The 72,089-nt window shown below is 38.5% G+C and overlaps 1 pseudogene; it reads right to left on the bottom strand.

Moving 5' to 3' along the window:
• Nucleotides 1–22,289: 22,289 nt before the first annotated feature.
• LOC124974387 (ras-related protein R-Ras2-like) lies at nt 22,290–36,104 on the bottom strand (annotated as a pseudogene).
• Nucleotides 36,105–72,089: the final 35,985 nt, after the last annotated feature.

Genomic DNA, 72,089 nt, shown 5'->3' with positions numbered 1-72,089 from the left:
GTCAGTTGAGAAATTGAAGGAACAACTTGATCTTATTTACCTCATGGACAAGAGATTAACCAAGAAAAAAAACTTTTTAAATATCAAAACCAAGACAATCCTGGTTGAGAGAAGCTGCTACAATCAGAGATTTCTTGTGCCAATTAACTTCAGCAGTCCATCTGTGATGCTATTTGCCTGTATCTATTAAAATGTTGCATATTCACATCCCTTCATTCAGTATTCCCTTTCCTGGGAGTCTGTTTTCAGGAGCCCACTAGTATATGTTGCCAGCTCAATTGTATCCTCACTCCAAATCTCACATGTTTATGTTCCAAATACCTGGTGCCTCAGACTGTGACTTCATTAAATATATGGTTCCTTTTTAATTTTAATTTTTATTTTATGTGGTGCTGGAGATTGAATCCAGGACCTTGTGCATGAGAGTCAAATACTCTACCAGCTGAGCTATATCCCCTGTTCAATGTATGGTTCTTAAAGTCATGGTTAATGCTAATCCAGTTAAATGGTATAAAGCCTAATCCAATTAAATTTTTCTCCTTATAAAAAGCAGCAATAAGGATACAGAAGAATAGGGAAAAAATGTCATGCAAACAGAGTCAAAAGATGGCAATATAAATGTCAAAGTGTGGGCCTCAAAGGAAACCATTCCTGGAGACATCATGATATAGAGACTCTGGAATTGGCACAAATAAATTTCTGTTTCACCCCATCTGTGGCTTTTTCATGACAACCTAATAATATTGATGGAGCCCACTAGGACACATGTACACTGTCCCTGCAGCATGGGTGAATGAAGTTACAAATAAATCACATCACATTCCAACAGCATTGAAAGGCTGAACTGCTGCAAGAAACATTTATTTTTTCTGGAATATTATAACAGCACTGAGGATACACTCATTACCTGATGGGGCTATAGATATTTGTGGCTACCCTCTCCTTCATTAGAAGAATAACTCTTTGGATCATAATTATCTAACTTCAGGACATTGCCAAGATAGTTTTTTGGTAGTAGGAAGTAAAGAAAAATAAAAATCTGAAGAGCATGTGATGAAGACTTACTCTTTAGCTGTAAAATGAAAACTTGAGTTGGGGCTGAGCTGTTGAAAATTACAGGTATGAGAAATGGTATACTCATCCTGAGCTGAACAGTCCCAAATAAACACATTCAGATTAAGAATATGAATATTCTTTATTTATACATTCTCCACAGTCTCATTTAGTAATATGGCTTGAAAAACTAGTTACCAAACAAAATCTAAATTTGATGTGCATTGACACATTTCATAGATACCAAATCAAAACTGGAGACAATTTAGAAAACTGAACATTTTGTAATATTCATTTTATTTGTATATGAAAAACTATTTGGTTAAAAATACAAATAGTATAAACTAATGATCCAAACTTAATCAAAATATGTTATAAAATTTGCCTCAGTGAAGGTCTGCCTTAGTAAGTTAAAAAAAACTGTGAGGTCTAAAATCTCAATGTGTAAAACAAGCAACAATCCATTAGAAAAGGGATGCGGAGGAGGTAGATTCCTAGAAATCCTACCACTCTATTTGATATTCATATTTCTAAAATTATCCTTCAGACAAATTGGCTTGGTACTTTAAACCCTTTTAAAATCACTGTTGAAAACAAAATAAGTGACTGAATAGTTTCTAATATTGGCACATGAATTTCATGGATTTTAATTGAAAGGTCTAGTGGAGAAAAAAGAGGTGCAAGAGTATTTTTGTTAGGTGTGTCTCAAACGTGTTGAAACAAAATCAGAATAAAATGTTTCAAAAATTATAGCAACAAAATTTGATTGAATTTTTTCCTTTTTTATAGACATTATTACAGTGGTGAAGTCAAGCAAATACAGGAAAAGTACTTTTCTGTAGCACTTCATAACTAGAAGTGGCCATTGTAGTTAACTGTGGGCCGGCCCAAGACAAGAAATGTTACAGAATTTATGTTGCCTTCTCCCATTTCATCCACAGGGATTGCTGTTCACATATCCATTAGTTTTATTCTCTGTTTTGTATTTAGTTATTATTTCTAGAAAGATAAAAACCAAAAAAATTGATATTTTATTTATTAAATTTTATAGGATGTTCTGGATTTGTTATAATAGGACATTTTCAAATAACCATGGTCAGAGAATGTCTCTGGTGTTCATATTCAGTGTCTAGAAGAGTATGTTGTAACATGGTTGGATACCAAGGCCCAATAAGGTCTTTGAAATATTTGAGGAACTATTTTGACCTCCTGCTTCTGTTTATAGAAGTTATGTTTTTAATTTTTTAGCATAATTATTTTAGTCTTCTGTATGTAATACATTTGGATCAAACACCTCACTTAAATTTATTGTGGTTATAAAAATTCATAAGTTATTTCCAACTTGCTTACTGTGTAAAGTCTTAAGTGGTTGGAATTACCAAGTTATTTTAAATTCTTTACAAATATATATTAAAGTAGATGTTCTAAAATATCTTCAGCTTAGATAAATTTATCATATCATTTACCATGGTAAATGAAATTTATCATATCATTTTCAGCTTCATGGTTGTAAGATATTCTAATATTTACAAGTGCAGGCCATTTTAAATTTTACTTTTTATGATTTTATTAACTTTTCCCTCCTATATTCTGGCAAAATTCTGAAATCCCATGGCCTAAAATAGAGTTTAAACTAAGCTAGAAAAGACAAAAACAGGAAGAACACAGTTGAGAAAATCATCTTTCATCTCTGTGAACATTGATATTAGCTGCCTTTTGAAAAATCATCACTAAAACTGCTTTTTGAAAATTTCTACTAAATTTCCATCATGCCATTAATACAGGTAATTGATTTTATGGACAGCTTTAATTCTCATGATGGGTCTGAGACTTAAATATTTAGAAGACAATGAGATGGACAAAAATCTTAATTCTTGATGACATCTAGGTAACAGAAGAAAAACTAAAATTTCTTTGGGAAACTATTTTTTTACATTTACATTTTAGTCAGGTCCCTGAATTAGATGTCATGTGCAAACTTGAATATTTATTCACCTAGAAACAGTCATTTCAATAGTCCTTTCTCTACATCAGAAAGTGTAAAGGGTACCCAATTCCTGATGTCAGGGAAATAAGCAAGTGTAACAATATTTTCTGTTCTCAACTAAAAATGATAGCTGGTATTTACTGAAAACCTACCAGGTGCCATTGTGTAAATGTCTACAATGTTATTTAGTTTAATTCTCAAATATTATTTGCATAAATAAATGGAGTCATAGAGATTAACTTGCCAAAATAAAACAGCTTAAAGCAGAAGTGCTAGAATCTGAGAAGGGAGAGAGTACAGTTCTGAGCTTACTTATGTTCTGAAATCCTACATACCTGCAAAAAGACCTGGAAATTGTGATCCCTATGTACTGAATAGTGCAAAAAGACCTCAAAATTGTGATCCCTGTGTACCAAATGGATGGAAGTCACTTTTTGGTCTTAGGACTTCTGCTTTGGCTATCCCAAGATACAAGAATTTCTGACATGATTAGTTTCAGTAAATCCCCTATAGAAGTGCACACCTCTGTAGTGTCACACATGCCTTCTCTGTCTGCATCATCCTGTGACCCACCCTTTCCTTTCCTTGTTCTGCCATGTGTTTACTAGACCCAGAACTTGCCCAGGACTATTTTAAAAAGACCAGATGATAAAGGAATGCATGACAAAACATTTCTTATGTAAACTCAGTTTTATTTTCCTCCAGGAATATTTGTATTTAGACTGGACATAAAAACCCAAGCTAAAATTCTTGCAAAGAAATTAAAAATGATTTATCATCACTTATAGGCAAGTTGGACCTCCAGGGTAAGGTATAGCTGAATTTAAAGGCAGGGGTTTCATTTCCCCAGCTTCCCTCCATTACTAATTAAAAGACTGACAGGTGAGATATACCTCTGAAGTTTTAATTTAGGTTTCTAGTCTATACCTTTTACCTTTCCCTTAATCCAATTTAGCAGGTGTGTTAGTCAACTTTCCACTGCTATAAAAAAATAACTGAGGTAAATCAACTTAAAAGACACAAGATTTAATTTGACTTTTTTTTTTTTTTTGGTTTCAGAAACATCATCATGCTTGGCCCCATTTCACTGGGCCCATGGCAAGGGAGCACAGAGCAGAGCAACACTGTTCACTTCATGGTAGTCAAAAAGCAGAGAGGCCAGGTGCCCAATATAGCCTTAAAGGGCATACCATAAATGACCCATTTCCTTCAGTTAGGACCCACCTCTAAAGATTCCACCCCCTCCAAAAGCCCATGAAGTTGTAAATTCACCAGGAGATTAATTCAATATGAGATCAGACCCCTAATGATTCAGTCACCTTCTGAAGACCCCACCTCTGTACCCTGCTGCATTCTGGACCAAGTCTTCAAAACAAAAACTTTGGGGACAACCCAGTTCCAACCACAGTAGCAGGTAACTGAGTTGTGTGATTTATCAACTGGGATAAGCTTCCAAGTTTTTGACATGGAAGAAAGCAAACCTTTTATGGTAGTAGCCACTATTCCCTACTCAGCTATAAGGTAAGAGAAGATTATGGATGCAATGAGTACCAAAACCTCTTTATGACAAAGGGCTGGAAGATGTGCCCTCTGTCTCCAAGCAAGTGAGAAGACCTCAGGAAGATATGCTGTCTCCAGTCATGTGAGAAGACCTCAGAGGGGAGAAATGCTTAGTTCACCTAGGGAGGCAGGACCTTCAGATCTTGGGTTTCTGGCTTTTACCACATTTCTTCAAACCCTAATATAAAATGGAATCCACAGAATTTTCAGAAGTGAAGGATTTTCATCTCCTGAGATAGTGGGCATTTCACATCTGATTTCTGATCAACAGAGCCTCTTCCATAATTTGATCATATGTGAGAGTCCAAATCACCCCATCCCAATCCTGGCTGTTGAACCCAGGGCTTCACACCTGGCAGGCAAGCTCTGTGATATTGAATTACTTCCCTTTTTAAATTTTATTTTAAGACAAGTTCTTGCAGAGTTGCTGAGACTGTCCTCAAACTTGTGATCCTCCTTCCTCAGCCTCCCACATAACTGGGATTACAGACATGTGCCCCCATTCCTGTTCTCTTGCATTTTCTTATGCCATCACATAAGTGAACTTGCCTAGACAATGCATGCATGCTTCTACAGAGAACTCATGACCCACAACTTTTCCAGTGGCTCAATCTATCTGCAAGTGGATAGGCAATTGTTCATTTTCCAAGAATAAAAGCATGAAATGTCTGGTGGCTATTCAAACAAGAAGCCAAATGCCAAGAAGTTTATTTATTTTGGGGACCATGAAACTGAAACCAGATGCACAGGCTGTTCCTTCACTCTCACTTCCTTCATGTTTAGTCACAATCTTGGTAAAAACTCTATGAGGACACCAACTTAAAACTGTGCTTAGAGTCAGGAGTCTTAAGTTTTGTCACTAATGTGAATCAAAATACAAGAGAAAAATTCAAAATATGATTCAAAACATATTGTAGTCTAATGACATTAATAGTAAAAAATTAGAAATCATCAATGTATCATTTATAAATAGACATCTGGGGACAGGGGCACTCACTTGCAATCCTAGAGACTTGGGAGGTTAAAACTGAGGAATGCAAGTTTTAGGCCAGTTCCAGCAGTATAGTGGGACCTTAAACAACTTAGTAAGACCCTGTCTCAAAATTTTCAGAAAAGGCATGTGGGAAAACTGGGATGTAGTTCAGTGATAAAGTGCCCCTAAGTTCAATCCCCAGCACCAATAAGAAAATTGTATGTTTTTTTCTTACAGCTGTATATCTTAAATACTAGTCAGGAATTAAGAGTCTGAGTGTTTCATGCATGCACATTAATTGACTACTGGCATATTGTGAAAATTATTTGTAATGGCTGTAGAGAGAAAGATCATGTTTCAGTATAAAACTAACACTTGCAGGCTAGCAGATTCTACTTTGGTTTCTTGTCTTTGAGCTATTTTTCAACTCTGTAACTTGCCTGGTTCTGCTGCCTACCTGAAAATCAGACTGGATTCTGCTCTTCCTCCCATTTTTGTGTTCTTACCAAATTTTCAGTTCTTCTCAATTCCTAATGTATTTGACTAAAATGCTCCAAATATTTCCAATTTTTTTCCCACATTCCTGACTTAAACATCTCAACCAGTGGGCATAGTGGCACATGCCTATAATTCCAGCTATTCAGTTTGCTGAGGCAGGGAGATTGCAAGTTTGAGGCCCTCCTGGACAATTTAGCAAGACCCTGTCTCAATTTTTTTCTGTTTTCTTTTTCTTTCTTTTTTTTTGTGTGAAAGAAGGTGTAAAGTGCTGGGGATGAAATGACAGAGTGCTTGTCTACTAGTAATGGAGTCCAAACTCCAGAGCCATAAAAACAAGGAATTAAAAGCTGGCTCTCCACATCTTAATGGTTTCTAAGTTGTTCTATAGCTGGCCTTTCTCCTGAATCTGAAGAATCCCTGAGAGCTGAGGCTTGCTTCTAATCATATCAGTCATCTGGATCAACAACAGACAGCATGCATGCTCTGTAGTGTTTCCCACCTGCTGTGCCCTATTCTCTATTATTGCTACTGTGGTGAGGAACACCAATTTGGCCAACATGGCATATTTCAGTTTTCCTCAGAGCTGGACAGTGGTTGGTGAGGGTGATCAGTTTATTTCACTTTTCCCAGTCTGGCTATCTTCAGAGTCTGATTGTACCACAGCACATCCTTTATAGTTTGCATTACAGGATGGAGCCAAGAGTCGATGACCTCCAGAGACTTTATTCTTCTTCTCTGCAGCACCATGTTCCTCCCTTAGGTTTGGAAGGTCCCCCAAACAACTGCAGCAGCTAACATGGCCAGAGAGTTAGGGGGAAAAAAGCTATATTGCCTTTGAAAAGCCATCTTACTTGCTCATTTATTTCCTTTCCTTTTCCCCCATATATTTTATTGGTGTATTATAATTATACATAATAGAGAGGTTTTTTTTTTTTTTTTTTTCAGTACTGGGCATTAAGCCAGGGATGATTTTCACTGCACTTTCTATATTTTAATTTTATATTTTATTTTTATTTTTATATTTTATTTTGAGACAGGATCTCATTAAGTTGCTTAGGGCCTCACTAAAATGCTAAGACTGGCCTTGAACTTGTGATCTTACTGCCTCAGTTTCCTGAGTTGCTGGGATTATAGGTGTGCACCACTAAAACTGGATTTTTTTCTTTTTTCTTTTCTCTCCTTTTCTTTCCTTTCCTTTTTCTATGGAACTGGATATTGAATCCAGGAGCATTCTACCACTGAGCTACTTCTGCAGATCTTTTATTATTATTATTATTATTATTATTATTATTATTATTATTATTATTTAAATTGCCCAGGCTGAACTCAAACTCATGATCCTCCTTCCTTAGCCTCCTGAGTAACTAAGATTCCAGGCATATACCACTGTTTCTGCATCAGTCCAGTTCTTTCTAACTCCAGGTCCCTTAGGTAGCATGTCTGGTGTCCTGTGCTCCTGGCACGAAGGCCAGTTTATCTTTCAGGGTACCCTAGGGTTCCCCCACAGGAAATCACTTTCTCCTGCACACTGAAGATTCCATACTCCTTAATCTCTCCTCTTCAGAAGTCTTCCCCAACTTCTTCAATCAAGGCTACCGCTTCCCCAGTGTGGTCCTGGGACCTGATACCAGTCCCTCCTTGTTGTGGTTTGGATCTGGAATTTTCCCCAAAGCTTCCTGCATTGAAAGTCTGACTCCCACTGCAGTGATGTTCAGAGGTGGACTTTTGGGGGCTCTTACTTCATCAATAGATTAATCCATTGATGGAGTCATAGCTGAATTAACAGGGAAGTGGAGGGGAACATAGAGGGTTGAGCTGGGTACAGTGGCATACACCTGTTATCTCAGTGATTTCACAAGCTAAAGCAGGACCTTCAGCCTCAGCACCTTAGACCCTGTCTCTATTAAATAATTAATTAATTAATAATCTGGAGGTATAAGTCAGTGGTAAAACACCCCTGAATTCAATCCTAGAACTAAATACAGAAAAAGAAAAGAAAATACTCGAGGAGAGGGGACTGTTGAAAGGATTGTGTTTTGGGGGTTTGCCCCTGGGGACTATACCTTGTCCCTGTCTATTTTCTGTTTCCCAGCTGCTGTGAGCTGAGCAGCTTTGTTCTGCGCTCCCATGCTGGTCCTTCCTCTCCTCCCACAGGTCCAGAAGCACTGGAGACAGATAACCATGAACTGAAGTCTCTCATCATATCCTCACCTTTGACACTCACATAACACCCTCCTGTGGCCTCTCACACTCACATAATATCCTCTCTATGCCTCTGACACTCATAATATATACTCCTGTGACCACTGCCATTCACATAGCACTCTCAATATGACTTCTGCCACAATCACAATATTTTCAGAGTGACCTTTTAAACTCACATAATATCATCAATGGGACCCCCTGATACTCAGATAATACACTCACTGTGGCCTATACTCACCCAAATCACTCACTGTGGCCTTTGACACTCACAAAACACCTTCCCTATGTCCTTTGATACTATCCTCACTTGAGGTATGTCACTGAAAAAATTTATTCCTGTGGTCTCTGGCTCTCACATTGTATCCTCACTTTGCCTCTGACACTGACATAATACCTTCATTGTGGGCTCTTATGCTCATTAAATGCCCACAGTTGCCTCTGAATCTCACAAAACAATATTAATGTGACACCTGCCACTCATATAATATTCTTATTGTGACAGTAGGCATTCACATAATACCCTCTTGTGGTCACTGACACTCACTTAATATCCTAAATTGGCCTCTGGCCATGATATAATGTCCTCAATATGACTTCTGACATTTACTTAGTAACCCACTGTGACCTCTAACACTCATAATGTCCTCAGGGTGGCTTCTGACATTCATAATTTCCTCACTCTTGCCTCTGTCCTTCACAGAATATCCTAATTCTGCCTTTGACCTTCACAAAATATCCTAATTCTGTGCTCTGGCAATCACATAATCCCCTCACTGTAGCCTCTGACACTGATATATTACATTCATTATGGGCTATCACACTCATAATACCCACATTGTTGCCTCTATAACTAACAAAATACACTCAATGTGAACTGTGACATTCATATAATACCCTTGGTTTGACCACATGCCCTCACACAATACTCTCCTGTGGCCACTGACTCTCATAATAATAACCTCACTGTTACCCCTGACCTGCAAATAATATCCTCATTTGGCATCTTACACTCAAATAAAATCCCTCACTGTGGTCTAATACACTCACATAATATCTTCAATGGTGCTTTTAATACTCTTACGATACCAATACTGTGGCCTCTAATATTCACAAACTATACTCACTGCAGCCTCTGACACTTATATAATATCCTGAATTTGACCTCTGATTCATTACACCCTCATTGTGACCTCTCTCATTCACATACCATCGATATGGCCTCTGGTGCTCATTTTAATTCCTCACTATGTCCTCTGAAACTCACATAATAACTTCACTGTACCTTGAGACCATCATTTAATATCCTCACAAGGGCTTTGACACTGATGTAATATCCGCCTATGTCCTCTGATACACAGTACCTTCCATGGCCTCTCACACTGATGAAATACTCTCACTGTGTACCCTGACAATGATACAATACCCACACTGTGAGCCTTAACACATAATATTTTAACTTGACCTCTGAAACTAACAATATTCCCATTGCGACCTCATAAATTCATATAGTATTCTCACTGTGGCCTCTAACACTGACATAATATACTCAATGTGATCATAGAAACTCATAATAACCTCACTGTTTTAGTCAGTTACTTTGGTGCTGTGACTAAAAGGATCTAACTACCACAATTGTAGAGGAGAAAAGGTTTATTTTGGGGGCTCACAGTTTCAGAGGTCTCTGTCCATAGAAGGTCAGCTCCATTCCTCAGGGTTCAAGGGGAGGCAGAACACCATGGCAGGAGAGTGTGGCACAGGGAAGCAGCTCACATGATGAACAGGAAACACAGAGAGGGGTCTCCACTTGCCAGATGCAAATACATACCCCAAAGCCAAGCCCCAACTTCCACCTCCTACAGTCACACCTTCCCACTCATTTCCTCTCAGTTAATCCCTATCAGGGAATTAAATCACTAATTGGCTTAAGACTTTCACAATCCAATCATTTTTTCCAAGAACATTCTTGTATTTTCTCACATGTGAGCTTTTGGGGGATACTTCACATCCAAAACATAACATTCCACCCCTGGTCCCCAAAACTTCACAATGCAAAATACATTTTGTCCATTTCCAAGAGTCCCCATAGTATTAACAGTTCTGAGATTGCTCAAAGTTCAAGTCCAAATTCTTCCCTGAGGCTCAAGGCTATCTTGTATTTTGAGCTCCTGCAAAATTGAAAGCTATCTACAAGTATCCAACATGTAATGGTACAGCGTAAATATTTCATTTACAAAATTAGGGGCATAGAAAGAAGGGATAGGACCAAAACAAGACTGAAATCCAGCCAGACAAACAAGTCCTGAAACTCCACATCTGGCATCTGGGGCACAAGGCATCATGATGCTCTCTTCAAAAGGCTTGTATAGTTCCCCCCCTCCCATGGCCTTTTAGGTATAGCCCAAATAGACTTGTGCCTTGAGTCTGCTGGATTCCTGAAGATTTCCTAGGATGATGTCCCATGTTACTGGCATTTCTTAATCTCTGGGGTCTCCACTGTAGATTTGGCTTCCTCTTCACATCTCTACACTTTGATTTCTCAGGGGGTGCCTTCAGGGATTCTGATGCTGCTGCACTTTTGAAGGTCTTCCAGGCTTTCCTTTGAAATCTTGGTGGAACACCTAATTCCAGCATAGTTTATCCCTGCAGAACCAGTACCTCATGGTTGATGCCAAGCTCTACCACCTTCTTGAGCAATAGCCAAGTGTCTGTGGACCCTTACTGTAGCAGCCTCTTAATTTCTGGGTGACTGAGCACATTGAAAAAACTTGCTAGGCCCCCTTGTGCAAGTAGGGTGTCCCACTGTTCTCTTAAGAGAATTTTCAAATTTACTCCCTTGAGACTGAGTTGGGTGTGGTCTTGCCAACTCCTGAGATGACCTCAAGTCATCTTTATTGTCTATAGGCAAAGTCTTTAGCATTTCTTTGGGGAAGTAATGTCTTTAACAACTGCAACTTCCTTAGCCCTAGTTTTACTCCAGTCTTTCAGGTCCCAATTTTTAAAATCTTTCTACTCTGCTTTCTGCTCCTGAATATCACAATGAACTTGGCTAAAAAATGCCAGCAATATCCATCCCATAATTTAGAAATGATTTGGGCCACAATGTCTGCACAATTCATAAATTTATATAAGTCATAGTAAATATTGGGGCTATAGAAGCTAGAAAGACCATAAAGAATATACACATAATAGATGTTACAGAGATAACAGAGGTTAGAAGATGACAGAGGCATAGGGAATGTATGATGTGCTCTTCATAGAGGCTACTCATGCCATGGAATTTACACAGGTCAGGTCCTTTAAGTTGTTCAGGACATAAGGGTTGCACAGTTTATTCTGTTTACACAGTTCATAGAGTCAACTGAGGTCATCAAATGATTTCCAAAGTTCTACAGGTCAGAGAGACTATTCAGACAATTTAAGCCTTGCAAGCCCTAGATGCTATGTGGATCATACAGGTTGAGATTTTCAGAGAGGTTACTCAGTTCATAGAGATCCCTCAGGTCATAGAGAGTATGCAGGCAATAGAGGATACTCAGGTCATGAGGGTTATTCAAGTTGTAGAGGATATACAGGTGATAGATGTTTCTTAGATAATAGAGGTAAATAGGACCATACAGGCTACATAGGAGCTACTAAGTTCATTTAGGCCATTAAGGTCACAGATGATACTCTAGTCTTATAGGTTTCTGAGGTTACAAAATACACATAGATATAGAAGTTATTGGTAATAGAGTACACTCAGGACAAAATCCTCATAGAACATAGAAGATCCTCAGATCAAGAGGGTGTGCAGGTCATAGAGATCATTCAGACAAAAGAGAATTTGCGAGTCATAGAAGCTATGCAAGGAATAGAGGTTAAGTTGGTCAGGAAGTTATGTAGCTCACAGGGGCTACTAAGGTTATTTAAGTGGTTCAGGTCATAGAAACTACTCAACTCATAGTGTGGCCTTTGAAGTTATTAAGGCTACTCAGGCTATAACTATTACACAGGTCATATAGGCTACTTAGGCCAAAGAAGTTAAAGAGATTACAGAGTCTATACAGGTCACAAAGGCTATGCATATCACAGATGTTATACCAGTAATAGATACTACTCAGTACCAAGAAGCAACATATTCATAAAGTATTCTCATGCCACAGAAGCAGACATGTCAAAAAACTTAATTATGGGTCATTCTGTGACCCACGGTCAAAGGAGGGGGACCCCTTTTCAAGTGCAGATTCATATATCTACTTCACAAGGGTTTCAGATTCAAACAAGCTCTGTCCACAAATCCTTTCATGCCACTAGATGGAATGCAAGGTTAGATATGATTACTACTAAGGATGCTCAAGTAAGTCTCCCTGGAGAAGTTTATAATGAAAGTGGAATTGCAGGATTTATTTCCACTATCATCACAGCATATTTACCTTTATTGAAACTAGACCAAAGTTAACCTTTTTTTAAATGAGCAGTCAATCACAGGGTTATTGTAAACCAGTAATGATGTTGCAAATTTACCCCTCTCAATATGACCTCATGTATGGCCCTTACAAAGGGCCACCCTGGGGCATTGGAGGCAATAATTAACTGGTGTCTACATGTTCTCTATGGTTACAATGTTCTGCCCCTTCCAACCCACAGCAAGTTATTATTCATATTCAACCATACATACACAATTGCAAATGTCTGTCAAATTGCCTTTTCTGTAGGGGCCTCTGTGGTTCTGACTGCCTTGACATTAAAATGGAAGGTTACCACTACTGTCTTGGTAGAAAAAATGGCCATTGTCTAAGAAAAAGGTGGAAATCCTGGAGGCCCTCATTCAAGAACAGTTATAATTGGGACATATTGAACCCTCTACCAGTCCATGGAATACACCCATTTTTATCATAAAGAAGGAATCAGGGAAATGGAGATTATTACAAAATTTAAGAGAAATTAATAAATGTATACAACCTATGGGTCTCCTTCAATGTGGATTGCCTAACCCTAATCTAATTCCTTAGGATTTTTCCTTATATGTAATAGACATAAAAGTTTTCTTTTTTTACTACTCCTGTCTTTCCTGATGATTGAGATAAATTTGCTTTCACAGTTCCTGTATTCAATTATCATAAGCCTGTTGATAGATATCAATGAACATTTCTTCCTCAAGGTATGTTAAATAACCCTACATTATGTCAACATTTTTTTGAATAAGTCTCTTCACCCTTTCTGACAATTATTCCCACATATTTTTGTTTATCATTATATGGATGATATTTTCATTGCTAGGCCAATACTTAACAGAAGATTCTTTAAATAAATTGCAACACATTGTATTACAATCTGGACTCCATGTAGCCACAGAAAAAAATCCAATGACAACTCCATATTAACTATTTAGGACACAAAATACACAATGTTATTCATATTCCAAAATTGACTTTTCATTCAACATTTTCCTTAGTTCATTTGCATCAATTTTTAGAGCATTTAAATTGGGCTCAACCATATATTCCTTTAACTACTGATATACTGTCATCTTTTTTTTCATATGTTAAAAAATTAACATAATTCCACCTGTTTTTTTCCAGTTAACTCCTGTACTGCCTACAGCTCTTTGGAGTGTTAATGAGAAATTATTACAGTTCTTATAGATAGACTTCCAACACTCAATGTTCCTTTATCTCTAATAATCTTTACTGAAAAGGCTTATGTCTTCACTCAGTTGTTGCCATTTATAATCAAGGCTTGAGTTTTTAGAGTGGTTATACTCTCCTCAATTTCCAGGAAGAAATGTTCTCCCTTATGCTGATATGTATGCTCAATTGATCTCAGATAGTCACAATTGCATTTTATCACTTACATCTATCTCTTACATTTGATCTTACAGGAACAGATGTTCATGTACTTTATCTTATGGAAAGACTTTACATTTACAATATTTATAATTTTCTTTATCAAGCTATAACAGACTTTTTAGCTCCTACTGCTTTCCATGCACTTCTGGATGAACACCTTTCCTTATTGTGTCAAGTCTCTCATGCTCCTTCTATAATCTTCTCTATTCTGAATTCCAATGGGATTACTGTCTATACTGATGGAGAAAAACAATAAAGTGTAATATTTATATTCATTGATAAAAAATGGACAGATTGTTACACATTGCCTCAAGCTTCTCCTCAGGGGGCCAAATTAACTGCAATTACTTTAGCTCTTTGTATGTTTTCCATTGCCTTCAACATCATTACAGATTCTCAGTATATAGCCAAACTGATGCCTCATATTTTCTCTGCAATTTTGTCACCTCATTTGGACTCTAATTTGTTATGCCTGTTTATCACTTTTCAATCTCTTTTACAGGATCATAGAGCTCCAATATTTCTTCCTCACATACATAGCACACTAAGATTCCTGGACCATTCACTGAAGGAAATGCTCATGCTGATGGTGCTATAAAATCCTTTAATCCTCTCTTTTCAGATGCTGTGGAATCACACAGATTTTTCATCAAAATGCTCATTCTTTAATGAAAGCATTTTCTATTTCCTCTCAACAGAACTGTTTCATCATTAATAATTTATCTCATTGCATATCCTTTCATTCTACTTGGGAAACCATAAAGCCTCAAGTTTTAGATTCTAATGACCTTTGGCAGATGGATGGAACTCATTTTCCTCCTTCCACCCCTATTCTTTCTTACATGTTACCATAGATGCATCCTCTAATGCACATTATTCAGAGAAGGTCTCAGCCTGTATCTATCACGTGCTCCTCTTCATTGCCACCAAGATAAACCTCATTATTTAAAAACTGACAATTCCCCTGCTTATGCTTCTCACACATTTGCTCAATTTTTTAATCAATAGAATAAAATTTCAACCCATGGAATTCCCCACAATCCTACTGAACAGACCTTAGTTGAACATGCACACCACACAAAAATGTGCCTTTTAAAACAAAACTGAAAAAGGGGACCTAACCTCACTCATGTTAATAATGCTCTCAATATTGCCTTGTTCATAGTGAATTCTGTTAATGTATGATATGAGATAATACACATCACTGCTCCTCTGCCTTGGACAGATACTTCACCCCTAAGGAACCACTACCCAATATTTATGTAAAATATTGAATTCCACAAAACCCTACATGGCAAAACCCTTTACCTTGGATTACATGGGGGATGAAATATGCTGCTACTCTACTCCTACATTTCCTGTCTGGATTCCAGGTGTGAGACCCATCATTCATCATGAATTGGCATCAAGGACTTCACAATCTGATTACCAAATTCCATTTGATCCTGGATGGAGTGGACCCTGATTCAAAGAAGGAAACTTCAAAAAGGACAAGAGGCCATAGGGGCCCTGATCTTCTAATCATCTAGTGACCTGGGGGTATATAAAGATTTTAAAAACATCTGCCCAACAATTGCTAGGCCAGATGAGTTTAGATTGTGCAGATTAACAGCATTTCACCCCTCTCCTCGGGATTTAATAGGTCACAATCCAGCTCAACAATTACATAAAAGGGCTATATACTTAGATAAAAATTGTGATGATTTGGTTAATAATTGTCTAAAGCAGAATTTGAGGCTTTAATTCTCTTTAGTTGGTATTCCTGCCCTAGCAGTAGGAACTTATAAACAGACAATGGGGCTTACCTGTGCTATGGCAAAAAATATAAATTACACATCAAGGGCAATTACTATGCTAATGAGGGAAAACAAAAACACCACCAAGCTGTTTTTGATAATAGGACTTTAATTGATTATTTGTTGTTGTTACATCATAAAGGATGCTGTAAATTTAATAACCTGTGTTGTTTCAATCTAATTGATAACAGAAATTACATTCAAAAAGAAGTGGATTATCTCATAGACATTGTAAAGAAGGTGCAAAAAGATGATGGGGGTTGGAATGTATTAGATTAGTTAACCTCATGGCTACCAAATTTTACATGGCTCAAACAACTTTTCATTGGAGGATGTTTATGAACACTTCCTTATTATGTTGTGCTTATTTTTCCAATGTCTGCCTTACTTTCTCCCTCCACCTTCCTTAAACAAAAGACAAGTCATATCTACTCAGAAGGTCACACAAAACAAAAACTTGGAATTGTAGAGGTTCAGGTCATGAGAAATTACAGAAGAGTGTATCTCCTTTTAGTGAGTACACACCTCAGATGAGGAAGACCTTCTGTTTCTCTGACTTAGAAACATTCTGCAACTCCTCTGTCCTTGACTCATGAAGATGTTATCTTTTTATAAAAACATTTGGTACTAGTGGACTCTGAGAAGCAAGCAAGTTATATGATCTGCTAATGCACAAACTAACTGCACTAATGTAACCTGATATATCCCTGGAGTAGATAAAAAAATTGAACTGACTTTCACACAGAAGCCACTCCTTATTGTATGCCATCCTGTATGCTTGCCTCTTTATTTGTTCACCACTTAACCTTTACAATCTCAATTGTGTAGGGAGGGCCCTCTGAAGTGTAGTGAGGGAGAAGTCACTAAATTTTTTGGGAGGGAACATACAGGGAATCTCTCAGGGGTTTGGGTAGGGCACTCAAAGAAGTATCACAAGGAATCTCTGAGTTTTATAGTAGTGACTTTTGCATGAATGCAAAGGGATTTTTGGTAAATGGTTTTTGCTACCTGAGAGGCATAGAGCTTTTTGAGATTTGTTGAAAGGGCATTCTGAACTTTGTATGGAGGACTCTTAATTGGGGTGTATAGGGAAGGTACATTTAAGTGAGTATTAAGAACTCACCAAGGTGTATAGGGATATATCTCTAAAGTGAGTAAGGAGAGATCTCTGAGATTAATGGGGAGAACAAACTGAGATTTTAATGGATGGCTCTATGAGGTATGTAACAGAGTCCTCTGAATTATAAAAGTAGGACAATCTGAGAAATGTAGAGTGGCACTGTATGGTGTTATTCTCTGAGATGTATATGGATTGCTCAATAATGTGTGTAGAAAGGGTTTTTCAGGTGTGTATGGATGGCCCTCTGAGTTGTGTATGCAGGGTGCTTGATATAAGTTGGGTTGACTTTCTGAGATGTGTAGTTAGGTGTCTGTGAGGTGTGTATGAAGGGAAGGAATCTCTGAGGTTTGTTGTTCAAGCTCTCTGAGTTATGTAGGGAGCTCTCCATTAGGTGTGCAGAAGGTATATTTGAGGTGTTATAAAGCACTTTTCCCTGTGTAGTACTGCAATCTGAGTTGTGCAGTGAGCGTCCTCTGAAGTGAATAGAGATATCCATCTGATATGAGTAGAGAGAACACACTAAGGTCTCTTGTAGGACAGTAAAGGGAATCTCTGAGGTGTGTAGGTAAAACCCTCAAAGGTGAGTAGGGACAGTTTTTAAAGAGTAGTGAGATCTATATGAGATGTGTGGGTAGGGTTTGCCAAATTGGGTAGCACAGGTCTTCTGAGGTTTGAAGTATTATCTCTGGCATTTTTAGGGAGTACACTCTTTGGTGCATAAGGAGGGCTTTCTGAGTTTTTTAGGTGTTGCTCAATGAAGTGTGGAGGAAGTGTCCTTAAGGTGTGTAAGGATGGGATTTTGAGTTCTATATGAAAGGTTCTTGATATGAGTAGGGAGAACATTTTTAGATGTGTAGGTAAATGTGTTTGAGGTCTGTAGGAAAGGTAATCTGAGGTGTGAAGATAGGTTCTCTTCATTTTATAAGGAGGGCTCTATGAGGTGTGATGGGAGGACCCTCTGAAGGTGTAGGAGGGCTTTCTGAGTTTTGTAGGAGGGCTTACAGACATGAGTGGGAGTGATCAGTTAGGTACACCTCTTTGTGGTGTATATAGGAGAACAGACAAAATAACTTTATGATAAGAGTACTGAGGGTTTCTGATGTTAGTAGAAGGCTCTCTGAGGTGTTTAGAGAGTGCTTGAAAAGGAGTATAAGTACACACTTAGGTCTGTAGGAATGTTTCTCTCAGGTGTGCAGGTACTTCTCTTGAGATGAGTAGTGAGGCTATCTTCAATATACCAGGAGGGCATTCTGAGATGTGTAGGTAGTGTTCTCTGATTTTTGTATGGAGCAAATTGCAAGCTGTGAAGGTAGAGTGAGGGGTAGTTTAAGGTCAATTTGAGGACTTTGGGTTTGGATTATGGTTAGATTTAGGATTAGCATTTGAATTATGGGGTTAGTGTTAGAGTTAGGGGGTTAGTGTTAGGTTTAAGTTGTGGTTAGAGTCTGGATCATCATTTGAATTGTATTGGGAAGGCCTCTGTGATGAGTTAAACTGGCTCTCTGGGGTGTGTTGTAAAGATTTCCTGAGGTGAGTTTACAGACTTTCTGAGGTGATTAGAGAGGGCTTCCAAAGGAGCATGGTGAGTATTCACTGAGGTCTGTAAGGACAACTCTCTGAGTTGTGTAGGTAAAGTTCTTAAAATGAGTAATAATGGCTTTCTTTTATGTGTCAGCAGGACATTAAGATGTGTATAGAGAGGGTTCTTTGAACTCTCAGAGCAAATAGGGAGGACCCTATGATGTGTGTGAGAGGGCTCCTTTACATGTGTTGGAGAGCATACTGAGGTGAGTTAGACCTCCCAGATGTGCAAAGGGAAGGAGATCTGTGAAGGGTAGAAAGAGCTCACTGAGTTGTGTTTGGAAAGTCATTTGAGGTGAGTACTGAGAGTTTTGTGAGATGAGTAGGAAAGGCAAATTGATGAAGAAGGGATTACACTATTAGGTTAGGGTTAGGGTTAGGGTTAGTGTTAGAGTTTAGAGTCAGGTTCAGGGTTATGGTCAGTATCAGGGAGGGCTCCCTGATATGCAAGGAAGGCTTAGAGTTAAGTTCAGAGTCAGGGTCAGTATTTGCAGTTTATAGGAAAGACCTCTGTGGTGAGTTGAAAGGGTTTTCTGAGGTATTTAGGGCTGGCTGTCATCAATTGATAGATTTTCTGATGTGTTTAGAGTGTGCCTGCAAGAAAGTTTCATCAGTGGAATGGACTTGCAAAACTGTATAATTTATTCTCACTGAGGTATGCAGGGACACCTCCCTGAACTGTGTAGAGAATGCATTTAAGGTGAATGGGCATTCTTTGATGTGTAAGGAGGGTACTCTGAGATGTTTTGGGAGGCACTTTAAGTTGATAATTTGTGGCCATTGAGCTGTATAGGGTGGGCACTGTGATGCATGTAAAGGGGCTTTATGGAATGAGTTTGAAGTCTCATAGTGGTGTGTGGGAGGGTTCCCTGAGATGAGCTGGAGGACTTACAGTGGTTCATAGGGAGGGTGCTCTGTGAATTATAGAAAGAATTTAGTAAGTTGTGTTTGGAGGGCCTTTAGAGTTGAGGCATGAGAGCTCTGTGAGATGAGTAGAGAAAACTAACTGATGTAGAAGAAGGGTAATATGAGGTTAAGGTTAAGGTTAGCTTAGGGATAAGGATTTGGTCAAGGTCAGAGTCAGTGTCAGTATCAGGCTTTCTGTGTTATGTAGGGAGGGTTTATGGTTATGGTTAGAGTAAGGGTTAAGTTCTGGGTGAGGGTAAGTATGTGTAATACATAGGGAAAGCCTCTGTTGTGAGTCAAAAAATGTTCTCTTAGGTGTTTATTGAGGATTATGTGAGGTGAGTAGATGGACTAAGAGGTTTAGAGAGTGCTTGAAATGAAATAGAGTTAGTAAAGATAATTTGGTTACTAGTATAAGTTGTACTCACTGAGGTATGTTGGGATAACTCTCTAAGGTGTGTAGAGACTATTGTTGAGGTGAGTATGGAGGTCTTTAATGTGTAGGAAGATTACTCTTAGGTGTGTAGAGAGAGCTCTCTGAGGTTGGTAGATTTTTGACCTGTGATCTTGTAGAGGGGGTATATAAGTTGCGTAGGAGAGCTCTATGATGTGTGTCAGATGACTCTGCCATGTGTGTGGGCAATCTTTCTGATATAAGTTAATAGGGCTCACTCAGGTGTAGAGGGCATGTGTACTGAGATGAGTAGAAAGGATGCAGAAAGTTGTTTTCAGAGGAATTTTATGTTTAGCAGTGGGAACTCTGTGAGAGAAGTAGGGAGGAAAAACTGATAAAAAGGAAGGATCTTATAGAGTGTGGGGGGAACTATGTTGTGAGTAGGTCAGACTCACTGAAATGTATAGAGAAACTCTCTGATCTTTGTAGTGTAGGTTGTCTGAGGTGTACAGTGAAGGTTCTTTGGAATGCATAGGGGTAGCACTCTAATATATGTAGGGAAGGCTCTCAATGGTGTGCAAGGAGATTTTTATTAGGTGTTTAGAGGGACCTATGAATAGTGTATGACTGATTAGAAATGCTATCTCTGTTGTTCAGGGAGGGAACTCTGAAGTGAATAGTGAGATTTCTCTGATATGAGTAGGGAGAACAAACTGAGATATGAGGCAAGGGTTCTTTGAGGATAGTACAGAATATCTGAGGTGTTTGGGGAAAGCTCTCAATGGAGTATAATGATGACTCTCTGAGGTGTGTATGTATGATGCTTGGAGGTTAGTAGGAAGGGTTTTTGGTGAGCAGTTAGGTCTATCTGAGTTGTATATGCAGTATTTGCTGAGGTGTGTAGAATGGGCATTGTGAGGTTTGAAATCATGTCTTTCTGGTGTTCATATGAAATATTCAGTTGTATATGGAGACCTTTCTGAGTTGTTTGGGTATTGCTCAATGAAATGTGGAGGAAGCATTTCTAAGGTGTATATGGATGGCATTTTAAGGTGTGTAGGAAGGACTCTTGATGTTAGTAGGTTGGGGTTACATAGATGTGTTGGGGGTAGGTTTGCCGTGTGTGGGAAATGTTCTTGGAGTTGTGAAGATGGGTTTTCTTCAAGGGAGAGCCCTCTGAAGGGTGTAGGAGAGCTTTATGAGGTTTGTAGGAAGGCTTCTTGCTGTGAGAGGGAGTGCTCACCAAAGTAGGTTAGGCTTTTTGTGGTATATAGGAAAGAACTCTATGAGTTGTGTAGGAGGGCTATAAGATGTGTGTCCAAAGGCCCCTTTACTTGGGTGGAAGGGCCCTCTGAGGTAAGTTGCAATGGCTCAGAGAGTTGCAAAGTGTGTGTGCACTGGGACTTATGGAACGTATTCAGTGAGTTGTGTTTGGAGGGCCTTTTGAGCTGAGTAGTGAGAGCTCAGTTAGATGAGTAGGGAGAACAAATTGATGTAGAAGGGATGGTACATTGAGGTTAGAGTTAGGGTTAGGTCTAGGATTAGCATTTAGGGTCAGGAATGGGGAGAGTTCTCTGTAGTATGTAGGGTGGGATTAGGTTTATGCTTAGGGTTAGGGTTATTTTTAGTTTCAGGGTGAGTGTCAGTAGTGTGGGGTACAGGAAAGGTCATTGTGGAAAGTCAAAAGAGTTCTCTGAGGAGTGTTATTGCAGGCTCTTTGAGGTGGTCATAGAGGGCTTGCAAAGAAGTATAGTTAGTGGAGGTGCTTTCAAAGAAGTACAGTTTGTACTCTCTGAGTTACATAGGAACATCTCTCTGAGGTGTGTAGGGACTGCTCTTGAGGTGAGTATGGTGGTACACTTTGATTTATTTATTTGTTTGTTTATTTATTTATTGTGATAACAGATTAAATTTAATTTCAGCACCTGAATATATCCAAGGGTATGCTCTGTAAAAGTTATGGGACTGTTATACACATTCAATAAAGTGACAACTGTTCAATATCAGTTAGTATCTCAAAATCAGGAACATACTTTTGATTTGTTTAAGCACAATCCACAGAACTAAAAACAAAATAAGAAGCTATCCACAGTTATACTAATTGTCAATTACAAATTTCACAATTAATACTTGATATGACAGTCAATATATAGCAGGGGACACTGAAGTTGATTTCAGAACCTCATCCAGTTGTATATAATTTGGAAGGTTTCTTGAATGGAAACAAAACTGACCAAAGATAGATACAATGAGGATCACACCAGCAAGTAAAATTTCTACCACAGTTTCTGTTGATTCCACTTTTTTCTTTGTCAGTTAAAAGTGAACAGTGAGAATTAAATACTTATCTTTACTTATACACAAGGTATGCTGTGAAAGCATATTTGTTTATGCATATTTGTTTATGACACAATGGCAGCCTTTCTTGTCTTTTTTCTTTCCGAGTTGGTTCTGGTGAAGGAGTACATTCTTACTCTTGAAATTCTCTTATAACCTGGACAAGTTCATGAAAAGCTTGATCTACATTCATCCTAATCTTGACTGATGCCTCCATGTATGTTACTTTAAGTTGTCATGCTAACAGCTGTCCTCTCTCCTATGTTACCTGTCTTTGATGATCCAGATCTGCTTTATTACCAATTAAAATCATTGGAAACTCATCATGATCCTTTATTCTGAGAATCTGTCTGAAACTTACAGATTTCTTCAAAACTGCCTCTGTCTGTGACTGAGAAGACCAACAGGAAGCCCTCGCCAGTCATCATATACTGTTCTCTCATAGCACCAAACTCTTCTTGTCAAGCTGTATCTAAAATATCTAGCTGGGCTGCCCTGTCATCTATCACATAATGATTTGTGTAAGAATCTTCAATTGTTGGATCATAATCTGTTACAAAATAGAACTGGATGAACTGGATGGTGAGCGCTGACTTGACCACACCACCTCCGCTGCCTGCCCACCCTAGGCCCAGCTTATGGGACTTGTGTGGATGGTGGGCTGCAGGTGAGTGGTCTAGTGGTGGAACACTGGTAGCTGCTGGGAAGGATTCTCAGTGTGGCAGCGTGGGTCCCTGGATGGCCAGGTGCCACCATAGGTTCAGAGGAGTGGAGTGATTTCAGGGGTTAGGGGCTGCGGTAGCCAGGGGTGCACTCCTCTATGCTTCTCTGCAATGCCTGCTGAACACAGCCTCCAGCGCCTCTACCATACACTTTGATTTATATGAAGGTTATACTGAGGTATGTAGAGTAGGCTCTTTTGAGTTTGGTAGCATGCTGCCTCTTAGCTGTGTTGTGTGAGTTCTATGAAACATGTAGGATAGTTCTATGATGTGCATTAGAGGGCTATAAGACATGAGTTTGAGGGTCTTCTCAGATGGGTTGGGAGGCCTCACTCAGTTGTATAGATAGTGTGTGCTGAGTTGAGTAGAAAGGTCTCAGTGAGTTGTTTGTAGGGCCTTTTGAAGTGAGTAGTGAGAGCTCTCTTAGATAAATAAGGAGGACAACTAGATAGAGAAGGGAGGGCTCCAGGAGGTGTGGAGGGCATTCTACATAGTCTGAAGTTAGAACTTGCTAAGATGAGTAGGATGGACTCTCTGAGCTTTGTTGTGTAGGTACTCTGAGGTGTGTAGTGAGGGCTCATTGAAATGCAGAGGGATGACACTCTGGTGAGTGTACGGAGGGCTTACAGAGGTGTAGAGGAAGGTCTCTGTTATTTGTGCCAAGGTATATATGCAGCGAATAGGAGGACTATATTACTCAATAGAAATGCTATCTCAGTTGTATAGGGAAGGCCCTCTGAAATGAATAGTGAAATCTCTCTAATATTAGTAGGGAGAACATTCTGAAGTTTGATGGAAGGGATCCTTGAGGATAGCAGAATCTCTGAGGTGTTTTTGGAGGACACTCAGAAGAGTATCATGGGAACTCTCTGATATTTGTAGTTATGGCTCTCAGTTGAATATGGAGGGCTTTTTGGTGAGTAGTGAGGGCTGCATAAGATGTCTATGTAAGGTTTTTTTGAGATTTTTTGAAAGGGCATTCTAATATTTGTATGGAAGTGTCCCTGAGATTTGTAGGGAGGACTCTTGATCGCAACATATAGGGAGGGGGCTCTGAGGTAAGAAGAATTTGCTGAGGTGTGTAACAATGGAATGCTAAGGTGAGTAAGAATAGATCTCTGAGATAAATAAGGAAGGCAAACTGAACAGTGAAAGGAGGGCTCTAGGAGGTGTGTAACAGGAGCCTCTGAATTAAGGGCATTTTGAGGTATGTAGAGGTGCAGTGTTTGGTGTGTAGTATTAGTTTTTGAGTTGTATAGGGTTGGTAAATGTGTGTAGGAAGGGTTTCTATGATGTGTGTGTGTGTGTGCCCTCTGAATTGTGTAGAAAGTGTACTTGATGTGAATAGGTAGGGCTCTGAGCTATGTGGAGAGGTGACTGTGAAGTGTATAGAAAGAGGAAGGGATCTGTGAGATGTGAAGGAAGGGCTTTCTATGGTTTGTCATACACATGCTCTGAAGTGTTTAAGGAGGTCTTTATTAGGTGTTCAGGAGGAATCTATGGGGGTGTGGGAGGGCTTTTACCTGCATACAACTGCTATCTGTGTTGTTTAGTTAGGGCCCTCTGAAGTGAATAGGTGGATCAATTTGATATGACAAGATAGAATATACTGATGTGTAATGGGAGTGTTCTTTGAGGATAGTAGAGGCAATCTCTGAAGTGTTTAGGGTAGTCATTCAACAGAGTATTCCAAGGGCTCTCTGAGGTGTGTCACTTCAACCCTCAGAGGTGAGTAGGGAGGGTATTTTAGTGAGTACTGTGTTCTATCTGAGTTGTGGAGGAATTTGATTTGCTGAGGTTTGTAGCATGGACATTGTGAGGTTTGAATTAACATCTCACTGGCACTAGTAGGGAGTACTCTCTAGGGTGTAGAGGGAGGGATTTCTGAGTTGTTTAAGTGTTGCTCAATGAAGTGTGGAAGAAGTGTCCCTAAAGTGTGTAAGGATGGAATTTTGAATTGTGTAGGTAGGACTCCTGGTGTGAGTAGGTAGGGATTACTTAAATGTGGATGGAAGTGAGTTTGAGGTGTGTAAGAATGGTTCTCTGAGTATAAAGGCAGGTTCTCTTTGTTATGTAGGGTGTGCTCTCTGAAGGGTGTAGGAGGGTTTTATGAGGTTTGCAGAAAGGCTTATTGGTGAGTGTAAGTGTTTAGAGAGTAAAAGGGCTATTTGCTATATATAGAAAAGACCTCTGAGGTAAGTCAAAAGTGTTCTCTGAGGTTTGTACTGTAGGCTCTCTGAGGTATTTAGTGTAGTCTTGCAAAGAAGTATAATTAGTATAAAGGGGCTTTGCACACTTGCTGTCCAGAATCTAAACAGAAAAGTGTGGTTAATCCTGCCTGGGATTGGCTGTGGTGAGTAGGGTTCCTCTCAGGACCTCTCTCTGAGGTCCCAGTCACAACACTATTCCTTGGGTACCAAAAATCCCACCACTGCTTGCCGTGTTCCTTCTACAGAATAAGCCAGACCTCAGTCCCCTGCTATTCCTAGCACAAAGGGTGGAACCTGGGGTTTGCTTATTCATTCTCTAAACAGTCTCTGAGCTGACCACTCTTGAGGCAGAAGCCCTCATTTGACCCAAAGACCATTCAATTCATTCTCTGAAGTCATTCCTCTTTGATATCTGGCTGGAGATATTCATACCGACAGAAGGTCAGAAGTCTGTCATCAGTAACATTCTGTGCCCCCCATCTGCCTAAATTCATACTGGCTTGAATAATTCCCTGACAATAATAGAAGGTCAGGAGGGCTGGGGGTTTATACAGACTTCTAAATAATAGGCCAAGGTCTGACAATGGTAGGTTCTTCACATACATTTGAGCCAAGAATGAACCTAACCACTTATAGTCTAGCTACTTCAGGTGCAGGACCCACTATGTCCACCTAAGAGGCATCTGTTCTGTTTACTCTACTAAATTCAGGCCACAAACTCCTTCCCAAGTGTGGAAACTCTTTCCTGAGGTTTCAAAGAAGCATGGTCTAAGGCAGAGAACTTCCTTACAGGGGAAGAGACAGCCTACAGGGAAGACCAGAGCAGTTGACAATCACCTCTATGAGACCAGGCCTGAGGTAAACACTCCTAGGGTTCATCTTATTGGTTTTCTAAACAACCAGGCAGGGTTCTCTTCTGAAGATCCTCCTTTCCACAGAGATGGCTGAGGTTCAGAGTAATACCCAACTGTCCAAAACCAAACCAGGAGATGGTCATGTTCCAGGTCTTGGAGGTGGTACAAATCATTTACACAGCAGCTCCAGCATCTTTGTAGAACTGACCTAATTTTAGCAGGAATACAAAAATCCATGGATATATGTGGTTTCCCTTTCTTCAGGCAAGGTGCAGGTAATCTACAAGCTCTGTAGGATGAGTGCTGGGAAGATTTCAAATACACAGTACAAATCCAGTGATTAATCTATGGCATCTTTTCCCTAGTTTGGGGAATCAAAAAGTAATATTTTAACACAGAAACAGTAGTCTGAGTGTCAAGGGAAAACAGAACAAAAGATTTTCCCTTCTTATTCTCAGGGGATATCACTCACACACACATACACACACACACACAAACACAATATATATATATATCACACACACACCCACACACACCACTAACACACACACACACACACACAAACACCTGTTTAGTGTGGGATTATTAAAATGGAAATCTGAGTTGAGGGCTAGCCTCCACTCATTTGCAATGGCCTTTCCTGTCTCACCTCTGGTCTCCTTGGGAAAAATCACCAGAGTTGTTGGAACCTGGCATTGATCCAGTTCTTCTGCACTCAGGAAAGTTCCCTCCTCATAGTTTTCCTAATACCTGTGTATCCACAGATCAGTAGGCAATGAAAACTCATGGCTCTGAACTTGCTGTCCCAATAAAAATGAGCAAAATAGGACTGTATCTGGACTGTTAGTGCCTAGGTACTTGGTTCCAGGTTGTGTGTTCCATTGCCAAGGAAAAGAGGTCACTTCCTTGGGGACCTTTAAACTGAGGCCCTTTAACATGTAAGATATTTCAAAAGTTCCCATGCAATGTAGAATGCTCTCATCTCCCCATGACATATGCACAAGTGGACAAAGTTACACTGTATCAGGTCCCCAAACAGGTCTAGTGTAACAAGCTCCCCTTGGTTCAAACCTATTCCCTCTTTCTGCCCATGTGTGTGGTCCTGAAGAAGTCATTATGCATTGCAGGGCCCTCATAGCTTCCTCACATCTCCAGGGATTTTTCTAGCATCTGCTTTGAAGTTGTTAACAGATGTATGAGCCCATACATAAATGTACTCCATGTGAAAATCTAACACTAGAGTCATGTGTTGCAATGCACAAACATACATTTGAAAAAACAAGAAGGTGAAGAACAGAGAATGACATGCAAATCTACTATGACATGAGTTCCACCATGAAAGAGAGGAAGTGAGCTCCTCTCTTGGCCATGTTTCTACTCTGCACCAATGGAAGTTTTCAATGGCTGATTTACAGAGATAGCCTCCCCATGATATAGACCTGAAAATGGTTCTTGTGCAATGTAGAATTGTCTAAATTTCTCTTCCCATTGTATAATGTGGTTATACTACAAGGGACCCCAACACCCACAGCATTCTGGTGCCAAAGTCCTATAGCTCCCTGCCCTTTTAGTGAATCTACATTTGCATTTGGTTTCAAAGAAACAGAAATCAGCAAGGGTCATGAGGTTTTATTTGAAGGTGGAGTCATGGAAAGTCTTGTTTCTATCTGGTTCCATATACCTGGAGCATAAAGCACTGTTGGGATTCTAGAACTTTGTAGATTAACTTGGTGTGGCAGCTGGCAGATGCTGGGGGACACTTTGATGTGGCAAGGAGCAGTAATTTCTGTACTTCCATTTCTAAGTGCCTCATGTAGGTGAAAATATTTTTGTTACAAAATTCACTGTTGCACATGTTATATCAAGAAGCAAGGATGGTGTTAACTGGCCAAGAGTTTGGCCAATAGCATGGTCATAACCATAGGAGAGAATTTCATTTTCTCCATGTCTTTAGGGAAAGACTACATTGCTTCTCTCAGAGTAGCACCAAGCCACATCCTTTTGTTTTGTGTGTAGTTGAAGACAGAGTTTTCTCCTATACTTCCAGCTAAAATTTGGAAAGAAGGCCCCAGCAGTAAAACAAAGAAGCATCTGAGAAGGCAACATTGTGTAAATACCTAAGGCTACTGGAGCAGAGAGAAAAACAGACAATATAGTTTTGAGTACTGAAAAGGGAATAGGAAAACCACTCCTTGAAAAGGATACTCAATAACCAACCAAATGCATCTTCACTCAGCTGCCTGTACTCACTGTTGAATGGAACACAAAGTAATATCTTTCCATTCCCCTAAAGAACTTCAAGCATTAAGTAACAATTACAGGAGACTCAGGACAGTCTTTCTTGTGCACATGGAGCTAAGTTGCTACTCATCACCTTCACACCAAAGGTGAGAGACAGATGATAGTCAAGTTGCCTGAAAAGACTTAAAAATCAACACATATATGCACAATTGCTCCTGTGGGAAAGTTCCCAGGATAGGGCATTTCTAGCTTCTTTTGTGTCCTTTGAAATTTACTGGGGAATAACAAATGTGGATGAATCAATGGAGTGAAGATATGGAGCTATGAATATTTCTGGGTTTGGTACACAATGAGGCTCCAGTGAATTTGAAAAGAGGAAATGGTCCCTACTTTTTAAATTGGTAGAAATCAAAGGCCTGGATATTTCTCCCCTCATTTCCTACTCCTACAGGCATTCATCTTATGGCATTAGATGATAACATTTCCTATTCCACTAAGTTTCTTCAGGAAGGAAAAAGAGCCATGAATGAGCCATGGAATGCCTGATGAGACCATTAAATAGGCCAAAGTTCCATCAGTTTCCATGTCACTATAAACAAGCATTAAGGTAACAAGAGCAGCTGGATAATTTGTCTTTGTTGGCCACTCCTGGAAAAGTGCCTCAAAATTGCTCTCCTGGGATCTTAACTCTGTAAAACTGGACAAAGAAGAAATTACAGAAAAGTGGTGATGAATTTTGGGTTCCAGCAGTGTTTAATTGAGCTAGAAACAGATTCACTGTCTTAACAAATAATCCTATGAAGAAGTATATCAGTAAAGCCTACCCAAGTGTTAGTCCCCTTCCTCAAACACATCTTTCTACAAAGATCCTCAACATGGATCTGTACCGAGTCAGCCCAGTTATGGTTTTCACATTCTAAAGCACAGCACTGCCAGTTTCAATCACTGAAGCACCAAGATCTGAGGGCTGAATTATTCTATTTCTAAATATAGCATCCAACACAAAGGTGTAGTGTGCCAAACTCTCAATAGAGAAAATAAAAATATATATTATTTTAAAACTAAAATTTGCTCACAGCTAGACTGACCTAGACAAATTTATACACTTTAAGATGATGTATGCATGAGCACAGTTTTCTTACTGGAATCCAAATTAAACAAATGCAATGATTAAAGGAAGAGGATAGAACCCAGGATGGTCAATGAGAGCCTGAGATCAGGACACCCTGTAAACACAGTCCAGAGACATTGACTTCAAGCCTCAGGTTAGTGAGGGGCATTAAAGCAGCACAGGTTCCATCTGCCCCTACTCAGATCCTTGCATTGGCACCTTTGCACTTAGGGCATAGTGATCCTCATACAGAGACCCTCGGACTTAGGGTCACTTGACTGACCTCTGGTGCAAGCCTGCAGCTCAGATCTGAAGAGCCAAATCACCAGTGGCAGGGATCCTTGTGTATGGTTGAGGAATTGTTCCATGCAGTTGCTTTATTGGTAATGGGATTCTCCCAGAGAAATGGGACAGAGATCATGCTTTTTACATGACTTGATCAGTTGCTTCCTACATCATTTCAGTTATTGGTCATGTTTTTACCCTTTAGTTTATAATGGAACCTGCTGGGAATTTGAACCATGGACTCAAGGGGGTTCTCTGTCTTATCTCTCTGCTTGCTCCCAAGTGAGGCTCACTAGGAGCAACCCTGGACTTGGGGGAATTCTCTAACACCTGTAGGTGTTTCTCCTTCTCCTTCACATGCCCTCTCCACAGCCAGTTCTGGCCTCATCCAGCCCAGAATTTCAGTGATGACTCAGAACTGAAGTCATGAGGGTTGTGGTAATTCTGTGGCATTGAAAATTGAGACTCATTCTGGTCATTTGCTTGTGTTACAGGTGCTGCCCACATACTTGTGGTACCAGTTGACCTTCATTTCCTTTGTGAAATACTTCATGAAGCATGGATGCAGGATATACTCTGGGGTGTACATTACATTTAGGAGAGAGGTGAACCCTCCTGTAGATGACAGAAAAACACAGATCTCATAAATTAAAGTGATAGGTAGTTTGGCACTGCAATTAGCATTGGTAAACTCTAAGAAGAGTCATTACATCAAGAGCTGTAGGATTTGGGTCCCCAGAACTTTCAGGCATTGCTGGAAAGACATGTGACAGCCACTTTTGAAGATGATGTGCCAGTGCTTTTTAAGGCAGAAGAAGTCTAATTTATGACCAGTATCCCCATAATTTGTCTGCATTTGGAAAAGTGCTCTGAGAAAGCATGTCAAACCAAACTATGGTGCCTCATACTAATTAACTGAAAAATAATTATACACTGGTAAGGTGTGGCTGGAAAAGGTGAGACATTAGGGTACATGTTTGGTTAGCTGAGCTTAGTCTGCTTCTTGATAAGATACATTGAGCCTCTTCTATCCACCACACTTTTCTGCTGTGATGTTCAGCCTCAACTCAAGAACTGAAGAAAGAAGCCTGATGTGTGTGAACTGAGACCTCAGAAACCATGAGCTCACAAATAAAATTTCCACCTCTAATTGTTTGTCAGATCTTTTAATCACAGCAGAAAAAAGCTGACTAAAACATCTGTGTAGCTTACATGTCCTCAATATCCTCTGCATATCCTTATAGCCTACCCATTTAGTAGTCTAAATGATCTTAGTAATCAATATAAAATGCATAGCCTTGATGACCAGAGTAGCCTCTATGACCTGAGTAGCTTCTATTATCAGTTCAGTATTTATGGCCTGAATAGTCTCTATTGCCTGGGTCCCCCTTATGACCTGAGTATACTTTATGACAAGAGCAGCCTAAGCCTCCTACGTAGCCTCCATTACCTGAGTTACCTCTGTGGCCTGAGAAGCCTCCATTGCCTGTGTAGCCTCTGTCATTTGCATCACCTCTATGGCTGATTTCCCACTTTGACCTAAGTATAATCAATGACCTGCTTAGTCTCTAGGATCTGAGTAGCCCCTATTACCTCTGTAGTGCCTAAGGATTGAGTACCTTTCACTGCCCACACCACCCCAGGACATAAGTGGAATAGGTGAACTGCTTAGCCTTTATGACCTGTGAAACCACTGACTTTGAGCACTCTAAAGAGTATAGTCTATGGTCTGAAGAACCTCGATCAGTTATGTATATTCTATGACCTGTGTACTCCTTATGACTTGAGAAGCATCTAAACTTATGTAGCCACTGTAACCTGTGTCTATTTTATATCATGTATAGTCAAAATAACCTTAGTATCTTCTGTGACCTGCATAGCCTTAATGGCCTGAGTAGCCTGAATTAACTTAATGTCTGCTCTGACCTCAGTAACCACTATTATCTTCATGTTCTATATGGCCTGAGTAGCCTTGGTATACTGAATAATATCTCAACTTTCATTTTGTTTATCACCTGAGTAGCTCTTAAAATTGCAAGGTCTTTATTTCCTGAGTAGCCTAAATGTATGACTTTAGTAAACTAAATGATTTTAATAGCCCCTGTGATCTGCCTAGACTTTATGACCTGTATATTCTCCATCAACTTAGTAGTGTATATGACTATGACCTGAGTAACTTCTCTTGTTTGCATATGCCCTATGACCTGAGTAGCATCTATGATCTGTGTAGTCTTTATGTCACATTTTGCCTGAATCACTTGTATAGGCTCTAAGGCCTGAATAGCCTCTATGAACTTTGCAGTTTCTGTAACTGGCATGGTCTTTATCAGTCCAGAAACAATTTTGCTCTGAGTATCCTTCAGGACACATGTAGCTTCTAAGATCAAATAGTCCCTATGACTTTCATAGCACTTGTGGCCTAAAATGCCTTCTCTCTCTCTCTCTCTCTCTCTCTCTCTCTCTCTCTCTTTGGCTTACCTCTATGAATGGAGTAGACAGTATGAACTGAGTGGTCTGTATGACCAGCATAAGCTCTAAGACTTTGAAGTCAGTTAACCTGCATAGGTTCTATAATCTGCAGAGCCACAAGAATCTGTATAGCCTCTATGACCTGATTAGCCTCTATGGCTATGAAACCACTGTGACCTCTGTCACCTTTATGATCTGAGTAGCCTAAATTATTTCTGTATTCTCTGATCTCAGTAGCTACTAAGACCTATGTAGCTTTTGGGTTCAGAATAGACACTCTGAGTTGTGTAGCTTAAATGGTGTTAGTAGTCTCTATGATCTGTGACTCTGTGGCTCAAGTAGCCTAATAACCTCAGTAATTTGTAAGACTTGTGAAGACTCTATAGCCCAGGTAGATTCAATGACTTGAGTTACCTCTCCAATCTGTCAATTCTCTATGACATTAGTAGCTCATATAACCTGTGAATCCTTTATTCCCTGAGTATCTTCTCTGACCTGAATAGCATTTAATACCTTCATAGCCTAAATTACTTCAGTAGTCCCTATAACCTCAGTAGTCACCAATACTTTCACTGCCAGTATGGACTAATTAGCCTCTCTGCACTGTGTAGCCTCTGTGGAATGTACTTTCTATATCATCTAAAGAGTCTGTATGACCAATTTGGCCTTTACAATCAGAACCTCTATTTCCTGCCTAGCCCATATGGCCTTATTAGTTTAAATGGCCTTAGTAATTCCAATGAGCATGTAGACTCTATGACCTGTGTAGGATCTACATCCTGTGTAGGCTCTATTTTCTGTCTAGACTCTAAGACCTGAGTAGCCTCTGTGATATTTCTGACCTCTGTGTCTAATATAGCCTCTATAAATCTCATAGACATTATCATCTCCATATGCTTTATGGCCCAGTTTACTAGATTACCTAAAAAGACACTATGCTCAGTAACTCCATGGTTTGAGTAGCCTCTATTTACCTGTGTAGCCTTTATGGCCTATGTAACCCAAATAATTTTAGTACCCCCTATGACAATTGAAATCTCCATTATCAGCATAGCTTTTATTTCTTTTATTACCTCTATGACCTCTCCAAATTTTATGGACTCAAAAGCCTAAATAAACCTAGTAGCTCTAACGTTCTGCATAGGCTCTATGGCATGAATTGCCTCTATGACCTGAATTACCTGTATATTGTGCAAAACCTCTATGCCATGATAAGCTTTATGGCCTCTTTAGTTTTTGTGACTTGCATAACATCTAATTATTGAATAGTCTCAATCACCTGTGCAATCTCTAAAACCTGCATAAACTTAATGGCCTGAGTAGTTTAAATGATCACAGTATCTTATCTAACCTCTGTAACTACTACAGTCTTTGTAATTACTGTGGTCTTAGTAGCCTCTATGCCCTGTGTAGCCTCTTTGATCTTTGTATTATATGTTACCTGAGTAACCTGTATGTCCTGACTAGCCTTTATAACTGAACTAGCCTAAATTATCTCCCTCACCTGTGTGGACTTATTACCCTTAATGACTTTAGCAGCCCCTCTACCTGCATATTTATATGATCTGTGAAACTTCTATAATCTCAGTAGCTTCTATGCCTTGTGTACCCTCTGGTCTAGTCAGTTTTTTTTTTTTTTTTTTTTTTTTTGCTACTGTGACTAAATAATCTGGCCATCACAATTGTAGAAGAAAAAATGCTTATTTGAGGGCTCAGGGTTTCAGAGGTCTTAACCAATAGAAGGCTAGCTCCATTCCTCGGGGCTCAAGGTGAGGCTGAATATCATGGCAGGAGAGGGTGGTGGAGAGGAATAGCTCCCAACATCAGGAAGCAGAGAGAAAGTGGGGGACTCCACTCTCCAGATATAAAATATTCTCCATAGCCATGCCCCCAATGAACTACTTCCCCAGCCACACCCTACCTGCTTCCAGTGACCACTCAGTTAATCCCATCTGGAATTTATTCACTGATTGGGTTAAGACACCCACAACCCAATAATTTCTCCTCTGAACCTTCTTGCACTGTCTCTCATGAGAGTTTTTGGGGGACACCTCACATCCAAACCATACCACCATCTTTGACTTATGTAGCCTCTATGATGAGTTCAACCTCTGTGACCTGCAAAACCTGTATTTCCAGAGTAGGCCTACTATATGCAGAGCCTCTATGGCCAGCATAACCTCTGTGACCTGCTAGCCTTTATCAATTACAGAGGTATTATGGCATGAGTAGTCTCTAGTATCTGCATATTCCCTATGACCTGTGCATTACCTGTATCCTGAATAGCTTCTATGGCGTGAGTATCTTCTCTGGCCTGTATAGTCTCTAAGAACTGAGAAGAGTTTATGGCCTTGGTTTCTTTTAGAACCTATGTAGCCTCTGTGTCCTTTGAAGACTGTATAGCCTGAGTAGAATCTATTGTCTTCATAGCATCTATTTTATAAGTAGAAATTTTTCTGCCTACCCTGTATGGCCTTATTAGTGTATATCCTCTGTGACCTGTATGTCTTTTATAACCTGAGTACCCTAAATGATATTCCTAGCCTGTAGGGCTTTATTAGACTAATTTCACTTAACAGTCCCTATGATTTTGAACCTTGTATGACTTGCATTTCCTCTATAACCTGAAAATCCTCCATTACCTGCATAGCCTGTATGATAAAAATAACCTCTAAGACATTGTGCAGCTTCTGTGATCTCTCGAGGCTTTATGTCCTGTAGAGCCTTGAAGACCTGAATAGACAGTAAGACCTGGGTAGGATTAAAAAGCTCAGTGACCTCTATGGTTTGTATAGCCTTTATTTTGCAGGTACATTTTCCTGCATAGACTCCATGACCTTCTTGGACTTTATGGATAACATGGCTTACTCTTTGATCACATTTTTTTCCTGTACATTCTGTGTAGCCTTCACAGTTTCTCTGTCCTGAGTAACCTGTATACAGTATATATTCTTATGTACTGAGTAGTGTAACTGAACTAATTAAAACCTGTTATCTGCTTACTCTCAAAGAATGGAGTAACCTCTATGTCCTGAAAGTCCTCTTTGACCTGTGCAGATTCTAGACCTATTTATATCTGTGTCCTGAATTACCCATATTACCAGCCTACACTCTATTAGCAGAGTAGCCCAAGTATTCTGCATATCTTCAATGAACTAGAAGACTTTTACACCTGTGTAGCCTGTACAAGCTGTGTAGCCTCTATGACCCAAATAGCTATTATGACCAGACTATCTTCCATGACCTCTATAGGGTCTATGACCTAAGTAGCCCTTATGACCTGTATAAATCTCATGACTTGAGTAGCATTTATGCCTGGGTAGACTCTGTGACCTGAGTAGATTGAGTAGGCTCTGTCACCAGCATAAACTCTCTAGGACATTTTAAAGTCTCTATGGCCTATGTAGCTTCTATGTCCTGAGAACCCTCTGTGGCCTATGTAGCTTGTATGACCTGAGTAGCCTCTATGACCTAGAAGGTGTTCTTGGCCTGAATAGTCCCATGATCTGAGTAACCTTTTGTAACTTAGTAGCCATAACTTCTATGACCTGCATACCACGTGTGACTTGAACAACTTCTATTTCTAGAATAGTCTGCCTGGTGTTAGCAGCCTCTATTTTCTGTATAACATGTATGAACTGAATGTCTTCCACAATTTTCATATATTCTATGATTTAAGTGGTATATCTGGCATGAGTGGCTCCTATGAATTATGTAGCATCTGTGGACTGAGAAGAATCTTATGCCTGTGTATCCTCTATATGCTGAATAGCCCTTATGACCAGTATAAACACTATTATCTCATGCCTCTAAAACTTGTATGGAATGTTTAGCATCTATGAGCAGTAACATCTGGGACCTGTATTTCTTCCATGACCCACACAGCCTTTATGCCCTGGGCAGCTATCATTACCTATAACACCTTTGGATGGAATAGCCTCTATGACTGGCACAGCATCTGTGACTCCTGGCATTTCTACAGCACAAGTTCAGCAAATTTCTTATTGCCTACGTATTCTCCAAGACCACCAATTCCACAATGGATTAAGTAACCTCTTTAACCTGTGTAACATCTATAAGTCTTGTGTCTTAAATGGCCTGCATAGACATTATAACCTGTGCAATGTCTAGGATATATGTATCTCTATGCCCTATTTAGCCTCTTTGTTATGTGTTGTCTGTATGGCCTTAGAGCTAGGGCCATAGCTTCTATGCCCTGAATAGCCTACATGGCCTTGACCTCTATGGACTACTTAGCCATAGTGACTGGGTAACCTCTATGACCAGGGTAGCCTTCATGATCTTTGCAACATAAATTACCTGCCTATCTGCAATGACCTGCCTGTATGATCTGTGTAGCCATTGTGACTTTCATAGCATCTATGCCTGAGTAACCTGTAGGACATGAATAGTCCATATAGCCTGCTTTTAATCTATGGCCTTATTAGCCTCTATGGCCTGCACAGCCTCTATGCATCTCATAGCCTTCATGGTCTAAAAAGTTCAATTACTTCAGTATCCACTCTGAATTTTCACATTTTATGCCCTGAGTATTCTCTGGGAACTGTGTGGCCTCTATGACCTTAGTACTCTCTATGACCTGCATAGACTTTACATTCAGTGTCACCTATTATGACCATGGAAGGTGCTATGTCCTCTGTACCCTAGATGGACTGAGTAGTCCAAATTACTTCTTAGCCTCTATGGCCTTAATAGACTAAATGACCTTAGTGTATTCTATGATCTCAGTAGCTTCTGTGATCCACAGGGCCTATGTGCTTGAGTAGCCCCTATGAACAGTGTAGCCTTTATGACCTATGCAACATTTATTGTTTGAGTAACCTAAATGACCTGCAAGTCTCTATGACTTTATTGGCCTATATGAACTTAGCCTCTATTAACTGACTAGTCTCTATTAACTATAAAATAGCTGTGTTAAAAAAGCCTGTATGTCCTCTGTAGCTCTATGGGATTAGTAGATTATATTATCTCTGTATTATCTTTGGCTTATATATTCTTTTTGACTATGAAGACTTTTATGGCCAGTATATCCTTTATGGTCTGTGTAGCTTCACTTTAATAGTATCACTTCTATTGCCCATGTTCCTTCTGTGACCTGAGTAGACTCTATAAATAGTGCAACCTCTATGACCTGCATAGAATCTATGGAATGAAAAATTCTATTGCCTGCACAGCCTCTATGACCTGTGTATTTCTTATAATCTGTGTAGCCTATTTGGCAACAGTATTCTCTAGAAAAAACAGTATCCACTATGACCTTTGAAGTCTATGGCCTGTATGAACTACTTAGACTCTATGAACTATGTAGCCTTTATGGCCTGAGAATTCTCCATGGCCTACAGAGTCTCTATTAACTGCATAATCTCTATGGCCTGATTAGCCTCAAGTACCTATGTAGTCTCTTTGGCTTGAAAAATCTTATGTACTGTAGCCCTCTGTATGGCTATAGTAGCCTTCATAATCTTCATAACCTCTGTGACTTCTCATATCTCTGTGGCCAAAGTGGGTTCTAGGCCCTTGAGTAGCCTAGTTTGAGTACCATCTTTGGACTGTATAACCTCTAAGACCAGAGTTGGTTCTGTAAACTGTGTAGCCACTATAACATGTCTCTATTCTATCAGCTAAGTAGCATCTATAACCTGTATATGTTTTGTGACATAGTAGCTTTTAACCAGCATACACTCAATTATCTGTGTAATCATGATGGCCTGAGAAACCTAAATGTAGGATAATGACCTTAGAAGCATGATTGACCTTTTAATCCATATGATTTTTGTAGCCCCTCTGACTTGCATAGCCTCTATGTTCTTGTAACCTCTATAGTCCATTTATCCTCATTGACCTGAGCAGCTTTTATGGTTGGCACAACCTTTATGACCTAAATAGACTTTTTGACCAGTAAACCCTCTATGATCCCTGCAGCCTTTGTGACATAAGACTTTAGGTCCTGAGTAGCCTTCATGGCCTACATGCACTCTAAGACTAGGGTAGCCTTAGTGAACTGCATAACTTCTTTGATCTAAGTATCCTCCATGACCTATGTAATCTCTAAGACCTGATTAGCCCCTAAGACCTGTGCAGCACATATGACTTAAATAATCTCTATTGTCTGCTTATACTTTATACCTGAGTAGTATCCTGGAACTGAGTAGTCTCTCTTGGTAACACAACCTCTCTGACCTGTGTAGAATCCATGACCTGCATCTTTTTTATGGCCTGGATTTCCTTAATTACCAGTGTATTCTCTGTGGTCTTAGAAACTTCTATACCCTATCTGTGACTAATGTATTCTCCATGACATTTATATCATTTATAAATTATGTAGCCTACATGTCCTGAATAATTCCTATAACTTGTGTAGAATTTATCACCTGAAAAACCTCAATTTTTCACTTAAACCTCTAAGCTGATCATACAGCTTGAACTGAGTCAATCTGAAGCCAATATAGCCCCTATTACTTAGAAGCATCTAACATCTGCATAAACTCTATAGTCAATGTAGCATCTACAATCTGTGTAGTATCCAGGACATGTGTATGACTCATGACATGCATAGCTTGTATGGTGTACACAGCCACTAAAACCTGTGTTGCTTATATGGACTGATTGGCCTAAATGACTTGTGTAATTTCTATGATCTCAGGAACTACTATGACCTGTGGTGCCCCTATGATCTGCACAGCCTTTATTACCTATGAAACCTCTGTGTCCTGAGTGGCACCTAAGATTTATGTAGCTAATGTAGCCTGAATAACCTAAATGACACCTAAGGCCTGCAAAGTTTTTAAGTTTTCAATAGTGTCTATCACTGGATTAACCTCTATGACCTTCATATTCTCTATGACTGAGTACATTCTATGATGTGTGCATTATTTATGCCCTGAATATTCTCTATTTCTTTGTAAATTCTATAACTTTTATAGGTTATTTGGACTAAAGAGTGTAAATGAGCTTAGTAACGGATATGATTTGTGTATTCTTTGTGTCCTGAGTTGACTCTGTGACATCAATATTCTTTATGAAGTGCATATTCACTATGACCAGTATCATCACTATGGCATGTGTAGCCTGTATGCTCTGAGTAGCCTCTGTAAACTGTATCACCTCTATGACCTGGGTGTCCTCTACAGCATAGCCTCTATTGCCTGCATGTATTTATATCCTGAGTAGCCTAGTAGACCTGAAAAACCTCTATGGACTTAGTGGTCTAAATGACCTTAGTATGCCCTATAATATTCATAGGCACTATGAACTGCATAACCTCTATAATTTGAACAGGGTCTCTGGCCTGCATATACTCTCTGACTTGTACCACTTCTATGACCTGAGTACCCAAGTTATCATAAAGTTCATATGACCTGTGCTGTTTCTGTAGCCAGAATAGCTTCTATGACTTGCATAGTGTTAATGACCTCTGTATCTTCTATGGTGTAAACAATCTCTATGACCTCCATAACCTTATGAACTGAGAAACATAAATGACCTCAATAGGCACTTTGAATTTTGTAGCCTCCATGAATTATGTAGCCTCCTTGACCTGCATAGGACTTATATGCACAGTAACCTACCTGACCTGAGTAGTGTCCAGGTCCTATTAACCTCTGTGAATTGCATACCTCTTTGACCTGCATAGACTCTATGATCTCTGTAGACTTTATGACTTTTACTACTTACTCTCTGACCTAAGTAGCTTCTTCAGCCCTCATAACCTCTGATTTATGCAGTCACTATGGTCTGTGTAGCCTCTATCACCAATGTAACCACAATAACATTCAGAGCCTCTATAATCTGTGAAGTCCCCTGCACCTGCATTGCCTATAAGACCTGAATTGTCATTATAATCTCAGAAGTTTTATAACCTGAAAATTTCTATGACTTGTACTATATTATCTGTAATATGTATGTTTTTCATGACCTACTATAGACTCCCTGTCCTGCATATCCTCTCTGGTCTAAGTAGCCTAAATGAACTGAGTAACCCATATGACCTGTGTAGTATTAATAGTCTGAATGGCCTCTATGGATTGAGAAGTTCTTATGAATTGTGTAATCTCTAGGACCTGAGCAGCCTCAAAAAATTGAGAAGGTTTTATGGCCTGCATAGTCTCTACAGTATGAGTAAACTCTATGACCCTATATCATTTATAACCCATGAAGCATCTATTACCTATGTAATCCTGACAGCCTTTGTGAACTCCACAGGCTTATGCCCTGTGTAGATATTTAATTAGTAGCCCCTAAAGACTTGGTAGGCTCTATGACCTGAACAGCCATTGTGAGCTGGGTATCCTCTGTGATCTGTGTAACTCCTATTACCTAAGTAACATGTATGACTTGCATATTTTCTATGTTCTGAAGCCACTTGTAATCCTTATCTTGATGACCTGAATAGCTTTTACTAACTGACTAACCTTTATGTCCAATGTACTTTCTAAAACCTGACTATCCTCTATGACCAGCATAACTTTTAGGACCTGTACAGCCTCTAAGAATTGTGTGAGTTTTATGACTTGAACAGCATAATGAAATTTCTGAAAGGAAAGAACATTATCTCTATGGTGTGTTCATGGCTTGGCCCCAGGATATGAGTTGGATATTAATTAAACAAGCTCACAGCCCTTCTCCCAGGCAGGGATTTCATGCATCCATCTTCTTGATTAACATTACAGTATTGAAATTACCCTTCCTGGAAAGTATTACAAGTATATGAATTGGTCACACCTTGGGAGCGAGGAAACATGGCAAGGGTATTCATCTGTAATAACACTAGGAGAAACTAATAAAACATAGGAAAGTTATCACTAAAGAAGTAGAAGATCACCAGGATTACAGTTGTCCAACATAAACTGCCAGGTGTAATTCCAGGCAGGAAGGAGGGGAAAAAATCCAATGAATGAGAACTGCTTTTCTCAGGGAATTGACATGATCTTGTTCCAGAAAGAAATTATTATGTAAAGTATCCAGGACTATGTCCCAAGTTCCCACAATTCTGATGGCTATCCTCTACCACATTTAGAGCACTGAAAATCCCCAAGGTTAGACAAATGACTGGATAGATTTGTCCCACCTGAGGAACCAATGACTGCACTAATGGAATTGCCTCTCTGGAACACTGGTAGTAGGGAAGCTAAAGATTTCAACAGAATTAGTGGACAACCAGGATGCAAAATTGCAAAATACATGTAGCTTAACATTCATCAACTTAGTTTTCAACAGGTACAACTTTATGACAAGGGGCCTACTCTTTCTTGTTCAGGCTGAGGAAGAGTTGGATTGGTTCTGACTGGGATGTCATGTAATGAATGAAGGATAAGTGAGGTAGGCTGAAATAAAATGTTTTAGCACATAATAAAGGAGACTAATAAAATTAAAATACCAGTGGTAGATATCCTGAGAACATTACTGTTCAAACAAGGGAGCATGAAATTCCCAGAAGGTGGAGAAAAGTTTATCATTGAGAGCAAGTTCCTTGGCACCAGGTTGGAGACAGTATTTTAGGTTCACAGGCAGAGGGCTACACCCATTGTTGAGTATTTGAATGACAAATTTGGAAGTTTTGGGAGTCTCCTTAGTGACCTGTTTGGCCTCTATTGCCCAAGTATCCTTTATGACCTGAGAAGCATCTATGATGTGAAAGAAAGAAATTAAATGTATACAAATGAGTAAAGAAGAACTCAAACTATCACTATTTGCCAATGATATGGTTCTACATTTGGAAGATCCAAAAATTCCACCAAAAATCTTCTGGAACTAATAAATGAATTCAGCAAAGTAGCAGGATATAAAATCAATACCCATTCAAATGCATTCCTATACATCAGTAATGAATCCACTGAAAGAGAAATAACACTACACTGTTCATAATCATTTCAAAAAATAAAATACTTGGGAATAAATCTGACAAAAGAGGTAAAAAATCTCTACAATGAAAGCTACAGAACACCAAAAAATAAAGAAATTGAAGATCTTAGAAGATGGAAAGACCTCACATGCTCCTAGATAGGCAGAATTTATTTGATCTTTTGATGTTAATCCCATAATTTTTCAAAGTACTTTTCATGGATTTTTACCATCTTCTCTGTGTGGTCAACTTTATTTTCAACATTAAATATTTTTTCTTCATTGCCTAAAGTTCTGTCTTCCAAATGGTCTAGACTGTGTGTGATATTTTCCATTGAATTTACAATTGACAAATTTATAATTGATTGATTCCTTCATTTTGAGGATTTCTACTTGCTTTTTCCACAATCTCTAACTCTTTATTGATCTTTCACTTCTTGTATTTCTCTTTGATTTAACTCTGTATACCATCCTGTACTTGGCAGATCAAATTGACTATGGATATTCTAAACTTCTTGGACATTTATTCTATTGTGTTTTCAGTGGCTTCTCTTATTGGGGAATCTTGTTTGTGGTGTTTTGTTCCATTAATTTTTTATGTTGTAACCCCAGTTGCAGCAAAACCTATAGGTACCCTGGCACTGAACCTCCAGGTCCTGGCTGGTGTCCCCAGACAGGGGCAGTGTACCCCAAAATGGCAGTGGAAACAAACTATTGCCACTCCACACAAACCTACACTGTGGCCAGTGTCTCAAAATTGGTGTGGACATGTGCAATGAAACCTGGAGTGTCCCTGGCAATACATTTCTGAACAGTGGTGGAAGTGGTAGTAGCAGGAATCGGTGGCAGCAACCAGGGGGTCAGCAGCAGCTGCAGACATCAGTGGTGTTGGTGAAAGTTGGGAGAACTATGGAAGCAGTGGCAGCAGCAGTGTCTGTGGTTGCAGCTGCAGCAGCACCCAGAGAGAACTCCGGGTGACTTTCTGGGAGTTGCAGTGGTTTTGGTGAGAGCAGTGTCAGTGATAGCAGGAGCAGCAGCAGCAGCAGCAGTGCAGATGGCAACCAGGCATTTGAGGCAGTGATGAGGGCAGCAGTGACCTCTGGGCCTTGTCGACTGTGACAGTGTCAACATCAGCAGCAACAACCAGAGAAAAGACTTCCAGGCACCCATGGCAGTGACTTCAGGGGCAGCTGGGCCCTAAGAGAAAGCTTCAGGGAAATGGCAGCAGCACTCAGGAAAAAAAGTGCCTGAGCACTATTGCCCTTCAGTCTGATTGGATGAGTTTGGGGTTGTAATCTATGCAATTGCCTAATTTTAAAATTGGATCAGGCAAAGGGAATGGCTATATTTAAAATGCCTACAAATGTAGCCAATTAAGGCTATATTCTGAAAGAGGATCACCAGACTTTTCATTTCTCACAGTAGAACCTAAGATATGCATAAATTCTGTTACCCTTATGGCCTGTATGATGTGCATCTATTCTATGGCCTATCCTTTGTACCATGCATAGCCTCTAGAAACTGAGTAGTTTAAAAAAACCTTAGTGTCTTGAACTTATGTAACCTCTATGATCTTCATACCCACAGTATCCTGAGTAGCAGAAATGACTTTATTATCCCTGATGAACTATGTAGTGTGTATAAATTGAGTAGCTTAAATAAACATATTAGCCCCTATGTCTTGTGTAGCCTCTGTGGCCTGATTATACTGTATGACATACATGATCTTTATGACTTGCATATTCTCTATGGATTGAGTAACCCAAATGTCCTGAATATCTGCTATGACTTCCATACCGAGTATGGACTACTTACCCTCTGTGTCTTTCATAGTACCTATTGCCTGGGCACCCTCTATGTCCTGATTTAACAAAGTGATCCAAGTAGCCTTCATTACATGTATGTATTCTATGACCTTTAAAGGACTCCATGACCTCTGGAATCTCTGTGTCCTGAGTTGTCTCTATGAACCATGTAGCCTCTATGATCATTGTAGTCCATATGTCCTCCACAACTTTTTCACTGAAGAGCCTCTATTCCCCAGATAGCCTCTGTGACACAAGTGCATTATATGACCAATTCAACCTTTATTACCTGCAAATCCTTTCTGACCTTCATTGTGAAATGACCTTAGTAGCTTCCATGACCTTTAAAAAGTGAGTAGTCACTATGACCATTATAAGTAGCCATTATGACCTGGGTAAGCTATGATTGTGTACCCTCTATAGCCAGTGGAGCTTGTTATTGAAAGTTTGGTTCTTGTTCCCAGTGCCTAGTCAATAAAGATAATAGAGTTTTGAAAGAAGAAAAAATAAGGTTTATTGCTTTACCTGCAATGGAAGTAACAGAGAACTCCTGTCCCAAATGCTGTGATTCTGCCTATCAGGGAGAACAGAGAGTTTTTGAAGGAACTATTCATTTAAAGGCTACAATCCAGGTCTTTTCTGTAGGCTACTGTGGTTCACTTACTAGTTTTGAGGCAAGCCATTCTTTCGATTTTGTGCCATCCCTGAAATCTGAATTACTTGATTCCTCTGTTGGTTATGTGCTCAAATACAGATAACTTGGCCTTGGACAAGGAAAAGATAATGTTCTTCTTCCACTCAGGTTAGGAAGGGGAAGAGTGTGAAAAGGTAAAGAAAAACATGTCCATTTTAAAATAAGCCTCAGTGGAAGTGCAGTAAGGCTATATTAAAATCATTAGTTGGACCACTATTACTTAATGATCTAAGCAGCCCAAATGACTTGACCAGTCCATGTGACTGGTGTGACTTGAGTAATCTCTATGACTTGAGTAGATTAAATGACCCAAAATATACTTTTCTATATTTTCAATTAAAAGTTTTCTATATTGTTTTTCATATGTAATTCTTCAGTCAATTTTGAATTGATTTTTGAATATGTTATACAGAGGTAACTATTTTTATATGGATTTGTATTTTTATATGGATTATCAATTCTGATGTGGTCTTGTTTGTGCTAAGGTGAGTCAAAAAGGTCCTCACTCTAACTCATGGTTTACTGTGAAAGACAACAAAAAAATGACCCACCTGTTCTTTCTGCCCCTTCCCACATTTAAGGCAATGAACACCTTTATTTCTAGGATAGTTGGGTGGTAATGATAGGACATAGGTGCTTGGACCTTCTCTTATTGGGGCATTTTATTTACACTAACTTCATAAAGTTTTCATACCATTCTCTCTTTGCTAACATAGGAGGAATGTTTGACAGGATGCACTCTGTTCTCTGAGGTTTCATTAGAACTCATTTGTAAAGCATTTACATATACTGGGGAGTGGGGTGTGTGGTAGGAGTGTGGTGGAGGGCAGTTGTGACTGCCAGTTCAATTTCTTTATTGTTTTTGGCTTATTTATTATTCCAAAAATACTTTAAGTCCATTTTAATAATATTCAATGTATATTGGTTACTCTCTGCTATTCCTTCTACTTCATCTTGGTTTTTAATTACGACTTCATATTTTCACTAATGGTACTTTTATGTTTTCTCTTTACATTTTTTGCCATGTCATGATGATGCCCAGGACATCACACATGCTAGATAAGTACATTGCCACTGAGAAACATCCCCAACCCTAGTATATTATATTTGTTAGTTTATTTCATAATTTTTGTGCTCTTATTTCTCTCTTTTCATTCCTTTCTTCTGGGTTCACTTCCTTTTGAGAGTAAGCATATACTAGTAATAAACTGTTTTTGTTGTTTATCTGAAAGCATTTGTTACTCTGTTTTGTCTTTACTGCTGAGGAGTACCGTACAGGTGGGAATAGAATCCCAGAAAGGTTGCTTTTCCCTCCTTCTTTGGGACAACATCTCTTTTTGTTCCCCAGGTTGACCTTGAACTTCTGGGTTCAAGTAATCATTCTACTTCAGTTTCCTAAGTAGTTGGAATTTCAGGCACCAGGTATAAGAGAGGCAATTTATTTTTTGTGCATCTCACATTTAATTATTAGACCTATTGTGTGGTTATTTGAAAAAATGCTTATCCTCCTCTAGAATGACTTTTTCTTGTTTTGTTCTCTGTTGTATTCTCAGTCCTAGAACAATGCCAGATACACAGTTTCTAATTCATTATTATCTTACAAAATCATTATCAATGGTTCAATGAATTTAGGATGGTTTTGGTATATCTTTGATTTACTTTCATCTTCTGCCATTTCCTCTATTACCTAATTCAGTAAACTGCATTCTACTGCATATTTAATTCTGAAATTTAACCAAAACTTCAATTCTCATTTCCTGGTTATTTCCAAAACACAAAAATTAATGTCTTTGTAAACATTGTCATTCATGATAGACTTGTGATATCAATACTGACAAACAACAGGTGAAGGCCATGAAGAGACAGCTGTGTGCAGAATTCACCTTATAAGAGAAACTACCACACAGCTTACCACTTAAATAAAACCAGTGGCCTGACATGCAGTCTTTCAAGTCCAATTCTATCAAACATTTAGCTCTTTCCCTAAGATTAGAATGAGTAATTTTAGATTTAATAATTAATGTCTAATAATTGTAGCCATTCAACAATCAGAGCTCACTATGTCTCAAATAACTCCACAAGTGCCAATTTTTTTTTATAAAACACTTAAAGTGTGCATTTTTGCAATTAAACCCCAAATATTCCTTTGCTCTTTTGGTATACCAGAAGCAACCCTGGCCTGGAATTAGTTGTGGTAGGTTGAAATCATTTTCTTTGTTATTTCCCAAATTAAATCTTTTTTTTACTTATTATTTCCGAAATTAAACCTTCTTGCATAAAGATTCATCACAGTGATAAACTCAGAAAAATCACATTCTTACTAGAAAAAATTAGTTCTGAGATTCTATTGTTTATGAAATTTATATTGAAAATATAATTCCACAAAATGTTGATATAATTTTGCCATCCATATTGGTGAAACAATTGAGCACAAGAAATCTAAGCATTCAAGTCTGTTTGAGAAGGATTAATGTAAAACATGAGACGTGTGCAAATACTTGATTTAGCAAGTATAACTGTAGTAATAGGTTTAAAGATGTTTGAGCTCAATGCAAGATAACTTTTCAAGATGTATTTTGCTCTATTTTCATCTTTAAGTTTTTTATGCACTAACAAATGTGAACTAATAAGTGATATATGTCAAATACATAAGAAAATAAGAGGAAGATCAATAGAGTAGAGGGAAGGGAATAGAGGGAGTGGGAGAGATAGAGAGGGACAGAGAGATGGAAAGCTGAGGGGCATTTTATACCAAAATGGAGTAAATAAAATTCCATGCTTGTTTGATTTTGTCCAAATGAACCCACTTACTATGTATGACTGTAATTCTTAAGTAAAAAAGAAAGCAAAAGCAATATATGGCAGTTTTATTACAACTCCACAGATAATAAAACAATTCCAGTTTATATCAATGCCATTGCGTACTTCAAAAAAAATTCAATTAATTCCTGAAAAAGGTTGTTTTTAATTTAATTTATGAAACCACAACAGTCACTAGAATTTCATTTAGTTAAAATTTAATCTGACATCACTCTGAATGCTAAGTTAATATTAGGTATCATATTCTATCAACTGAAACAGAAGCTTCAACTATCAATGTCTATACACAAACAGATGAATCCACACAGAGAGACACCCAACATAGACTGAATGAAATGTAATTACAAAATTTTAGTTCTGTAGCTCTTGGGAAAAAATAACCCACAAAATTTCTGCATGATATTAGGTCCTTTTGTTCTTTGGAGCCATTATCAGTAGCATTGAAAAATATCTGCCCTTTGAAGAACAATTTTATAAATCAATCTAAAGATCTCAGTGTGGCATTTAACATTTTGAAAACAATATCCTATGTTTTAGTTGAAATTTACTCAAAGTCAGAAATTTTAATCAAATAATCAGTTAATGGGCAGCTAAAATTTAATCCTTTAAGCTTTTAGCCCATTGAGATAATTCAGAACAAAGTTTGAAATATGAAAAAAAAAAACTAGTGGGATGACTTTTCTTGCATAAATATTCATGAAAAAAGACACTGGAAGGGAGGGGCAGAAAGACAGTACCTGCAAACATTTAGGTTTTGAAATATTCTATTCTCCAAGAGCAGATTCAGATGGCACCAATTGTAGCTTCCGTCTCAGGTCCCTAGGGGGCGCAATCAGCACAGGAAGTCACTGGATCCCCAGCGAAATTGCAGGCGGGCGGGCGGGGCGAGTTTGAAAATAGGAGAGCGAGAGGGGGCGGCCGGGGCACAGTCGCCTCTCTCCACCAATCCATGGCGGACTGCGGGTGCAGCAGCGGCCCAGAAGCTTGTGCTGAGGCTCTGTGCTTGGGCCATGGCGGCAGCGGTGTCTCCTTGAAGTGCCTGTGCGGGGTGCACGCTGTTTGTTATCAGTAAGAGTGGCCAGAAGTCAGGGCAGAGCGGTTGTCCCTGACAGTCTCCCGGGACCCTCGAGGGCTCCAGGCGCCCTCTTCAGTTATGCTGCCCCACTGCAGAGCTCATTCCCACCTGAGGGGCAGCCGCCGCGGCCTACCCCGGGCGCTAGGGTTGCTCAGGCTCTTTGTTGGACTGCAGCGCGGTGCCCCCTGAACTGGCAGGTCCAGAGCAACCCTGGTGCCGACACTCTGGGGCCCAGTTCAGCGCAGAAGACCCAGAGACCAGCACGCGGCAGTGGGCGAGGTTCAGCCCAGGCGACCTGGGATCTTGGACACTGCAGAAATCCAGTTGCATTAGTTCCAGGCGCTGGGCAAAGTATGGGGTCACTGGGAGATGGTGTAACTGGCTTGCTCGTGGGCCCAGGGGCGGTGGAGCCTCCTCAATGGCCTAGGGTGGGTACAGGCAGGAGTGCCACCCATGTTGGCCTAGGGTGGGTGCAGGCTGGGTGAGCTCCGGCTTGTGGGCCTGGCCCCAGGGGCACAGTATCACGAACTTTGCAAGCGCGAGCACCTGGGTCCCCACCTTTCTCTAGGAGTCACCCAGTCAGTCGGGACTGCGAGGTCTGGAGGCCGTGAGTGGGTGATGTGGTGTGCCTTTAATTCTGGAAGAATCTAGGAGAGGGAAACTGAGCTAGCTAGAGTGCACTGTGCTGCTGCTCTTTCTTCCTTAATCAAAGCCAGGTGAAAACTTTAAAACTGCGACCCTGCCCTCCACTCCTTGAAAGAACATCACAGTCCAGTCCCATTACTCTGATTAAAGGTGGGTTGGTTAGTGTTTAAATCTCAGCATCACAGTCTTTTTAACTAAGAATGAGTGACATCCATGGTGGACTTCAAGTGTCCAGTGCCAGTCACTAAACCGACCCTTTCAGTCCTCTGCACTGGGCTCTGTCATCCATGTCTCCCAAGGCCTGTTTCCTCACCCCAAGTGGGTGTTGTGCAATCCTTGAAGCAAAACTGTCAGCGTCCACAGCTTTGCCACTTCACTGTTTCTCCCTCTGTTGACTATTTAGAATACAGTAGTAATCTCTAAAATAGGGGAGAATGCAGATTTCAAATGACCTTTTTTAAATGGAGGTGCAAATTTACCCACCTTTATCAAGGATTACAAACAAGAAGCTGCTAATTAGTGCCACCTGGGCCCTTACCTGCCTGAATCACCTTGGCCCTCCCCCTATCCATTGCTTCTCATTTAATGCAAAACCAGGCCTAGTCACATAGGAAGGAAGGAGATATAAGAGGGGAGAGAATGAAGAACAAAAGACACTTTAACCTAGAAAACATGTAGGGTGCGCTCACTTCTTGGAACTTTAGAACATCAGCCATGGCCCCTTTCTTCCTCCCGGGAGAAGTCTGTATTATTATCTTTAAATAAAACCTGCTTAATATGCTTAAAAAAAGTTCTGAAGACAGAGATAGGTGGACAATGATGTGAACTTATTTAAGGTCTGAAAATTACACTTGAAACTCATTAAAATGGAAAATTTCATGTTATGCACTTATTACTGGAATTTTATAAAGAGAAAAATATGTTACACAAAACAAGAGTTTATAAAATTGCTCAAGACAACAATAGAAGTATATGACTTAGTACATAAATTCAGAAAATAAGTCACCAGTCAGAGGAAAAAATTGCACCAGATGCTAGGCTGTATTCAGGAAAGGATTTTTGAAAAGTTGTGTTTTGAAGATTATGAGGCATAGGCCCCAGTTAGAGCAACAGAGCAGACAATTGGGATGGGCAAACTGATATGAACACAAAAAGCAAAGATGGGAAAACCCAGGTTTTTCTGAAGTACATTTAGCTAAAAGGGGATACTTGCATTCAGAAATAATTTGAAATTGTTGGAAAACATAGTTTACAGACATTTTATGGAAATATGGATTAAGAAATGCACTCTATAGTTTAAGGAGTGCACTGGCCACAAGGTATTTAGATAGGGGAATATCAAGATCAAGATGATGCATGAGAAAGGTGGCTACAGTATTTTGATTACATTTTTAGAACAACTTAAAACTGCTAGATTTTTAAGAATATTAAATAATGATAAATTTAATATAAATTTGCTTTCAAACCCAGAGTACACAGTTTCCTAGTGTGCCAGTATTTCAGGAGAGAGGTAATGAGTAGTACAGCTAATTTTTCTAAAGTAGTTAGCAGCAAATCAAGTTCACTACTGTGTTTTAAAGACCCCTATCAAAGAGGGTCTTCTGTGAAAGATGTAACTAGCACAATTGATAAAGATTTAGTCAGGAAATTCAGATTTAAGTGGGAAAGCTCTTGCACAAGAGATTGCACCTCCATTTAAAAAGGTCATTTGAAATCAGCATTCTCCCTTATTTTAGAGATCACTACTGTATTCTGGTTATGTGACCCAGAGTTGCAACACTCCTAAGAGAAGTCCTCTGTTTCCCTGGGTTCAGGCTGACTGAAGGCAAAAAGATCCAAACACTGGTCTATCTTGCCCTCTGTATTTAATCTCAATCTCTAAATTTGATTTTAATTATTCAACAAGCCAGTCTCACCAGTCATAAAGTAAGAGTACTGGGCTTTAACTTCAATGTTTATAACTTTACAGTTATTTACACCTTTATCTAACTGGAGTATGTTTTAGTACTGGAAGTTACCACTATCTGTTCTATAGGTTATGGCTTATTATCACAAGTTACCAAGGTTCTGTGTTCTTGAAGCAGCTACTTCTGCAAAACATTAAGAGATAACTGTATTAGGTTCCCGTTCTGACTAATCACCAGAAACTCAAAGTGAACACATGGTAATGCAAATCACACAATGAGGTTTTATTAATCAAGCTGGAGCCTGGACTGCAACCAGCCCCTCAGACCAATACAATGGCTGGGGAGGAGTGGCCCAGAGTGGTGAGAAAGCACTCTATTTAAGATTGTTTTTTTTTTTTTTAGCATTCATACACAAGGACCTGTACATTATTGGTTAACATTTGGACAGCTAAATATTTGTCCTCTTTTGGTTTGGTCCCTCCACTTTATTTGAATCTTATTGGGTCCCACAAAAACTGAATGGTCCTGGAGGGAGCAGGGAGGAGGGAAAGAGTGAATTATGAGGGAGGGGGGTCAGAGCTAGCTTCCCCTGTCCTTGATAGATGGGGTCTCCGTACAGCTGCACATTCCTCAGATAGCTATCTCTGAACAGCCTTGATAAGCCTGGGATGCAGCGCATCCTATTTTACCTGTATTGGCCCTCAAGGGCACCACTGTGGCTGCCAGCATCCTCAGTGTTTGCGTGCCCTTTTCCTGGGGGGGGGCAGTTTTACAGGTCAGTTCATAAAATAGCTCATTTATACAAGATGACTGCACAGATGGCACCCCATTCTCAGCAACAGTTTTACTAAATGAAATTAGCAAGAGTAAAACTATATATTCAATGTGTATAAGAGTCATTTTAAATTTTGGCTGAGCTATATATTAAATCCCCTATTTGAGATCATAGTAATTTTACAACAAAAACCAATCTTTTGAATATAACTTGAAGAAGTTGGAGTCTGGCTTATTTTGGAGCAATTCTACATGCAGTAAGGTGGGAGGCAGAGCCTTATCTCAGGTAAGGCGTGGCTCTTTACAAATCTTAAGGGTTCTAATTCTGATGTTGATCTTTGCTTCTTTCTTAAATGTCATTGTCCACCTATCTCTGTCTTCAGAACTTTTATTTTTCTGGCAAAACTGAAACTCTATACCCTTTAGACAACTTCCTATTCCATCCCTTTCTGCAGTTGCTGAAAATTACAATTTTTTTCTCTGAAATTTACTGTGCACCCCATAGGAAAGGAATTACACAGTATTTTTTGTAACTGACTTATTTCAATTATTTTCCTTAGTATACTATCTTCAGGGTTCATCCATGTTGCAGATTATGTCATGAGGACTTTCAGATATTTCATAGTTTGTTTATCAATTCATCTATCAAAGGGCATTGGAGTTGCTTCTGTATTTTAACTTCTGTAAACAATGCTATGAATGTGAGTTTACACATATCTGTTCAAGATTGTGCTTTCACTTCTTCTGGGTCTAGATCTGGGAATGGAATTTCTGGATTACATAATAATTCTGTTTTTAACTTTTTGAGAAACCACTGTACAGTTTTCCATTTCAATCATATTATTTTATTTTATGTATAATATTTAATATTTAAAATTAGATTTTACATAATTTTTTATATTTGCTAGATTGTGAGATTTTAATGGAAGGACTGTGTCTTAAACTCCTGTGTGCTCACCCAACTCCTAGATGATAGTGCCTCTACATTGAGCCTCCCTATTTTTCTTCTCTTACAAATACACACACACACTACCCTGCATCTGCATATTGTCTCTTCTTCCTGAATTAGATAGTGTTGAATTATTTGTTTCCCTTTATCCCTGTTACCTTATGCCTTAGCTCATGCCACCATCATCTCCCAAATTACCACAACAATCTCCTTATTTGTTGGTCCTCCTTTTGTCTTGCCCCTTTCAGCACATAAGTATTTATAATTTCCATCATTTTAATTTCAGCTGAAATAAAATATCTAATGAATGTAAAATGTTTTTAAGGCACTTTCTTAGTAATGCTTATATATATGTGCATAAGGATAATTTACATGAACTGTACAAATTTCTATGTATATTTATTTTTTATAATTCAGGAACTCCATCTCAGGAAACTTGGCCAAGTGTTTCTTCAAATGATGAATTCAAGAACTTTAACTTTCCAAAATATAAATCACATCCTCTAATTAGCCTTGCACCCAGCTATTATTTTAAATGAAAAGGGGAGAAATTATATAATCCTTTTTAATTTCTTCAAGTATTTGTCACAATAAAATTTCCATACAAATAATAATACATACAATTCTTAAATATTTTGGGACCTAATGTAATTAAATTCCTCCCTTCCTTTGTCATATTAATTTTATAATTCAGTAAGAAAAAATAATAAAGTATGAAGTAGCATTGAGCTGTAAATAAAATGAGTGTAGAACTTATGGATTAAAATTTTAGAGTTTATCTAGAAAGCTCCTTTTCCCAGAAAAAAAGCATTGATTAATTCCTTATTTGGTACCATAAAGATCATGATGCATTTTTGTTTTGCTTTCCACAGAATTATTCTCTATTTACTCACAAAACACCTAAATGTTATAAGTAAATTTTTGACTCTGATGCTTACATCAGATGACCCACATGTATTTTCTTCAGCATTACTGATGTAATTTGTATTTGAAGAATATAAACTGTGACTCCACAGCAAAATGTAAAGTCCTGAATGTCAGCAGTTCAGTTGAAGTTTCTTCTCACAGCTACATCCAGATCAGTCCAAAACTCCCAGTAAAATTGGTCTGAATATTTTGGCTTGTGGAATGCATTATATTTGCAGTAATATAGAATAACCTCTTGACTTTATTTTCCATTAAAATGTTTAAGTCACCAAAATATCAAATTAAGGACATTGTCTATTTTAATTAAAAAATTCACATTGCTTACAATATAACACACCTCTTGTACTTCCATTTCTTCTCAAACTGTGATGGGCTGACAGATCTGACTTCATGAGAATGTTATAGGCCAGACTCTAAGGGAAATGACTAAACACACTCCATTTTGCTCTGAGAATCCATGTTATGTAGGAAATAAGCTTCTCCCATGGGAACACCCTGCCTCTGTACCCATCATCAGTTACTTGGTGTGATATGTTTAATAATATACAATGGGAACTCCTATGTAGTAAAGAATTGCTCTCCTTTCATTCCTATTACTCCTAAACAATGTACCATATGAACAGTGATTGTGTGGATGTTAGTAACCATTTTTAGTTTGTACCTAGGTAAGGGTCATTTTGACCCACTTCCACCTCTGTTGATGATCTCATGATGTTAGTTTGTAATTTTGAATCATAGCAACAGACACTTATGATTGATGTGATTTTTGGTATAATAAACCCTACAACCCTGTGGTTGGAGCTGTTCTCCCAATAGTCATTTATTGGGACATTTTGTGAGAAAGTCAGCTGGTCGGCTTATTAAAGACTCTCAAATTTGGACTTCTCAGTGGTTATCGGTCTGTTCTTAAGTTGTGCCCCATAACAAAACTAGGAAATAATAGCAAAACATTTCTGATACCAGAAATATTTTTAAATATTTGTATGTACTGATATTCTTATTGTTAGTATAAAACCTTATATTCTCAGCTAGACATTCTAAGGAAGATAACCAAGTATGCTGACATTTTTTGGTCTCTCCAAAGCAGTATAATTCATATTTTCCTATATTATATATATAGATATGGTATATGGTACCTATATTTCCTATATTATATATATAGATATAGATATGGTATATATATATATATATATATATATAGATATATAGATATACCATTTCCTATGGTAATGTTCAGTGTAGAAGGCTGAAGGCCTGTGAAGCAGATTGTCCATGAAATTAGCTCCAAGATTGTCAGTTCCAAGGGTCCTCTGGATATGTACCAAAATGGAAAAGTGCTGAAGACTGGAAGAGTCTGGAGAATGTCTAGGTTTTCAGGATCCCCCGGACCCACTTAGAACACTCAGGGGAGAATATTTCTCTGCTTGTAATGGTACTTTTTTCAGTGAAAGTCAGTGAAAGATAGAACCTCTGATTTCTCAACCATAGAAAATCCCATTAAAATAATCCCTACCTCCACTATTCCTGGTTATGTTAATTTCATAACTACAATTAGCATTCTTTATTAACTTTTGGCTTGGTTGTCTTGATTAATGAAGTTGTATAAAGTTATGCACATTTATATTGAGCTTAGTACATTCTAGTACCCATTCCTATAAAATTTTATTGAATGACTTGTGTCTGTTCTTATCTTGAATCACACTGATATATTTTGGGGTCCCTTTTCTTTGTTTTTACCCATATGATAGGAAAATACGCTTTCATGCACTTGCCTTCATTTCAATACTGTGAAAGTTGATGTAGTCATTAAGCTCTTCTTTTATGGAGGTAACTTAATTTTGAGACAAAATGATGACTCAAATTCAACAGCTTTAATATTTTTCTTGAACATTGAAAATTTGGATTGAAGTTTTTTATTGTCTCTTCCCAAGGCAATGACAAGATAAGCCTCTTTAGACTAAATTAGTTTTGAGTCTCTTTGAACTCAACAAGAGTATCTGTTTTAGGTCACTTATATTTAGCAAACAAAAACACTTAGGAAATAGTTTTAGCTGAAAAGTTTCTATCAGCTAAGATGAAAATTGTCACATTTTTTATTGTTATATCTAGGTTAGACTGTGAAGGAATTGAGTTGTTAACAAAATTTCTACAGGTAAGTAACATCTTTGTAATTCTTAAATGTCATTATGCCTCAATTTCCTCATATGTACAATGATAATTATTATATATGGTAGTTTCCAGAATATTTCAAGAACATGCTTAAGTTAAACATATATATATATATGTATATATGCAAGCATATAATGTATAATACATAATACAACCTGTTATATTTATTACATAGTTTCTCTTAATGACCTGGATCTCTCATTGTGACCAAGAAGAGCTGCTGTCATTTATCAACTTTGTCAAGGTCATGTTCTCCAAATTTTTTATCTCTTATGTTCTCTTTTTACTTACAGTTAACTGCCTTTCAGGTTACTGCAGCTCCAAATACCACTCACATTTCCTCCAAAGCAATAAGAAGTGGAAGGAAAAGAGTGGTATCAGCCACATTTACCTTCTTATATTTTGAAAGCAAGGCTTTAAGTAGAAACCCCTGAAAGGCTCTTCCCAAGTCTCATTGGCCAGCACATTAATTGTAAGAGAGGCTGGAAATTGGGAGCAGGATTGTGGTAATTAGCCTAAACTTAGAAACAGTCCTGATTTACGATCCATCTGTCAATTAACAAGGAAAAGCGACAGTGGGTATTGATAGGTTACTAAGAACATCTGTCATAAGGACACTGAGTGTATTGCCCCCAGTCCTTGGTGATTCATGAAGAAAAGTAAAAGCAAAGGTTGAATATTTTAATTTTCATCACTTCAGAAAATAGAGGAATCTAAAGTTTTACTTGAGGTCTAGACTTATCTTGAAAATGTGGAACTGAGATATAATTATTATTGTATAATTTCAACTGCAAATCAAATTCAAGTATATCTGGAGTACTCCAAATCAGTACTTAAAATAGTACTCATATTAAAAACCAAGTTTTTTTTAAAAAGTTCTAAATACTGATTTGTCCTTTGCCAACTTTTATAGTAACTGAGAGTAAAAGTTAATGAAGCAGTTCTTTGCTTTTTTACAGTTTGAATCTGATAAAAGTATTTCAGCAGAAGAGGCCATGAAGTATGCATACTTTCAAAATCTGGGCCCAAGAATACCTGCTTTACCAAAGAGTAAGAAAATACAAAGTTTTCCCTTTTTGTATTAATTTGTCTAGTATTGGGGAATGAAATGGATTAGAGGTTTAGAAAGAGAGGGTTGCTGATTTTAAATCTGAAACATAGGTCATTTTCAAAAGTAGATCAAATTATTTTAAAAGAAGGAGTCCCACTGTACAGTTTTTCAAATCAGAAATAATTTTCCATTCTGTATAATTTTTTTCATATATAATTTCACTTCTCTAAGAAACTGTAAGAAACCAATAATATGTTTTTAAATTCATTTTTACTGAAAACAAATGGGATACATCTTGTTTCTCTGTTTGTACATGAAGTAGAGGCTTGCCATTTATGTAATCATATGTTTACCTAGGGTAATAGTTTTGATTCATTCTGTTATTTTTTTCTTCCCCCCACCTCTCCCACCCTTCTTATCCCTGTATACATCCCTTCTTCCTCCATTCTTGCCCCCCCTCCTACCCCTTATGTGTGTGATAATCCACTTATCAGTGAGATCATTCATTCTATGGTTTTTTGAGATTGGCTTATCTCACTTAGCATGATATTTTCTAATTTCATCATTTTGCCTGCAAATGCCATAATTTTATTATTCTTTATGGCTGAGTAATATTACATTGTATATATGTGTATATATATGTGTGTGTATATATATATATATGATAAAGAAATATATATATGTATATATATATATATATATCACAGTTTCTTTATCCATTCATCATTTGAAGGGTATCTAGGTAGGTTCCACAAACTGGCTATTGTGAATTGAGCAGCTATAAATATTGTCATGACTGTCTCTGTAGTATGGTGATTTTAAGTCCTTTGGGTATAGGCCAAGGAGTGGGATAGCTGGGTCAAATGATGTTTTTATTCCAAGTTTTCTAAGGAATCTCCACACTCTTTCCACAGTGACTGAACTAATTTGCTACCCCACCAGAAATGTATGAGTGCACCTTTTTCCCCACATCCTCTCCAACACCTATTGTTGCTTGTATTCTTGATAATCACCATTCTAATTGGGGTGAGATGGAATCTTAGGGTAGTTTTGATTTGCATTTATCTTATTACTAAAGATGGTGAGCATTTTTCATATATTTGTTGACTTCTTGTAGATCTTCTTCTGTGAAGTGTCTGTTCATATCCTTAGCCCATTTGTTGATTGGGTTATTTGTATTCTTTGTGTAGAGTTTTTTTGAGTTTTTTATATATTCTGGAAATTAGTGCTTTATCTGAAGTATGAGTGGCAAAGATTTTCTCCCACTCTGTAGGCTCTCTCTTCACATTACTGATAGTTTCCTTTTCTTAGAGAAAGCTATTTAGTTTGAATCTCTCCAAGTTTTTGATTCTTGCTCTTATTTCTTGTGCTATGGGAGTCCTGTTAAGAAAGTCTTATCCTAAGCCAAAATGTTGAAGATTTGGACCTACTTTTTCTTCTATAAGATGCAGGGTCTCTGGTCTGATTTCAAGGTATTTGATCCATTGTGAGTTGATTTTTGTGCAGGGTGAGAGATAGGGGTTTAGTTTTATTCTGTTGCATATGGATTTCCAGTTTTCCCAGCACCATGTGTTGAAGAGGCTATCTTTTCTCCATTGCATGTTTTGTCTAGTATGAGAAAATTGTATTTATTTGGGTTTCTGTCCATGTCCTCTATTCTGTGCAATTGATCCACCTGTCTATTTTGGTGCCAATACCTTGCCATTTTTGTTACTAATGCTTTGTAGTATAGTTGAAGTTCTGGTACTGTGATAACCCCTGCTTCACTCATCCTGCTAAGGATTTCTTTAGCTATTCTGTGTTTCTTATTTTTCCAGATGAATTTCATGATTGCTTGCTCTATTTCTGTAAGGTAAGTCATTGGGAATTTAATTGTAATTGCATTGAATCTGCATAGCACTTTTGGTAGTATGGCCATTTTGACAATATTTCTTCTGCCTATCCAAGAACTTGGGGCATCTTTCCATCTTCTAAGGTTTTCTTTAATTACTTTCTTTAGTGCTCTGTAGTTCTCATTGTAGAGGTCTTTCACCTGTTTTGTTAGATTGATTCCCAAGTATATATTTTTTCAAAGCTATTGTGATTGGGGTAATTTTCCTAACTTCTATTACTGAAAATTCATCACTTACATATAAAAATTCATTAGATTTATGAGTACTGATCTTATATCCTGCTACTTTACTGAATTCACTTAAGAGTTCTAAAAGTTTTCTGGTGGAATTTCCTGGTTCCTCTAAATTTATAATCATGTCATCAGCAAATAGGGATAATTTGAGTTCTTCTTTTTCTATTCTCATCCCTTTAATTTCCTTCATCTAATTGCTCCGACTAGAGTTTCAAGGATGATGTTGAATAGAAGTGGTGAAAGAGGGCATCCCTACTTTGCTCCAGTTTTTAGGGGAAATGCTTTCAGTTTTTCACCATTTAGAATGATATTGGCCATGGGCTTACAATAGATGGCCTTCACAATGCTAAGGAGTGTTCCCCCTAGGCCTATTTTTTTCTAGTGTTTTGAGCCTGAAGAGATGTTGTATTTTATCAAATGCTTTTTCTGCATCTATCAAAATAATCATGGGATTTTTGACTTTAAGTCCGTTGATACAGGAGAATTACATTTTGTGATTTCCAGAGTTGAACCAACCTTGCATCCCTGGGATAAAACCCACTTGATCGTGGTGCACTACCTTTTTAATATATTTTTGTATGCAATTTGCTAAGATTTTGTTGAGAATTTTTGCATCAATGTTCATTATGGATATTGGTCTGAAATTTTCTTTCCTCGATGTGTCTGTCTGGTTTAGGAATCAGGGTGATAATGGCTTCATAGAATGAGTTTGGGAGGGTTCTCTCCTCTTATCTTTCATGAAATACTTTGAGAATTATTGGAATCAGCTCTTCTTTAAAGGTTTTGTAGAACTCGGCTAAGAACCCATGTGGTCCCGGACTTTTCTTTGTTGGTAGGCTTTTGATGATTTCTTCTATTTCTTTACTTGAAATTGATCTATTTAAATTGTGTATGTCCTCCTGCTTCAGTTTAGTAATTCATATGGCTTTAGAGACCTGTTGATGTCTTCGAGATTTTCTGTTTTGTTGGAGCATAGATTTTCTAAATAGATTCTAATTATGTTTTGTATTTCTCTAGTTTCTGTTGTGATATTTTCTTGTTCATTCTGAATTTTAGTAATTTGAGTTTTCTCTCTTCTTCTCTTTGTTAGTGTGGCTAAGGGTTTATCAATCTTGTTTATTTTTCCAAAGAACCAACTATTTATTTTGTTAATTTTTTTGATTGTTTCTTTTGTTTAATTTTCATTGATTTCAGTTCTGATTTTAAGTATTTCCTGTCTTCTACTCTTTTTGGTGTTGCTCTGTTATTTTTCTAATACTTTGAACTGTAGTGTTTGGTTGTTTATTTGTTGATTTCTTCTTTTATTGAATGCACTCCAGGAAATAAATTTGCCTCTAAATAGTGCTTTTATAGTATCTAGTAGTGAAACTCTGGGATAGTGCAGATTTCTTCTATTGACTAATATTGTCTCTGTAGATTTCCATTAACTCCCCTCTTAGCCTTCAGTAGCCTGAAGTCTTGGAGAAACTTTATAATGTGGTGTACTCCACTAGGAAGCTATCCCTCTAGGGGTGGTGGCGTTTAGGTGGGGTATATTCCCTGTCAGTGGGCAGAGGTGCCTCCACTTATTGACTGATGGTCAGCCAAAGAGGGACTAGACTATAGACTCAGGCATTTCTGATCTGGGCCTGTGTCTCTGGTTCTGGTCCCCTGGTGGGAAAACCTCACCCACCAGGGAAGACTCACCCAGTGGGGAAGTTTCACTGGGCAGCTCTCCTCTGAGAAGTTCCCTTCAGTCCATAACTACCAACTGTACTGGGAAGCCCTTCTCTTCGATGTTCTCAGAGGTCCTGATCTACCACCCTGGCTGGGCAGCCTGGCTCTGTGAGAGACTCCCTCACTGAATGACCCTCCTCTGCTATGTTCCCTGGGGACCAGAGCTACCACCTGGGCCTTGGACACTCACTCTGTATGGAAGCCTCTTGCTGTGCATCCCTCATCTGCAATGCTGCTGGTTGACTGGCTTCTCAGCTCCAGCAGGGGAGTCTTACTGGGCCACTCTACTCCATGAAGTTTCCTGCTTTTCGGGACTACTGCACCATCTGAGGAGCCTGACCAGTGGGAGAGATTCACCTGGTGGCTCTGAGTTGGTCCCGAGTCTCTCAATACCTCCTCTTTTTGACTCCTGGGTCTATCAAAGGCCCTATAGCCTCCTGTAGATGTCTCAGGAAGGGAGCTGCCCTTCCAATGATGATGGCCATGCCCTCAGGAATAATTCAAAATGTCTGCAAGAGCCTATAAAGAAGCCTCTGGGTACCTCCACAATGCAGGCATGCTGTCTCATCTGCTGGCTTGCTTCGTGATGGTGACAGACATCGGCATGGTGGTTGGACAGGGTCACTCGCTGATGGTGTCTGTCTTTGGCCTGGTGGTTGCGTGGGTTGGCTGCCCGCCAACTAGCTTCCCAATGCAGGCAGTTGGGTGCCCATTGGCTACCTCTGAGATGCAGGTTGCCTGACTCACCCACCAGCTCGCTCCATGACTGCGACCAGTGACTGACAGCATTAATTGTGGATTGGATTATTGATAATTCCCATTCTGATTGGAGTGAAATTAAATCTTAGAGTAGATTTCATTTGCATTTCTCTAGTTGCTAGAGATATTGAACATTTTTTCATATATATGTTGAGTGATTGTATATCTTCTTCTGTGAAGTGTCTATTCAGTTCCTTAGTCCAATAATTTATTGGGTTATTCATTTTTTTGGTGTTAAGTTTTTTAGTTTTATAAATGGCCTAGAGATTAATGATTTTTCCAAGGTACATGTGGTAAAGATTTTCTCTTAATCCCTAGGCTCTCTCTTCAAATTATTGATTGTTACTTTTGCTGAAAATAAGCTAATTAGTTTGAGATCATCCCATTTATTGATTCCTGATTTACCTTGTGCTTTAGGGGTCTTGTTAAGGAAATAAGATCCTTGACCAACATGGTAAAGATTTGGGCTGACTTTTTCTTCTAGTAGTACCAGAGTCTCTTCCAGTTCCAAAATCTTTGATGCACAGTGAGTTGAGTTTCATGCAGGTTGAGAAATAGGGCTTAATCTTATTTTGTTACATGTGGCATTCCAGTTTTCTCAGCACCATTAGTTTAATGAGGTATCTTTTCTCAGTGAATATTTTTGGTGCCTTTACCTAACATGAGATACCTGTTTTATGTGGGTTTGTCTCTGTGTCTTCTATTCTGTACCATTGGTCTATATGTCTGTCATGGTGAAAATATCATGTTGGTTTAAATACTATGGCTCTATAGTATATTGTTTGAGATCTGGTATTGTGATGCTCCCTGCTTCACTTTTCTTGCTAAGATTTGCTTTGGCTCATCTGGGTCTCTTAATATTCCAAGAGAATTTCATGATTGCTTTTTCTAGTTCTATGAAGAACACCATTGGGATTTTAGTAGAAATTGCATTAAATTTGTATAATGCTTTTGAGAGTATGGCTGTTTTGACAATATTAATTCTGCCTATCCAGAAACATGGCAGGTCTTTCCATCTTCTAAGGTCTTCTTTGATTTCTTTCTTTACTGTTCTGTAGTTTTCATTGTAGAGGTTTTTCACCTCTAGCTAGTTTGATTCCCAAGTATTTTTTTAGGTGACTTGGAATGTGGTATTGTTTTTATTTCTCTTTCAATGGATTCATTATAGATGTATAGTAATGTGTTTGATTTATGGGCATTGATTTTATATCCTGCTGCTTTTCTGAATTCATTTATTCTAGAAGTTCTTTCATGGAATTTTTTGATCTTTCAAATATAGAATCAAGTCATTGGCAAATAGTGATAGCTTGTTTTCTTCTTTACCTATTTGCATACCTTTAAATTTTTTTTCTATTTTTTATGGCTAGAATTTCAAGAACAATGTTGAGTAAAAGTGGTGAAAGAAGGAATTCTTGTCTTGTTCCAGGTTTTAGAGGGAAAGCTTTCAATTTTTCTCTGTTTAGAATTATGTTAGTTTTGGGTTTAGCATGTACGGCTTTTATGATGTTGAGGTAGGTTCTTACTATCCCCAGTTTTTCTACTATTTTGAACTTGGAGTGTTGTATTGTAAAATGCTATTTTTACAGCTAAAGTGATAAATGTATGATTCTTATTTTTAATTCTATTGACATGATAAATTATATTTTCAGATTTCAATATGCTGAACCAACCCTGCATCCCTTAGATGAACTGAACTTGATTGTGGTGCACCATCCTTATATTTTTGTATGAGAGTTGCCAGATTTTGAGATTTTTGCATCTATGTTTGTGAGGGATATTTTTTTTTGAAGTTTTCTTTCTTTGATGTGTCTTTGTCTCATTTCGGTATTGGGGTGATAGTAGCCTCATAGAATTAATTTGGAAGGGTTTGCTTTCTATTTCATGGAATAATTTGAGGAGTTTTGGTGTTTGAAGATATTGAAGGACTCAGATGAGAATCTGTCTTATCTTGTATTTTTCTAAATTGGTAGGCTATTAATGGTGTTTTTGATTTCATTACTTAATATTGTTTTGTTGAAATCATGTATGACCTCCTGATTCAGTATAGGTAGGTCATATGTCTCTAGAAATTTGTCAATGTCTTCAGTATTTTGTTTTATTGGATTATAATTTTTAAATTATTATTAATTTTAAATTTTTAAATTTATTATTAATTTTTAAATTTTTAAAATAGTTTCAAATTATCTTCTGTATATCAGTTGTGTCCATTTTGATATTTTCTTTTTAATCACATATTTTAGTAATTTTTTTTACTCTTTGTACTGCCACTAGGTATTTACCAATTTTATTGATTATTTTCAAAAACTAAACTTTTGTGTTTTGTCAAGTTTTTCATGACTTACACTGCCGCCATCTTCCTGCCTCCCATGTTACGTCCTAACATGCTATTGGTTCATCAGTCAGCCTGCAAGAATTCTCCTCCATGATTGGTTCCTTCCAGTCCATGAGATTACAATATCTGGGAGAAGCCATTCGCCACCTTTCTCTATTTTCCCTTCTTTTCGCCCCTAGTGGACATGAATCATCCTCATAAATAAAGCCTCTTGCATGAGATCTCGTGTCTGTGGAGCATTTTTTCTGGCAGCTATTGGCGAGCCACAACTGAGCCAGTGACCCCTAACAATATTAGTTCTTTGTATATTAAGTATACTCATGTTCTTCTAAGATATACATTATAAATATAAAGATTAGAAGAGTACTTTACTAAGCTGGTGTTCTCCAAACTAAATTTGTCTAAATTGGTAATTTTAAATCATATAGAAATTTAAAAAATTAATTGGAAATTTATATCATTTAATATTCTATAACTGAATCTGTTATCAATAAGATGTATATAAAATTTTATGTTACTTTTTACACTGGGGTAAAAATTTAAATGTACTTTAAGAAGATAATGAGAGCCTGATCTATTTAAAGGCAGATTTTGTAAAGCATGCAAACATTTTGCCACTTTCCAACAAAAAAGGATCCAAAATCTCTTTAGCTTTTCTTTGATTTATGTTTCAGATGTAATGTTGTATTGTTATTTGTGAAGAACTCAACCTAACCTGAGATAAGTCTTTGCCTCCCACCTTACTCCACATTAGAATGGCTCCCAAATAGGTTAGACTTGTGCTCATTTAAAATTGTGCTCAAAAGATTGATTTTTGTTTTAAAGATTACTGTTGTCTCAAAATAAACAGGAGATATAATATAACTAAGTAAGGTTTGGGATTATAAAAAAGTTTTGTTTCTTGTACCATACCTATTATAAAAACAATGCATTTTTGCTATTGTTAATTTCATTTTGTATTTTCCTTATATACTTTAATTGTTATGTGTTAGTACTTTACAGAAGTGTAACTTCTAATATAACAACAAGAGTTAATTTGAGGTAATGGGTAATCATCTACAGAGGACAGACTGTATGTGATACTTCCACTACTAATACTGACCCCAATTAAAGGGAAGGGGTAAATGACTGTAGAATTAGAGATATCAAAGTTATAACATATTACTCCTTCCATTAGACTTGTGAAACTGCCTTGCTGGAGGTTTAAAAACAAAAAAACTTGGAGACCAAAATCAAGGAAGTAAAAGGACCAAGGAAAGAGCTCCCAATATTTAGCCCTTGCCTGTAGAGGCCAGCAAGAATCCACAGAATGATAGGAGGGACTCCTCTAAGGATTCTGAAATTCTGATGAGTTACCTGATCTGCCAATCAGGAAGATCAAGAGGTCTCTAGAGAATGAAAAGCCAGCTCATGGTGCACCTTCTGCAAAGAAGAGGGTCATTGGAGACAGAATTGTCCCTGATATTTCCAAGGGAAGTCACATTTGGTCATCCAAACACTGACCTGATCCATCTTGGCACATGGCACCACTGGTAGAGGAAAGGTAAAGAAGTCAGGAGGCTTCACATGCATCCTCAAGTGTGATCTCTGAGAAATCTCAGCTCATTCATAAGAATAGATATGAAAAAGGTCAGTTTTGACTAGCTTGGTCTTAAACACCCGGCAGGAGAGTACAGCCTTAGCAGTCCTACATGGACAATTCAAATGAAAAGCAAAGTTTTGTTTGTTTTTTTTTTACTATAACTTAAGATGTACACTTGTGAGAGCCCTACCAAAAGTAAGAAGAGCTGAAGGCAGTAAAGAAATGGTTTTTACTGTAAGCAAAAAAAGACAAGAGGCAGAACTCAGTGGATTCAGAAAAGAGTTTATTCCTTCACAGACTTAGGCACTGTGGGGATTCACTTTCCAGATGGGAAAATGGCCATCAACTAGAGATGAGATTTTGGTTTTATAGTGTATAATGATGTAATTGGAAACCCTGGACATGAAGTTTTGACCATCAGGGGCTAGATATACAGGTTAAAACTTTAATTTAGGAGGGTATTTGTAAGAAGTATGAAACTCATTGTTGTCTGGGGGCATAAGAGTCTGGATCCTGAGGAATGAGTACTCAAATCTTCCCCATTATCATTTAGAACTAATTTGCCATAGGAGAAGATCAAGATTTAGGACCCAGCATTCAGTATCCACCCCTTTGTCCCAGGGCCCACTGTTGTTAGAAAAGAATGTCCTGGGAGAGGTTTAATGTTTGATCAATTTCCCCTCCCTCCTTCTAAGTCACACTGTTCTTCCATTATCTTGGAAGAACAGCTGTCCTACAGGACTATTACTTTCCATAATCCTTCAATACTTCCCACATAACTCTGAGTAGCTGTTTGTAAGAAAATGTAGCCATCTGTGTGAGTCAAACCTGTTTCTATGTGTCTTACCATATCAGGTTAACACAAACCCAAGGTACACTTACATCAAAGACAAACCTACAAAGCTTCTCAGGTTGTGCATCCAGCCCTGTACTTTCTGGTAGGCCCTCCCATCTTAAAGCAGGGAATAGGAAGGGCTGTGATGGGTGGGAGGATAGAAAGGCAGCTGCACCTGAGAAGAGTAAGTGTGCAAACATGGTTCCTGTTGTTCACACTCTCTTGTCCTAGCAACAAAATTGGGTCAAAGAAGAGGCACAGGAGCAGATAAAAGTCCTCCATAGTCAGGAGTAGAGCCTGACTTGAATCCAAGAATCACATGCTAGTTCTCTTCCCACCTCCTCAGTTACCTTTCCAGTGGACACTTTAAAGCATCAAAAAAGACAGGTCTTTTTGTCTTTAAAAACAGATTAGTCTTTCTATGAGAAGAAAATGGTCTGTCACCACTTTATGAGCTGTCCTCTGCCTGATTGGTTTTAGAACCTGTGACCAGAGGTCTGCCACCTCTCAGGACTCAGAAATGTGGGAAGATAATCAACTTACCCTGCAAAGTTCTAAAGGACTTTCCTGCCACAGTACCATGGCCATTGCTCCCTCTAGTCAAAGCCTCTGGATGCTTATAACTTCCTGGACACCTCACTACAATCGACCTCAGCACACTGAGGTTTCAGGGACTATGATGGTACCCAGATAAACAGGAAGACTGACTGCGGAGTGCTACTATGTGCCAGCAGGTAAGTGTATTCCTGCCATCTAGTGGTCACAAGGGACAACAGCGGGGAGCTGTTCACCATGACCCAGAATCTTCCATATAAAAAAGATGTGATCCTTCAAACTATTTCTCTCAATAGTGGTCACAGAGCAGCAACATGATATCCAGAACTTATTAAACAATAAATTGGTTTTTGCTTTCACCTCCGGAGAAGTGAAAGTCAAAACATTTACAGGGCTTTGACTATTAGGTTTAGCTGTGTTTGAAGGTGTTAAAGGGAACACTGGAACAATATTCCCTGGACTCCTCAGCACTAAGGAACTATGAGCATAGCTCCTTGTATTTCAGAATCTGTGCACCTTGGTTGTAACTGGATAATACTGGATACCTGTCTTCCGGGGGTCAGTGAGTGAGGTTATCATAAAAAGTCTTTTTACAAAGTGGTGAAAAATATCCATTCTTGGATGAGAGAACAAAACAAGGCATACGCATTTAGCCCCAAGTGTGCACCTAAAGGGATCATGAAAATTAGGATTCCTGAGTGACCCTGATTCAGACACTGCAGGTCTGGGGTGTGACCTGAGAATCTGCATTGCTGTCAATTTCTCTGGTGAAACAGATGCTGGTTGGGGGCCCATTGTTGGGAACACAACCTGAACCCTAGTGTGACTTAGGCTGAACTGCTAAAGTACAGGAGCAAAGGACCTTTAAATGTTTATCAAAGAATAGAAAATGAATTGCTAAGAGCTAAACTCTGGTTAGCACTTCCCAGTTCAAGCTCAACTGATAGCTAATACCTCCAGGTTAGAAAAATCACAAGTTCCAACACAAGTAATTATCCCCTGAGATTACCCTTTTCTGCCTTTGGGAACATCCACAGAAATAAAGGTGGGTGGGTGTCTATCAAAAAGCAAAATATTCCTACACTCAGGAGCACCAGCTCTAGGTCCCAGCTCCTCTCTTGAGGAGTCTACTATCTCTGTTACTTCTTTTAAATAAAGCTTGTTTTCTATGCATGCCTTGGCTCACTTAGTTGTCAATCTTCAACACCAGGTGACCCAATCCTGATTTCCCATATCAATAGTGGACAAAGAGCTTTGAGTGGTGAGAACCCTACTCTAATTAAGAGAATTATTTTTAAAGTGGGTCCCATTGTGATGACCCCCACATGTTTTCTTTTCCAAGAAGCAATTTACCTGCATCCCTGCCAGGCCTAAGTGGATGGGCTATATGGCACATTCCTCAGCAAATTACCTATATTCTGCAGGAAAAATGCAGGCCTGAAATGATGTTGATAAGAGGGACTCAAGATAAGAGGGAGAATTTTGTGAACCTTTTCACAGATCAGATCCTGAAACTCAGGGTGATAAAGATAATCTTTAAGAATTTATGGTTAGGAATCCAATTGGAAACAGCATGGACCAATGTGACCTAGAATTGTCATTGGCAGTTGGGACATGAAAGTCTGGTGTCATCCAGCTCTCAGTCAAAAGTCAAAAGGTGGACCTGGGCAGGGCTCTCATGAAACTTCCCTGAGATTCTCCAATAAAACTAGAGTGCAGGAGAGGAACACTTCTCTGTCCTCTCTGAGAGAATAAAATCTCTCTTGAGAGTGCCCCTTTTCCCTTGTACTAGCACTTCAATAAACTCACATCTGTTACTTTGAGTGATGTGACTGAAATATTTCTAATTTGATTGCAAGAATTGGGATTTGAAGGTGGGCCTTTGAAGAAGGAAACTTAGTTTCCCAGAAGTCACCAGTCCTGTAAACAATAAATATTTTAAAGAGTTCTCAAGATTTTCATTCATCTTACTTCAGCTACATTGTCAAGTTTTCTGGCTTTTCCAACTCTTCGGGAAAACTTAAAGGGAGAAAGTATAATATAGAGCTAAACACCAGGACTGTTTTATCCTCCACATAGTGGATGCCCCAGCTGATATAGTTTTTAATATGCATTGTAGATCTATTGAACTATGATTTGCTTAAAAATGGAACAAATAGTTTTTTACAAACATGCCTACTAAGAAAGTGCTACATATAATACAGAAAAAAAGCAAGCACATTCAGAGTCCATTTATCCATTGGACACAATAGGCACAGTGCCTACATCCCGTAGAAATGTATTATTTTGAAATCTAAAGAAAAATAAATGAATTTTATATGTCCTGGATTATATTCATCTTCATACAAGCCACTAGTACAACTTAAATTTTAACCTTCTTTGCATAGGGAGAAGCATATGAAAGCAGAAGTAAGTCTTAGGACTCTTGAAATATGTGCTCCAAAGCATGACCAGAATTAAGTCATTCTCAAGGTTTGTATGGATTTAATTTCTTTTTGCCACATTTTTATTAGTGCATTATAGTTGTACATAATGCTCAGATTAGTTGTATATTTGTACATGAACACAATAAAACACTATTATTTAACCAATATGATTCCCCAGCACTTCCCTGCTCCCTCTCCACTTGGTCCTACCCCTCAGTTCCTTTCCTTAACTGATCTCCCTTTGATTTTTAGGATATCCACCCCCAGCTTTTTCTTTTTTCCCTCCCTAGCTTGCCTTGGGAGACATCTAACCCTTCACCTTTTCAGTTTGACTTATTTTACTTACCTATGGTTGTCTCTAGTTCCATGCATTTTCCTGCAAATTACACAATTTCATTTTTCTTTATGGCTGAATAAAAATCAATTGTATATCTCTACCACATTTTCTTTATCCATCCATCAGTCTATGGACACCTAGGCCAGTTCCATAGTTTACCAATTGTGAATTGTGCCACTATGAATATGGAATAAGTATGTATCCCTGTAATATGATGACTTCAATTCTTCAAGATAAATATCAAAGAGTGGTATATTTGGGTCATATTGTCGTTCCATGCCTAGTCTTTTGAGGAGCTTCCATACAGATTTCCATAATAGTTATACTAATTTTCAGTCCCATCAATAGTGTAAAAGTGTTCATTTTTCTCCATATCCTCTCCAGCATCTATTATTTGTGTTCTTGATGAATGCCATTCTGACTTATGTGAGATAAAATATCAGTGTAGTTTTGATTTACATTTCCCTAATTACTAATGATGTTGAACATATTTCCATATATATATTTTGTCATTTGTATTTATTCTTTTGAGAATGTCTGTTTAGTTTACTTGCCTATTGATTAATTAGGTAATTGGATTTTTTGGATAGCTATTCTTCTGTTTTTCCTTGTTACCATTCTCTTGTCCCTTTATTACTACAAATGAAAGGGAATTCAGAAAAACAGTAGGTCAGTAAGCACTCTTGTTTTCAAGTGAAAGAAAATCAACTCAAACTAACATAGACAAAGGTGGGGGCAGTGTTTTGTTTTACAGGTGATAACCCTGAGGGTAGTTCTGACTGCAGGCACAGCTGGTTTCAGTGATGTATATTTTTTTCATTTCTTTCTTTTTTTTTTTTATCTTTTCATCTCTTAGTTTCCATCCCATTTTCTGGCCTCCTCTGTGATTACAAGATGGCAGTAAGCTTTCCATGCTCAACTCCTATGAGCCATTTGAGGACCTCTGAAAGTGTCTGTGTGGCCCAGTTCAAGCCAACTTGGCAGACTGTGTTTTCTTCTTCAATGGGTTTCCAAGCTCTTATTTCTTAAACTATGTCATCTTCCCACCTCAGCCAACATAGGGTGAAAAGCAGAGGAAGGATCTCAGGAAAAATCAGGAGTTTCCTCTGGAAGAAGAGAAAATAAACACTAGAGACACATAAAAACATTCTGGCAGATTCCCCTGCTGTGACCAATGTGGCCAAATTTTCACTTCAAGTGAGGGGCAAAAGGGGATAAGAAATCAAGATTCGCACAGATTTTGAAGATTACACTGGGATAAAGTGGAGCCCTGCTCTCTGATGGAAATGTAGATCTAAACAGTTATACCAGTAATCCTTATTTATATGCATCTCATTATTAAGTTAATGACTATGAAACCATTATCCTCTGTATTCAGGAAAGTCACAGAAACTAGGACTTCTAAGTAGCTTTTCCTTAGTTGCAATCCACAGTTGCAAAGTTTAATGCTAGGAACTATGTGTTTGTTCTCAAGAAAGTACATTGTTAAAATTTATTCTAAAGTGGGCAGACACAGGAGAAGTGGAGCTGGTGAAATATTGTGGTTTTCTAGCATAAAAATGTCTTTCTTCCCAGAAGCTATAAGCCTGAGATCAAGATCAGAGTTGATAGGACTCTTACACAGACTCCTCATGCAGGGCATTGCCACAGCAGCAATCCAGCATCCTGTGCCCTTGTGCAGAAACATTCCCAGGCACCAGGCATGCCACAACCATGAGGTCATCAGAGACCCCCAATCTCAGTCACTGTTATCCCATTCTCTGTCACTGTTTCCACACTCCCCTCTGATCTGCAGGGGAATAGTTGACTACACCACATAGCTGGGAAGCCTCTATGTCAGCTCATGGCACTGTCAACGAACCCAGGTATCAGGACATCCCCACTTGAGAGATGAGGAGATCAGGGTTCAGAGGGTGTTAAACTTCTTTCCCAAGGCCACTGGTCTTGACAGTGGTAGAGCCAGAACATAAAGACAAATCCAGTCTCCAAAGGTATGTTTTAAATTATTCTTGGTCTACCAGCTCACTAATAGTCTCTCTGAGGTAAAAAAAAAAAAAATATTATAGACCTTGAGAAGGAAAAGGGGAATCAGAAAGAATGAAGACTTGGGTTTGATCCCCAGCACCCTCCCCCCCAAAAAAAGAATGAAGTCTCCATGATTGCACCTCACAGAGGCCCCACACCAGTCAGTTTGAGGCTGAGTTTGGAAGACTTCCTGTCTGCTCACATCTTCTAGTTGTTTCCACATATATTTATTTCCACCTTGCCTTTGTAATTTTTGTATCTGAGTTATTTTTTGTTTACTTATTTTTCTTAAGTCACCTTGCCTCTTATACTTGCAAAAATGTATTTAAAACATCAGTGGTTTATGGCAATTTTCAATAAAAATGAGCATCTTTTGCCCCAAATAAAAATTGACTTCAAAATCCCATAGAACTACTAAAATTAATTACCAGTCATATGTGCACTGTTCAAAGTCATTCATCTGAGGCAGGGTCTTCAAACTCAACTTGGAGTATTGGAGCTACAGGGTCACACCAGAACACCAATGAACCTTGTACTCTTCTGCCACATGCAGTTATCTAGGAACTCCTTCAATTTCCATTGCACTCTGA

This window comes from Sciurus carolinensis, unplaced genomic scaffold (genome assembly GCF_902686445.1).
Source record: "Sciurus carolinensis unplaced genomic scaffold, mSciCar1.2, whole genome shotgun sequence".
In the NCBI taxonomy this organism is placed as follows: Eukaryota; Metazoa; Chordata; class Mammalia; order Rodentia; family Sciuridae; genus Sciurus; species Sciurus carolinensis.
The sequence above is the reverse complement of the archived record's forward strand: the minus strand, read 5'-3'. Positions and strand labels throughout refer to the sequence as shown.